The sequence below is a fragment of the Furipterus horrens genome, unplaced genomic scaffold (genome assembly GCF_987537825.1).
Source record: "Furipterus horrens unplaced genomic scaffold, mFurHor1.1.pri manual_scaffold_12, whole genome shotgun sequence".
NCBI lineage: Eukaryota > Metazoa > Chordata > Mammalia > Chiroptera > Furipteridae > Furipterus > Furipterus horrens.
Genome location: NW_028327182.1, coordinates 40,653,396 through 40,725,484, shown reverse-complemented (window position 1 = coordinate 40,725,484; position 72,089 = coordinate 40,653,396). Strand labels below are relative to the sequence as shown.

At 35.7% G+C, this 72,089-nt stretch overlaps 2 pseudogenes; both read right to left on the bottom strand.

Moving 5' to 3' along the window:
* Window positions 1-29,582: 29,582 nt before the first annotated feature.
* On the bottom strand, window positions 29,583-30,435 carry LOC149996051 (large ribosomal subunit protein eL6 pseudogene; annotated as a pseudogene).
* A 12,498-nt stretch (window positions 30,436-42,933) lies between these two features.
* Window positions 42,934-44,205, bottom strand: LOC149996050 (elongation factor 1-alpha 1 pseudogene; annotated as a pseudogene).
* Between the last annotated feature and the right edge of the window lie 27,884 nt (window positions 44,206-72,089).

Genomic DNA, 72,089 nt, shown 5'->3' with positions numbered 1-72,089 from the left:
TTCCAAAAAATAAAGCTACATGGAAGTCCAATGTATGAAGTTATAATGAAGTGGTGCTTGTCCAGATGGGTAGGAGAAGTGAAGCTGGGACAGAGAGGTCAAGCTGTGCTGGTGGCAGCAGCTGTGGTGATAGCAGCAGGATAATGGTAAGCACAGACACCCATATTTAAAAAGAGGTGAGAAACACTTGGGGAGCACCCCTGGCAGCAGACCAGACCCATCAGCTTGCAATTCCAATGCCAGGGAAGTCAGACCCCTGTTGATTGGACTGTAAAGGCCAGAGAGGGTGGGAATGGAGGAAGAAGCTCCTGGTCTCTCAGTGGAGAGTAAACAGCAAGAATCCATCTTGTATCCCCACCTCCACACAAAATGCCACAGCATGGTGAGAAGAGTCACCTGGTAGTGAGGAGTGCATGGGGCTCTGTTCCCTAGAGCATAGGTGGTGTGACAGCCCTACTCAGGAAGCAAAGATAAACACAAAACTGTCAAGATGGCAGAGATCATGATAGAGATCCCAGTAATGCAGCTGACCAGCCAGCAAATATCTGATCTAACTAATGAACAGATAGAAAATCTTTCTGAGGCACAGTTCAGAGCTTTAGTTATATGAGTGCTTATAGACCTGATGGCAGATCTTAAACAAGATGGGAAAGGAATGAAGGCTAGTCCTGCTGAAATGAATGAAAACACATATGAAACAAGTAGTGAGGGAAAGAAAACCAGGGATTAACTCAACAAATTGGAACATAGGGAAGGAACAAACAGTCAACCAGTGCAGAAAGAGGAAACGAAAAGTGAAGAAAATGAGGAGGGGATCAGAAACCTATGGGACAGCTATAAGCGGGACAACATCCAAATCATAGGGTTGCCAGAAGGTGAAGAAGAACTAGAAATTGAAAAGTTATGTGAAAAATTAATGAAGCAGAACTTTCTTAACTTGGGGAAGGAAATAGACTTACAGGTCCAGGAAGCATAGAGAGTTCCAAAAAACTGGACCCAAGGAGAACCACACCAAGACACATTGTAATCAAAAGGTCAAAAATTAAAGATAAAGTGAGAATCTTAAAAGCAGCAAGAGAGAAAAGTATTATGTACAAAGGGATCCCAATAAGGCTATCAGATGATTTCTCAAAAGAAACTCTGCAGGCAAGAAGGGGCTGGCAAGAAATACTCAAAATAATGAAAAGCAAAATCCTATAACCATGATTACTCTATCCAGAGAAGCTGTCATTCAGAATAGAAGGGCAGAGAAAGTGCTTCCAGGACAAAGTAAAACTGAAGAAATTCATCAGATCCAAACCACTGTTACATGAAATGTGAAAGGGACTTGTTTAGGAGAAAGAGGATCAAAACTATGAACATTAAAATGAAAACTGTATCACAACAACCAATAACAGAAGCTAGGGAATTGAAACAAAGGCAAACTAAGTAGGCAACAAGAGTGGGAAAGAAATATAGGTATGGGGAACATATTGGGGTGAGGTCAGCAGGGAGAGGGAAGTGGGGAAAGGGAGGGAGATGGTACAGGAATTAAGAAGCATAGTAGGAGGGATTGGAGTAGATAGGAAGATGTTGAGAAGAACTATATGCACAACCAGTGGGCATGGACTAAGGGGTGGGGGAACAACTCAAGGAAGGGGGGTCACTGGGTGGAGGGGAACAAAGGGAAAAGAAATTGGGACAAATGTAACAGCATAATCAATAGATCATATTAAAAAAAAAGACAAGTCTTGGTTTTACATAAATTGAAACACAGACTTCTGTAGTTGATAGGGAGTAAAAATGAAAAGAAAAAGTATGAAGTATGGGGTGTGTATATATGAAAGTGATAGAAAATGGGCTGTGATGATGAGAATTAAAGTAGGAAAGACTGAGTTTAAAAGAGGAATAATGGTAAAGAAGCTCATAAACCTTCTTCAGAAGGTCCAGATGTTTACAAGCATGCCATTCCTATGGATAGAGACAACTTTATCAAAAATTGATGATGTTATAGTCAAGTAATTTCATCTTCATAGGAAGTGACTAGAAGATTATATGTAAGTGGTGAGTTTATAAATATTTTACTAATCTGAATATACTTTTCCATAATGTTCTCCATGGTCTCCATAATTAAGTGTTAATAATTTAAATTGGTCTTTTAAGTCTCTGAGGATTTCCAATTAGAGTATAAAAATTGGAGAACTTTACCATTGCCTTTCTCCTTTTGGTAAGTTAATTAAATAGCAAACTAAAAACGATTTATTTGTTAGTACCAAACACATTTTAAACAAAGGCACTTGCAACATATCTAATTGTGTTTTGCTTGGGACTGTCTAGGCAAAATATTTGTAAATGAACTTAACACTTTACAGTTCAGCATATGTCCATGTTTTGCAAATGATATCCTTTCTGCTTGGTCCTTTCCCTTGCATTTCACATATATCTTAGTTCTCTAATTTCACATCTTCCAATTTGACTTCTATTGTATCCTTCAAAGTAATCTTCCTCGACCTTCCCAGGAAGGTTAAGTATAAACCACATCTGCTTGCTTAGTGCTACCATAATATTTGTCACATTGATATCTAATTATTTATGCTTTTCTCTCCATTAGATTATGAGCCCTGAAACACAAGGATTCTTTTTTGTTTCATTAGCCACTATTTGTGCCTGGTGCATAATGGGTAGTTAATACATATTTGGAGGGAGAAATGATTAAGTTCTTACTGTATTATTTAAGCATTTTCCAGAAGCTACAAGAAAGCACTTTTTCCTTAGAATGATTGCTAATATCCTATGAATCTCATTTTCCCAACATCTAATAAATTTATATTTTATCTTCAATACACAATTGAAAATAATACATTGAAAATACAAACACCATTATCTATGAACATAATCCTACTCTTCCTGACCTTAGACAAGAACAACTTTAGTTCTTTATTACTAATAGCTATGATAATTTGAGTAAGTCTGTAAGGCTCTATGAGCTTCAGTTTCCACATCTGTCAACTGATAATAATATTGTCCATGGTTGCTCTGAGAATAGAAAAGATCATTCAGATAATGGCTTCTAAATCACATAATGAAATATAAACCATCATAATTATTTAATTTCTTTTCATATTCAACTCTAAGAATATCAACTAAAACATTGTTAAAAACCTCAAAGAGCAGGACTTACCTTGGAATTTATGTGGAAAATTTTACCTAATAATTTCCTATTTGCCCCCCATTCTTAACTGTTCCTGCTGAATATTATAAATGCTGCAACAGTTATACATTTCCATAGTATTATTTGTCTGTTTTTGGTTCTGATCCTCTAATGACAAACAAAGATATTAAATCATGAAATAATTTAATTTTCTGACCAAATAGAACTAGAGGACTAATCACAGTTCTTTAGTTTTTAATGAGAATGATTGCTCTTTAGACAGAGATGTGTCAAATAATCAGTTTACAAAGAACATATTGACCACAGATTGGATATGCACACCAGGGCTCCTTTTCCAGGCATTTAGTTGACCAGCAGAATAATGATTCTGTCCTTCTCTTGCTTGATAGAAATTTGGCTATGCCTGTAGCAGATACATGCTGTTTAACTGCATACCCACTATTTGCAAGAGAGTTTGGTCTCCAGAATGTCTTTGCAGGAGCCTACAGTGCAGAAGTGAATCTTTAAAAGAGACTTACTGCCTCATTTGCCACCCATCCTATCTGATAAAATAGAACCATGGAGGTGTTTAAAAGTCATATTTCTTTTTCAGATAAGAAGAAAAACAGCACGTTTCTAAAAACAGAAGGCTTGAATGGTGGAATTAATTGTCTAGGTCATTCATATAGATCTAATGGAACACTGTTGTTAATTATATATAAATGTGCAGATTATTTTCTATTTCCTTTCTAAGTATCAACTTGCAACATTTGGAACAAAGATAGCAAAGTAGATATTTTCAAATAGTGAGGTTAAATCCCAATAATAGGACGGGGTATTTTTATCACCACATATCCCAAAGACAAGGTTACAATTTAACCCTGGTCAAAATTTCTATAACTCTTTTGTCTACAGGTGAGTCTTCTAAGTATTTATATCTTGTAAATTGCAAATGAATGGAGCTGGACCTGGGGAGGCAGTGGAAAAGTGTATGACATGGATCTCAGACATATGGATGACTAATTCTAGATCTTTTATAGAGTGATGATATGCTCCTTGACAGGGACATTGACACTGGGACCAGCCTTTAAAAAGTTCAGTTTCCATGTGAGAGACTTTCTAAAAATAAATTACCCTTGGAAAGGAATGCCAATTCCAGTCTTTTCTTTCCAAGTTTATAGATCTATCTCTTAAATGGGAGTCAATTGGATGCCTGGATGGAGCTGCTAACAAACCAGCTTTTCTTCCATTCTGAATGTTCTATAATTGAAAATTCAGTGAATAAAATAAAATGAATAGATATGGTCATTGAGCCAGGGGAGGGGCAACTTTCAAGAAGATGCTCAGGAAAGGCCTGTTTGAAAATGTGGCAATGGGGTCATGAGAGGAGAGTAGGAGCAGCCCTGCAGACAGCCTGTGCAAAGGCCCAGAGGCTGCAGTCTGCTCTGGGGGTGGATTCTAGTAAGAGAAAGAACAGGCATGATCAGGTGGACAAGTGATGATGCAGAAAGCTAATCTCCTAAAGCTTGGAAGCTATCGTACCCAGTTAATTAAGAAGTTTCAAGCATAGTGGATAAACACACATTTATTTAAATCTATCACTATATTAAACTATGTTCTAGAAAATCCATTCATTTTTATTCCTGAGATGTGTATTTCTGGTCATATATTTTTTTAAATCTGTCTACTCTACATTAAATCTTCCAGTTTCATATTTGAACCCTATGTTTTAAGTTCAACCCCTTCTCTCCTCCTGATGCTAAGCTGTAAGTCTTTCATGGTGTTAAGAGTAGAGAGGTGGGAGGGAAAAAAATACAAATAGTTCTTCCTTTATTATTGCATTTGGGTTTTTGGCCCCCTCTTGCCAACAACTCTTGCTGCCTCTGTAGCAAACACTGCTAGCCATCACCCTCTGTGTAGCAGGCACTGACCTGCTGGCTCTGATACAATGTGGGTGACAGTTCTTTGAAGGTCTTGCAGATATTTCCTACTTCCCACATCTCTGATCTTAGAATTCTTACTCCTATTCAGCCCCCTAAACTGCCAGCCAGCTGTACCCCAATTAATTGTTTTCCTTGCTTAGAAACATCAAAAGGAAGGACATAAACTTCACTGCATAAACAAATATCCACCTGAGAAACAAAATGCTGGTCTCCCCTTCTGATGGCAGCATCAGTTATTATCTTGCAGTCTCCTTATCATCTCTTTGGGAAGCTGGATGCTTCTCCCAACAATCAGAGGACTGTCTTTAAGGCAGTGACCACCTTGTTCTCCAATCTTCTAAGAATATACATTGGGAAGAAAAATGGCATCTGGTGGCTAGGACAAAACTCAAAATCAACAGATGAAGTTGAATTGCATATTCATTACACTTGGAATATAAGAGATTGACTCTAGTTCAACAGTTAGGAATATTATGAACTTTGAAATAATAGACCTATGTTTGAATCCTGGCTGCTTGGATTTGCTATATGTCTATTCTTTTATAAATGAAATTATTTTACTATACTAATTTCTAAATATGAGGAAAATGATAATACCTACCTTACAGGGTTATTGTGAAAAGAAGATGAGTTAATCTTTCTAAAGCACACACATGATTTCTGGCATGTAGTAAGAACTCAGTGAGTCTTAGTTATTATTAAGTATTCAGATTAATAATGACTCTATGGGATCACACTGACTGCTAAATAAAAAAATACTGGATAAGGGCATAAATGTGAACAGAGATATCTTGAAGAAAGATCATGGAGCCTTAACTGGAATCTGCCAGAGATTTGGAATATAGGGCTACAGGTAGGAGTGGTGAAATAATTATTTTCATTATATATTTCTAGGTAGAAGTGTCCAGCCTTATTGAGGAACTTTTCATTGGGCTTGAGGGAAAAAAAAAAGGAATCAAGGATGGCTCTGACATTTTCAGCCTAAGAATCTAGGAAAGTTCTTAGTTTTTTAAGGACATGGAGGTTATACAATATCAGAAAATAAAAATATAATGATCAGAGAGGAAGAAATTAAATTGTCTTTATGCACAAATGATGTAATTTTCTGCAAAAGATTTTTCAGAAACTCTATCATATGCTATTAGAATTTAAGTACATGATATCGATTTAAAAATCTATATGAAAAACAATGTTTTTGTAAATAAAATAATGGATTCCCCAAAATATCCACATCTGAATACTTTGAACAATAAATGTGTTTCCTTATATGGCAAAAGATATTTTGAAGATGATGTTAAAGTTAAGGACATTGAGATGGTGAGATTATCTTGCTGGGCCCAGTGTAATCACATGAATCTTTTAAATCTGAGAACGTTTTCTGGCTGGGTCAAAGAGAGTTGTGATGATTGGTGGCGACTCCAAAAGATGGCAGCATAAGAAAGATCCAATTTTTACTGCTAGTCTCAAAATATAGGGAAATATATGCAAGGACTAAAGAACAAGCTTCTCAGAATTAAGGGTGGCTCCTAACAAACATTCAGCAAAGACACCTCAGACCCTCTTGCTTACAGCTGCATGGAACTGAATTCTGCCAATATTTGATTGAACGAGAAAATGGATTCTCTCTAGAGTCTACAGAAAGGAAGGTAGCATGTGAGCAACGGAACTTCAAAATAATTAACATTTTGTATTATTTTAAGCAACTAAGTTTTTGGTAATTTGTTGCAACAGCAAGAGAAAATTCATACACATACCATAAAGCTTATCCACTTTAAGTGTACATTTTTGACAATTAGTAAATTTATAGAGCTGTGACCACTGTCCAGTTTTATATTATCATCACCACAAAAAATATCCCAGGTGACTATTTACAATCAATTCCAGTTGTGATTCTCAGCCCCAGGCAACCACTATCTGCTTTCTATCTACATAGATTTGGTTTTTCTGGACATATTATGTAAGTTAAATAATACAATATGTAGTTTTTACATCTGACTTCCCCCACCTACCATAATGTATTTGAGATTTATTTATGTTGTAGCATGTATTAATATTTTGTTCCTTTTTTATGACTGAGTAATGTTCTTTTATGTAGTTAAACCACAATGTTATCCCTTTACCATTTTATGGAGATTAGGGCTGTTAAAAATTTTTATTCTTATGAATAAAACTGCTACGAATATGATCTTCGTGTGGTCCTATGCTTAATTTCAGGCAGGTACCTAGGAATAGAATTGCTAGGTCATAGAGTTAAGTTTATGGTTAACTTTTTAAGAAACAGTTCAAAGTGGCTGTACCATCTTACATTCTCATTAGCAATGTATGAATTTCTGGTTTCTCCATATCATTGCCTACATTCTTGATTGTTTGCCTTTTTAATAACAGCTAGTATAGAAGGTATGAAGTTGTATCCTATGTGGTTTTATTTTGCATTTCCCTAATGACTACTGATGCCAATCATTTTTTCATATGCTTGTTAGCTACTAATATATTCTTCTTTGATGATTGTCTATTCAGTTCATTTGCCCATATATTAATGTGTTTGTTTTTCTTATTAAAATATGAGTTCTTTATATACTGTGGATACAAATGGTGGTGGAAATGTTGGATAATCTCCTGAAAATTATTTAGATATTTACCTCATATCACATACAAATAATTAACTAAAAATGGGTCACATGTCAAAATATAAAGGTTAAAGCTATAAATATTTAGAAGTAATATAGAAGTCTTTGCGAACTTAATTTAGACCAAGAAATAAAACAAAACATGTCTAATTAAAGATCTATCTATTATATTTAGTCCCCTATCTACCTACCTTACTACCTAACTACTTACCTATTTATCTTCTATAGAAATATTTTCTCCCAATATTTATTTGATTTGAATTTTTATTTTCTTAGCAGTGTCTTTTGAAACCAAAGACATCTTTATGAAGCCAAATATATATGTGTGTGTATATATACATATGTATGTATATATACACACATATTTATTTATTTATTTTTAAGAAACTTTAAAAAATTGATTTTAGAGAGAGAAAGTAAGGGAGAGAGATGTGGAGAGAGAGAGAGGGAGAGAGAGAAACAGAGGCATAGATATGATGTTCCACTCATTTATGTATTTATGAATTCATTGCTTGTTTCTTGTATGTACCCAGATTGGGTATCAAACCTACAAATGTGGTGTACCAGGCCGATGCTTCAACCAGCTGAGGTACCCAGCCAGGCTATTTATTTCCTCTTTATGTACTCTTATTTTGGTCTCATATCTAAGAATGCTGGCCTAAAATAATTTCATAAAGATTTTTCTCATATATTGTTCCAAAAATTTAATAATCTTAGCCTTTATATTTCAGCATATGATCCATTTTAGTTAATTTTTGTGGATTATGTGAACTGTCTACATTAATATTTTTAATGAGAATATCCAATTTAACCAAAACCATTTGTTGAAAAACACTGTCCTTTTCCCCATTGAATGCCTTGGCAACTTTGTCAAAAATAAAAATGTTAGGGTTTATCTTTGAACTCTGAATTCTGTTCCCTTAACCTATATATAGCTCTCTCCTTACACTAGTACTGCCATGTCACGATTATTGTAGATTTATAGTGAGCTATGTCATGGTTCTTTTTCAAAATTATTTTGCCTATTACTTGTCCTTTACATGCTCATTTAAGTGATAAGGTAAGCTTGTCACTTAAAAAAAAATAACACCTCTCAGATTTTAATAGAGATTGTGTGGAACCTAAACATGAAACTATGGAAATTTGTCATCTAAACAAGAATAATCTTTCTATGCATAACCATGGAATGCTTCTCTATTTATTTTAGATCTTCTATAATTTATTTCAACAATATTTTGTAGTTTTCAGAGAACAGGCTTTAAACAATTTTTAATAAATTTATTCTCAAGTACTTATTTATTTTTAAATTAATTAAATTTATTGGGATAGTATTGGTTAATGAAATTATATAGATTTCAAGTATACAGTTCTATAATACATCATCTGTGAACTGCATTGTGTGTTTACCAACTAAATATTCTTCCATCAGTACACGTTTGACCTCTTCTACCCTTTACTACCAACCCCCCATTTTCTTCCCTTCTAGTAGCCACCATGACATTTTCTGTGTCTATGAATTTTTGTTTGTTTGTCTTGTTTGATCATTCATTGCTTTTACTTTTATATCCCACATATGAATGAAATCATATGGTTCTTGATTTTTTTCTGTCTGACTTATTTCACTAAGAATGATATTCTCAAGATTCAACCATGTCATCTCAATAGCAATATTTCATCTTTTCTTATGACTGAGTAGTACCCCATTGTACATATGTATCATATATTCTTTACCCAATCATCTGTCAAAAGACATTTTGGTTGTTTCCATTGTCTTGGCCACTATGAATAATGCTGCAATTAACATAATGGTAGGTGTACCTTTAAGAATAAATGCTTAAAAAAACTTGGGGTTGATGCTAAGAGAAGGGATTCCTGGGTCAATTGATAACTTTATTTTTCATTTTTTGAGGAACCTCCGTATTATTTTCCATAGTGCCTGCACCAGATTACATTTCCACCATCGATATATAAGGGTTCCTTTTCCTCCACATTCTCTTCAACAATTGTTATTTCTTTTAAAAAAACATTTAATTGTTATTCTATCACCGTTATTCCAAATTTTCCCCCTTTGCCCTCCTCTACCCAGCCCTTCCACCACTCCCACAGTCCTTCCCCACCCTGTGTTCATGTCCATGGGTCCTTCATACATGTTCCTTGACTAGTCCCTACACCTTCTTTCCACCCTTTTCCCCCTGAACCACTCCCTCTGGCTACTGTCAGTCTGTTGCATGTTTCCAATGCCTCTGTTTCTACTTTGCTCATTAGTTAATTTTGTTCATCATGTTCCCCTTATAGGTGAGATCATATGGTATTTGTCTTTCACTGACTGGCTTATTTCACTTAGCATAATTTTCTCCAGTTACATCCATGCTGTCACAAAAGGTATGAGTTTCTTCTTTCTGCTATATAGTATTCTGTTGCGTAAATGTACCACAGTTTTTTGATTCACTCATCCACTGATGGGCATTTAGGCTGTTTCCAGCACTTGGATATTGTAGATAGCACTGATATGAATATAGGGGTGCTAAGTTCATTTGAGTTGGTGTTTCAGAATTCTTAGGGTATATGCCCAGCAGTGGAATAACTGGGTGAAAAGGCAATTCCATTTTTAATTTTCTGAGGAAATTCCATACCATTTTCCACAGTGGCTGCACCAGTCCGCATTCCCACCAACAGTGCACTAAGGTTCCCATTTCTCCACATCCTCACCAACACTTGTTGTTTGTTGATTTGTTAATGATGGCCATTCTGAATGGTGTGAAGTTGTAGCTCATTGTGGTTTTAATTTACATCTCTCTAATGGCTTGCAATGTTGAGCATGTTTTTGTATGTCTACGGGCCCTCCTTGGATAAGTGTCTATAGAGGTCCTTCACTGATTTTTTAATTGGGTTGTCTGTCTTCTTGGTGTTGAATCATATAAGTTCTTGACATATTTTGGAGATCAAACGTAGGTCCAAGATATCATTGGCAAATATGTTCTCCCATACAGTTGGTTCCCCTTTTCATTTTGATAATGGTTTCTTTAGCCATGCAGAAGCTTTTTAATTTTATTTTGTCCCATTTGTTTATTTTTTTCTTTATATGCATTGCCCTAGGAGATATATCAGCAAAAATATTGTGGCATGAGATATCTGAAATTTTGCTGCCTATGTTTTTCTCTAGGATTTTATGGCATCATGACTTATAATTAAGTCTTTTATCAACTTTTAGTTTATTTTGGCATATGGTGTAAGTTGGTGATCTAGTTTAATTATTTGGCATGTACCACTTCAGTTTTCCCAACACACTTTATTGAGAAACAATTTTTACTCCATTGTTTCTCATACCGCCTATGTCAAATATTAATTGGCCACAGACACATGGGTTTATTTCTGGGATCTCTATTTTTTTTACATTGTTCTATGTTTCTGTTTCTATCCCAGTACCAGACTGCCTTGACCACAGTGGCCTTGTAGTATAGTTTGATATCAGATATTGTGATTCTTCCTACTGTGTTCTTCTTCCTCATGATTGCTGTGGCTATTAGGGTCTTTTATGGTTCCATATAAATTTTTGCAGTATTTGTTCTAGGTCTGTGAAATATGTCATTGGTATTTTAATAGGGATTATGTTGAATCTGTAAATTGCTTTGGGTAGTATGGACATTTTAATGATGTTGATTCTTCCCATCCATGAACATGGCTTATGCTTCCATTTATTTGTATCTTTATTAATTTCTTTCTTCAGCGTCATGTAGTTTTCTGAGCACAGGTCTTTTATCTTCTTGACTAAGTTTATTCCTAGGTACTTTATTTTTCTTGTTGCTATTGTAAAAGGGATTTTTTCTATCTCTGATATTTTATTGTTGGTGTACAGAAATGCCTTTGATTTCTGAATATTGACTTTGTACCCTTCTGTTTTGCCAAATTCACTTATTAGGTCAAGTAGTTTTTTTGTGGAGTCTATAGTGTTTTCTATGTACACTATCATGTCATCTGCAAATAATGAGTTTTACTTCCTCTTTTCCAATTTAGATGCCTTCATTTTCTTTTTCTTGTCTGATTGCTGTAGATAGAACTTCCAAGACTATGTTGAATAGGGGTGGAGAGAGTGGAAATTCTGGTCTTGTTTCTGATTTCAATTGGAATGCTTTCAGTTTTTGCCCATTGAGTTGATGTTGGCTTCAGGTTTCTCATATATGGCCTTTATTATGTTGAGGCATGCTCCCTCTATTCCCATTTTGCTGAGTGTTTTCATCATAAATGGCTGTTGTAATTTATTTAATGCTTTTTCTGCATCTATTGATATAATCACATGATTTTTTCTTTCATTTTGATTATGTGGTGTATTATGTTTATTTATTTGAGAATATTAAACTATTCTGGCATCCCTGGGATAAACACCACTTGATCGTGGTATATTATCTTTTTAATATGTTGCTTGATCCGATTTTCCAATATTTTGTTGAGGTTTTTAGCATCAATGTTCATCAGCCATATTGGCCTGTATTTTTTTTTCATTGTTGTGTCTTGGCCAGGTTTTGGAATTAGGGTAATACTGGTTTCATAGAAAGAGTTTGGGAGTCTTCCCTCTTCTTGGATTTTTTGGAATAGTTTGAGAAGGATAGGAGTTAATTCTTTCCTAAATGTTTTGTAAAATTGATCTGTGAAGCCATCTAGTCCAGGGCTCTTTTTGTGCTGGGATATCTTTTATTATTGCTTCAATTTCATTAGTTGTTATTAGTCTATTTGGGTTTTTTGCTTCCTCTATATTCAGTTTTGGAAGATTATGTTTCTAGAAATTTGTCCATTTCATCTAGGTTGTCAAATTTCTTGTCATACGGTTGTTCGTAGTAATTTCTTACAATTCTTTGTATTTCTATGGTATTCGTTATGATTCCCCTCTTTTGTTTCTGATTTTGTTTATTTGTATCTTCTCTCTTTTTTTCTTGATAAGCCTGGTTAAAGGCTTGTCAATATTTTTAATCTTTTCAAATAACCAGCTACTGGTTTTACTGATTTTTGAATTGTTAGTTTAGTCTCTATGCCATTTAATTTTGTAATCTTGATTTCCTTTCTTCTACTTTTTCTGGGCTCTCTTTGTTGTTGTTCCTCTAGTCCTTGTAGCTGTAGGGTTAGATTTTGTTATTTGAGATTCTTCTGTCCTTTTTATGTAGGCCTGTATTGCTATGAACTTTCCTCTCAGGACTGCTTTCTCTGTATCCCATAGGTTTTGGGTGGTTGTGTGTTCATTATTGTTTGTTTACAGAAACTTTTCATTATTTAATAGCATGTTATTCATTCTCCATGAGTTTGAAAATTTTTGAGGTTTTCCTTGAGGTTGATTTCCAGTTTCAAGCCATTGTGATCTGAGAAGATGCTTGATATAATTTCAATTTTCTTGAATGTGTTGAGGCTGGTTTTATGTCCTACCATGTGGTCTATATTTAAAAATGTTCTATGTGCACTTGAAAAGAATGTATATTTTGCTTCTTTGAGGTGATAAGTTCTGTATATATCAACTAAGTACATTTGATCTAGAGTGTTGTTCAATGCTTCAATAGCCTTGGTGTTTCTTTGTTTCAAAGATCTGTCCATTGTTAACAATGGGGTGTTAAAGTCCCCTAATATGTGTGTATTGTGTCAATATCTCTCTTATAGTCTTATAAGATTGTCCTTATATATTTCCTTATATATGTTGGGTGCATATATGTTTATAATGGTTCTATCTTCTTGATGGATTGTTCCTTTAAGTATTTTGAAATGTCCTTCTCTGTCTCTTTTTATGACCTTTGTTGTGAAATCTATATTGTCTGAAGAAGTATTGCTACCCCAGCTTTTAATTCATGTCCATTTACTTGAAATACTTTTTTCAATCCCATCACTTTCAGTCCATGTAGATCTTTTGTTTTGAGGTGGGTCTTTTGTAGACAGCATATATGTGGGCCATATTTTTGTATCCATTCCACTACCCTATATCTTTTGACTGGAGTATTTAACCCATTTACATTTACATTGATAAGTATTTTTTCACTGTGACTTTAATCCTTTGTATCTGTTCTTCTCCCTCTCTCTTTTTCTTCTTCTCCTTAAAGCATTCCCTTTAGCATCTCTTGCAATGCTGGTTTGGTGGAGATGTATTCTTTAATCTTTCTTTGTCTGGGAAACTCCTTATTTTACCTTCCATTTTGAAAGAGAGACTTGCTGGGTAGAGTAGTCTTAGTTGTTTTTCATTGCTTGAAGTATTTTTTTGCCATTCCCTTCTGGCTTGTAGTGTTTCTATTGAGAAATCAGCTGATAGTCTTATCTGAGCTCCCTTGTATGTTGTTTGCTGTTTTTCTCTTGCCTTCTTTAGGATTTTCTCTTTATCTTTGAAAGTTGCCATTTTAATTATGATGTGTCTTGGAGTGGGCCTCTTTATGTTCATCTTCAATGGGAGCCTCTGTGCTTCCTGTACTTGTGAGATTTTTTGTCTCCTCATATTTGGGAATTTTCTCTCATTACTTTTTTAATCAGGTTTTCTATCCCTTGCTCCTCTCTCCTTCTGGTATCCCTGTGATACAGATATTAGTACATTCATGTTGTTCTGCAGCTCTCTTAAATCCTCTTCATTTTTTCCAGTCTTTTTTCATTTTATTGCATTTTCTGGGAATTTTTTTCTACATTGTCTTCTCACTCACTGATCTGATCCTCCGCTTCACTTAGCCTGCTTTTGATTCCTTCTACTGTGTTCTTCCTGGTCTTATTAATAGTTTCTATATCCTTTTTAATCTGTTGCAGTTCTCAGTAAGTTCCTTGTGGTTTCCCTGAAGTTCTTTGTAGTTTACCTGGAGTTTGTTGTAGTTTTCTCTGAGTTTGTTGAGTTCATTGAACTTCCTCATTACCATTGTTTTGAATTCTATATCTGATTGCTTTCTTCTCTTTCATCTATCTCTCCTGGGAATTCCTCCTTTCCTTTCGATGGCGTGTTGTTTCTTCATCTCCCTACTTAAGTGGCTCTTCTTGTGTGTTTCTGCTTCTTAGGTTGACTTGCTTGTATTTCCTGTCTTTGTGGTGTGAACTTCTATGGTAGGAATCTTGTGGGAATCCAGGGGGTAGGCTCCTGAATCTCCTGAACTTGATGTTCTTGTGATGCCTGTTATGCCTTTTATTTGGATTCTCTGGTAGTATTTTGGTTTTGGTTATTTTTGTGTTGTACTTTAGTGGGTCCTTCCCTCCAATTAGCTGACTGAGGTTCACTCTACCCACCTTGTCTTGTAGACAGTTGTTAGGCTGCCTCCAGCTGATGCCACTTGGAGGGGAGTAGTGTGCTTAAGAGATTTTCTCCATAGCACTAGGGATGAGTCTGCATTGAGATCTGGTCTGCTGCTCCCTCAGCTCTTTCTCCAAAACCAGCATCCAAAACTTTTCCAAGGAGCCTCGAGTTCACTTCTTCCTCCTTCAGCTGTAGCCCAGGTTGAGTGGGGCAAGTGTGCTCGCTCAGGCTGGCCCAGGGCCAGCGGGCCGGCAGCACTTCCTCATGCTGGGTGGGGTGGGCAGTCATTGGGCTGAGTGCAGTCCTGCATGTGTGCTCCTTAAGAATTTCTCCCAACCCCTAGTCTTTCCTCCCCATTCCGCAAAAAAACAAAAAGAAACACACACACACACACACACACACACACACACACACACACTCTACGCTGCTCCTTGCCTCCAGAGCCAGATGCCACCTGGCCAACTCCTGGCTCTGCCAGTGGGCACAGCTTTGATCTACACCACCGGCTCCTCTTGGGGTAAACCTAAGGGCATTGAAATATCTCTGTGCACTGCCAGCCACTTCCCGGGAAGTCAAGCCAGCCAGATCTTGCATCCCGCCCCTTTCTCCTCTGCGATTCTCACCAGGCAGGTCACTCTGAGGTGGCCTCCTCTGTCGCCAGCAGCACCAAGCCTCAACTTCTTCCAGTATCCAGATGTTAACTGAGATGCTCTGTCCACAATTAGCCAAAACTGCAGGCAGGTCTTGGGAATAAGCAAACACAGCCTCCCCTTACTCCTCTGCAATCTTCTCTCCCCATTCATTATTTAATGTTATTTCTTGTCTTATTGATAGTAGCCGTTCTAACATGTATAAGATGGTAACTCATAATTTTGACTCTCATTTTTCTAATAGCTAGTGAAGTTGAGCATTTTTTCATTTATCTATTGGCCATTTATTCATATTCTTGGGGTAAGTATCTCTTCAGATCCTCTGCCTATTTTTAATTGGATTTTTAAAAATTGTTGAATTGTATGAGTTTTTCTGTGTTTCAGGTATTTGACTTTGATCAGAGGTATTTTTGCAAATATCTTCTCCCATTTAGTTGGTTGCCATTTTTGTTTTGTTGATGATTATTTTACTGTAAAGAAGCTTTATAGTTTTATGTAATTTCATTCATTTATTATTTTTTTTTCTCTTGCCTTTGGAGTCATGTTTATAAAATCCTCCCTGACACTGAGGTCCACAAGTTTAGTATCTATATTTTCTTCAATGAATTTTATTGTCTCAGGTCTTATATTTAAATCTAATAAATTTTAAGTTATTTTTGTATGTGTGGTGACAAATAGCAGTCTAGTTTTATTGTTTTCATGTGGCTAATATTTCTTTATTGATTTTCTGTTTGGATGATTTATCCATAGCTGTCAGTGGGCTAAAAACTAAAAAGTTCTTTAATATAATAGTATTTTTGTCAGTTTCTCCCTTTAGTTCTGTTAATATTTCTTTACATATTTTTGTGCTCCGTGACTGTGTGCATATATATTGAGAAGTGTTATGTCATATTGATGTATTGTCCTCTTTATCATTATAAAGTTTCTATCTTTGTCTCCTGTTCCTTTCTCTTGATTTTGAAATCTATTTTGTGCGATAAAGCCACACTCACTTTCCTATGGTTGCTCTTTGCTCGGAGAATCATTTTTCACTCTTTATTTTTTAAATATATTTTATTGGTTATCTGGGTATATTGTTTTACTCTTTTTTGTTAGGTATATTTTATTGATTAAGCTATTACAGTGTTCCCAATTTTCCCCCTGTGACCTCCTCTTCCCAGTACCTCCTTCCCTCCAACAATTCCCCCACTTAGTTAATGTTCATGGGCCATACATATAAGTTCTTTGGATATTCCATTTCCTATACTGTTCTTAACTTCACCCCTTTCTATTTTGTACCTACAATTACTTAAGTCTTAATCCCTGCACTTTTCCCCCATTTTTCCTTTCCCCCTACCAACTGGCCCCCAAATAACCTCCATATCTATGGCTCTGTTTCTGTTCTGCTTGTTTGCTTAGTTTGCTTTTTATATTCAGTTGTTGATAGTTGTGAGTTAGTTGTCATTTTAATGTTTATAGTTTTGATCTTTTTCTTAATTAAGTCCCTTTAACATTTCATATAATAATGTCTTGATGATGATGAACTCCTTTAGTTTTACCTTGTCTTGGAAGAACTTTATCTGCCCTTCCATTCTAAATGATAGCTTTGCTGGACAGAGTAATCTAGGTTGCAGGTCCTCACTTTTCAGCACTTTGAAAACTTTTTGTCAATCCTTTCTAGTCTGCAAAGTTTCTTTTGAGAAAGCCAGTGGTCTTATAGGAACTCCTTTGTAGGTAACTATGTGCTTTTCTCTTGCTGTTTTAAAATTCTTTCTTTATCTAGAAGGGAAAGGGTCTAGTCAAGGAACTAATGTAAATGACCGATAAACATGGACAACAGGGTGAGGATTGACTGTGGGAGAGGGGGGAGGTGGGTGGGGCAGGGGAGAGTAATGGGGAAAAATAAGACAGCTGTAATATAACAACAAAAAAGGAAAAATAATATAAATAATAGCCCTGACTGGTGTGGCTCAGTGTATTGAGTGCCCACCTGCAGACTGAAAGGTCACTGGTTCCATTCCTGGTCACAGCACATGCCTGGGTTGCAATCCAGATATTCCCCAATTGGGGGTATGTGAGAGGCAACGGATATATGTTTCTCTCCCTCTATTTCTCCCTCCTTCCCCCTTTCTTTAAATAAATAAATAAATAAATATTTCAAAAAAAGATTAACAGTATAAAGTGATCTAAAAAAAAATAAAAGGAGGATTTATTTAATAAAAGAAGTAAAAATTATTGAACTCTAGCCAATTTTATTGGCCTTCTTTTGATTTTTTATGTCTACCATTAGTCAACATTGAATAGAATTTTGTGGCTTAATAGAATTAAGGGAGAAATAAAACATGAAATGAAAAATTATAATTTAGTTGGGAAAACAAAAGATTTGATTTTAAAATTAAATGTTAACAATGGTATTTTAACACTCTTGAATGCTTACTTGTACCTGAAACTACTCTAAGAGCTTATACGTATTAACTCACTAAAAACCTATCAATAACCTAATGAGAAGGTACTATTTTATACCTATTTTATAATTAGGTGACATGCAAAATGAGGTTAATAAAATTATTTAAGGGTAACACAGAAGTGGTGGAGCTATGCCAGGGATTTAGCCATTTCTACTTTATTGCCCACACTCATACACTGACCCATGCTGTCCATAATGAAGAAATCTAAGTTTTATAAAATTAGTAAAAGTAATATCTTAAAACAGGAAAGAGCTAACTGTAGAAGCCAAGCATTTGCCTGCATTGTAAAAAACCTGGAATAAAATGAGTAAATAAGTTAAAAAATAAAATAATATAAAATCCATTCTTTATCATTAACCTTTGGCATTTTAATTATGATGTGTCTTGGTGTGATCCTTTTTGTGTTCATCTTTTTTGGGATTCTCTGTGCATCCTGGACTTGTATGTTTATTTCCTTCACAGAATTAGGGAAGTTTTCTTTCATTAGTTTTTCAAATAAATTTTTGATTTCTTGTTCTTCCGCTTCTCCATTTGGCACCCCTCTGATTCAGATGTTTATATATTTGAAGATGTTCCCGAGGCTCCTTAGCCTATTATCATTTTTTTAAATTATTTTTTCTTCTTGATGTTCTGATTGAATGTTTTTTTCTTCTTTATGTTCCAAATTACTCATTTGATTCTCAGTTTCACTCTTTCCACCATCGGTTCCCTGCCCTGTAGATTTTTCTTTATTTCACTTACTATAACCTTCATTTCTGCCTGGGTCTTCTTTATGCTATTGAAGTATCCAATGGGTTCCTTGAACATCCTGATAACCAGTGTTTTGAACTCTGCACCTGATAAGTTGCTTATCTCCATTTCATTTATTTCTTTTTCTGGAGTCTTATTATGTGTTTTTATTTGGGCCATATTTCTTTGTCTCCTCATTTTGGCAGCCTTCCTGTGTTTGTTTCTGAGCATTAGGTAGAGTTTCTTTGACTCACTGTCATAGTAGCATGGCCTATCATAGAAAAGCACACCTGTAAGTTTTATGGGGCAACCCCTGGAACAAGTCTGACATTCTTAGTGGGGGAGGGCTTGGAGAAGGGACTATGCCACTGATTGACCTCTGGAGTTTTACCTGGGAGGAAGACACTTCCCGGCACTCACCTGGGTGCCTGCTACCTCAACCTCTCCCTGTATGCCACTGGTACACTTCCAGATATTGCCCTGGTGCTGAATCCCAGAGGGAGTGTGTTTGTGCAATTTTCAAGTCCATTGCAGGCCCTTTAAGAAAAGTATCCCAAGAATCCTTCAGTTTCTTCTGCCACACCCAACCCCCAGTGGTTTTTACAGCCAAAAGTTATGGGGACTTATCTTTCTGGCACTGGAACTCTGGACTGTGAGATCCCTCCCTCCTGAGGTATCCCTCCTGATTTTTGTCCACCATGATTTTTATCTACCACACGTGGATGTGGGACTACCTGTTCTGTGTCTCTGCACCTCTCCAGGCCTCTCCCCAAGGTCTATGCATCTTCATCTGGATGAATGTGACTTCTTTAAGTCCTTGGTAGTCAGATTTCTATGCAGCTCAATTTTCTGACATTTCTGGGTAATATTTTTTTTGTAGTTTAGTTGTAATTTTTACTGTAGTTGTGCAAGGAGGCGAGGTATGTTTACCTATGCCTCCATATTGACCAGAAGTCCATTTTCCATTCTTTAACAGTGTGTCTCTATTTGTTCTTGCAGCTGAGATGTATCTCTTAAAGGCAACATATGGTTGGATGTTTTTGTTTGTTTGTTTTGTTTTGATGCAATCTGCTACTCTGTGGCTTTTTATTGATGGTTCAATTCATTTATATTAGGGTGATTATTGCTGTATGAAGATTTCCTATAGCCATTTTATCTTTTGTTTCCTGGTAGCGCCATATCTTCATAGTTTCTTCTCCCTTCTGTTTCTGTCTGTTCTTTTAGTTGATGATATTCTATAATTTTTTCCCCTCTGTTTCCTCTTCATTTTTTTTTTTTGTTATGTGTCTCAGATATGGATTTTTTTGTTTGTGTGTGTGTGTGTGTGTGTGTGTGTGTGTGTGTGTGTTTGTGTTGCGTATGTGGTTAACATTAGATTTATGCAAGAGAATGTTTCATATATATAGTACATCTTTTTCTTCTGAATGAGTCTTATCTTCATTACCCTTTGCAAATTAAAACATTTACCCCCACTACTTTTATATTTTTGTTGTCACAAATTATCCCTATTCGTTCTGAGTTTATTTCCAAATTGCGGTTGTTATTGTTTTCTTCTTCTCTGTCTCTTTTTAATGTCTTTACGTACTTGAACTTTTATGTTATATTTAAGTGTAAAGTACACGATTCTGGGAAAGAGTTGAATATTCTGTTTCTGTCTGTTAGTCATTTTACTCATAGTTTTGTATCCTTTTTTGTTTTTGTTTCAAATAGAATAACCCTCTTCAGTATTTTATGTGATGAATATTTGTTGGTCATAATTCCTCAGCTTCTGTATGTCAAGAAAAGTCTTTATTTCTTCTTCCTATTTGAAGGATAATTTTGCTGTGTATTTTATTCTTGGCTGGTAATATTCAAGTTTGAATATTTAATGCCACACTCTCCTACTCTGTAGAGGTTCTGCTGAAAAATATGATAATCTAATGGGATTTACTTAATAGTTTACTGTCCTTGTTTCTGTGGCTGCCTAGAAATTATTTTTTTGTCAACTTTTGACAGTTTTAATATAATGTGCCTTAGAGAAGGCCCCTTTGTATTGAGATAATTAAGTATATCATTTGCTTCTTTCTATTCTCATCAACTATTTGTTTAAATAAGCTCTCTGTTCCTTTATCCATCTCTTTTCCTTCTGCCATACCACTATTTTTATATTGCTCTTTCTGATGGAGTCAGAGAGATAGTTCTCATAGCACTCTTTCTTTCTTTCTTTTTCTCATTATTTTTTCACTCTCAAGTCTCTTTTTCTAACTGCATTATTTCCAGATTTCTATCTTTGGTATCACGATTTTTTCTCCATCTAGTCAGCTCTATTTCCTAAATTTTCTAGTTCATTCTTCATTTCTTTTATTGAGTTCTTTATCTCCATATTTTTTAATTGGTTGTTTACTAAAGTTTCAGTATCTTTGGTGAAGTGTTTCTTTTTCCGTTGATATTATTTCTGAGTTAGTAAAATTGTGTATCTGTGTTTTCTGTATCTTGTTGAGTTTTTTCCAGAACTGTAATCTTAAATTCTCTATCATTTAAATGACATACATATTTCCATGTCTTTTAAGCTTATTTTATAGAGATTTTTAATTTTCCTATTGAGTTGCCTCATTGGCTTGATTATTCATGTTATTTAATAGGTTCCTTCTCTGTCTAGGCATCTATGAAATAATATCTGTTTTTATTAGTTTGAGTGGCACGTCTCTGGTTAATATATTGCTAGGAAGTCTTTCTTTTGTATTCCAGTATGTGGCACTAAAAATGTTCTGTATTTCCTGGTGATGCATGTGTCTCCTCAGATAACAAATAGCCTGAGTCTCAAGGTATTATTGCTGTGGGGGAATATGGTGGGCAATTGGGTTCCAAGCCTAAGAAATTCTAGCACTGTCCCCTGAAACCAGGTACTGTCATCAGTGTAGTTGCCATAAGTGGGGGCCAGGTGTTCTTAGGGAGGCTGCCTGTGCATTTGTGGCTTTGTTCTCCTTCCACTGATGGCAACTGCCAGACCTCAGCTGTCTTACTTCCATATCTCCACCCATCAATGGGATTAGCAACAATGTGACCTGCCACTCAGGGAAAAGTATTTCAAATTCTTTGGGCTGCAGATAATGTGCTCTGTAGCCTGACAATCACTGCAATAGCTTCTTCTGGAGCCCACTGCTAGTTCTGAGTAGGTACCCAAGTCACTGTATTTAGCTTCAGCACATAGGACTGCTCCTTCAAGAATGCTCACTGTATCTCTTTTCTCCTTCAGGCTGTAAGGAATGCAAGCTACAACCTGATTCTTTCCCTCTCCTATGACCCACAGGGAACTCCAGACTGCATCAGTTCAAAGGACCCTATCTGCTCTTTTCTCTTCCTATTTTCACCCACTCACACTGACTCAACCACCTTCAGATATTTCAATGTATGGATCTCTCAGACATGTTTGTGTGTTGACCAGGCAATCCTTTGTTGAATAAAATTGCTTTCCTTAATTTTATTTTCAAAAGTCATACATACCTAGGAAAAAGATGTTTGATAGTTCATGGGTGCAGTGGGAAGAGAACAAAGTTATTTTGTTAAGCATCTAAGGGTAATATTTGAAAGGATATGCTGAAATTAGATTTTTAAATAGTTTGCATTTAAATTTTGATTTATAGAGAAAAATGACCTAAACAGCTATGAAGAGAAACTAAAATTGAAGAAAAGAGACTCGGAAAAGAAGATCCTTGCCAAAAAAAAAAAAAAAAAAAAAAAAGACTGGCCAAGGATGAATTGAAGAAGGCCTGGACAAAAACAGTGGTAGGGACAAAAAAGAATGCTTGACATTCAAAAGAGATGTTTTTCCTAAAGTTATTTTTTAATATTATGAAGGCAAATTTAAAATTAAAAATAGCCACATAAATTTCCTAGTACACATCTACAAGAAGGACAAGACAATGAGCCTGCAAGTAGAAAAAACTACATCCTTTTCAAATAATTGTATTATTAAATATTCAAGATTAGATGCATAAGGGATGATGTAAACTCAAAGAGATACCTTTTTGTCAGGCTCTGACAGTAACTAACCATTGGAGAAACATTAAATGAAATGTTGGAAGAGGAAAAAAAGTCAAGAAAAGGACCAATTTGAAAACTCAAAAGTACTGCTTTTGATGGCACATTTAGCGAACAAAAGACCAGAGAATCAGAAAAGAAAAATCATTTTAAGACAAAATGACCACTTTCTATTGATTGAGAGGTCGCACTTTAAATCACTTTGACAGTTGAAAAGGAATATAGTTTTCCCAGAAGGTAGTTTTCAACATTAAAAAGATAATAATATAAAGAGAAGACACGATAGCTGATCCAGAAATGACTAATAGATTTAGTTGCAGAGAATGTGACCCAAATAAGACTAAGTCCAGACAAAGAACATTTATAAATTGGATACAGAATAGATAAAGGGAATAACTCACTAACTTGGCATTTTCTGGCTTCTTTGGAAACTATATCTCCCTCTAGCAATATTCTACCCTTCCACTCAGTTTAAGTATAATCTTGTTTTTTTCCAGCATGATCTGAGTTTATGACAACTTCCATCTCTTCTTAGCAGAAACATTTATTAGATATATTGCTTATGACAAATTCTAAAAATTGATACAGTAAAGCAATAGCAACACCAAAACACACTCTGAGTCATTCTTTATTTCTCATTTCATAAATTCTGAACATGTAAATATTATCTACCAAATTTGCTGTACATTTTGTAAAATGTACTAAATATGAATCAATAAAATGAAATAGTATTTGATTTTCATTTTACAAAGCTGTGACCAAACAGTGGTGGCATTCATGCTATGGCTTGGGAGACTTTTCTTTATTTAATTTTCAAATATTTAGTAGTCCTACCGCTAGGGTTTATTCCAAAGACACAGAGAAACCTGAATAAATGAGGGAGTTTTTTGAGCAAATACCCAATTTTATCTGAATTATATGAATGTCAGTAAGCATGACTTAATGATTAGGTTCTCAGATTTGGAGTTAAACATATGTAGACATAAATTTAGTTCATGCCACTTAACCCTCATATTTGTTGTAGTCTCCTTTATAAATGGGAATAATAATATTTATTTAATAATAATAATTCCCATGAAGACTAAATGAGATGATGCATGCAAGGTTCTTAATATAGTATAGGAAACAGTAACATTCTGCAAATGTCAGGCAATATTATAGTCATAATTATAACAATTGGTGTGGTATTAGTAGTAGTAGTAACAGTAGGAATACTAGTCATAGCAATAGTAGTAATAAAATTGGCCTGAATTTTAAAAACAAAGTTTGTTTTACTTTTATTCTTAAACCTTGGACTGAGTAAAATAATAAATGAGAATCTTTATATGAGAGGAAGCACCCCCCAAAACAGAATTGTCTTCTGGATGGTGGGACCCTTGTAGTACAGGCTTCCCCAACTAGGTGAGTGTTCTAGGAACCCATCTGTATCAGTGTACCAGCTGGCATTGTTGTGAGAGGCTGTGTTCGGCTTCAGTGAATTTTTTTTAAGACTCTTTCAATGTGTTTACCCACTTCATGATGGGTGATTTATGAATGTACCTGCCTACACTGCACTGAGTGTTCAGCAGTTTTTGACCAAAAAGGCATGACTCCCATGCCCCACCCTCCCTATTCACCTGATTTCACCCTGTGTGACATTTTTTTGTTTCCCCAGATGAAAAAAAGTCCTCAAAGGGAAATGCTTTGCTGACATTAAAGAGCTAAAATAATAATTAAAAAAAAAAAAACTAAAAGGCATCAAAATTGACGAGTTCAAAAACTGTTTTGAGTGCAAAAATGTATCAATAGGTGGTGTATTGTATCAAAGGAAGAGTACTTTGAAGGTGGCTGAAGTTTAAACATGTAAGAATAAATACACACTTTTTAATAAATAAATTCAATTTTGGGTCCCCCCCTCATATGTAAAGGTAGAAAGTATATTATAATAAAAATGGCCTCAATTTACAATATTTTAATCTATGACTGATACATTACATGTCCACTCTCATACCTCCAAAAACAACTCCTAATGATAAAATATTAGTGGAACTCTAGTTATTAGTGGCTAATATATCTGTAACTGGTTTCATTTTAAAAAGAGGATTTTTCAATATACACTGGAAACCATGGGAACATCAGCACATCTTTTGATTCTATGTCTAGGCACTGTTCTTTGCTATTGTGGAAGTGCTTTTCTTCATCAGAGCCATGTCTACAGTCAACTCTGGTACAATGCCTTGCAGATTCCTGAACAAAGGGAAAAGGACTTGTTCTCCCTCATCTCTAGTTTGAATAAAAGAACAAAGGAAATCTGCTTGGGTCAGCTTTAATTATGTTCTTACCCTTGGCACAATCACTTCTGGAGGCTGGAAATAGGGTTGAGGGTTAATAAGCCTGATTCATACAACATGACCATCCAGTTTTCAGGATGATGAGATGTGTAAAGTGAAGAATGCAAGAAGGATCACTAGGTCCAAATAAAGATAGCAACTATATAGCAAGTAGTCACAACTTCTTACTTATAGGTGGGAAATTAGAGTTCTGACACAGTGAGTAATTTGAAACCCTGAGATTTATAGCAAGAATTCAAATTTGTGTCTCTTTCTCCACAAAGCATATCATCTGTCCTGTGTCATGCCAGATAGTACCTATATGATGAATTTGCATAGTAGGCATAGAATAGGTCATGGAATCTATATTGGGCCTTGAGATGTAAGCACAAAGTAATCCCAGTTCTCTTGATAATTGGCAAACTTCTACTTAATGCTATAAAAACTCTACTAAATCTCCATAAAATCCACACTGAACTGATGTGTTTTCTTAACTATCCCAGATTCTATTCATTCAGCAAACAGCCCAATTTATGTTTATCATTTAGTTTATCAATTTTCATCAGTAACAGTATGCTTAGCAGACCCTCTCGTTAATAATACCTCCTCAAAATCTGGAGAATGTTTGCATTTTGTTCCTATTTTTTTAGATCTCATTGAGCCCCTGGGAGGATATATGTACATATACAGGTTGGGTCAAAAAAGGATTACAGTTATTCATATGGAAAATAATGCAATAAATAATAAATAATAATACAGAGTAAACTGTGTTTCACATATGACTGTAAACCTACTTTTGCCCCACCATGTTTATAATACAACTCAGTCATGATTATCTGCTACATGTAATTTTTTAAACTGTTTTGAAGATCCAAATGCCTGCAATTTTTTAAATTCACTTGACTAAAAAAACTAAAGTTTACAATACTGTAGAGTCTGTAAATATATTTTATACCTTCTTTACTTTTATTTATTTTTTAACCTTCAACATCATTGATTTAATTAGTTTTATTCCCCAAATTTAACCTGGTTATTTTTTTTTTTTTGTATGAACTCCCTAAACATGTTCTTTTCTTAGTGCTTCTTGAGATATTACAACAAAGCAATATAGTAATGCATAGTGGCATGATCAATAATAGAAATAAAATGTACCTTGATGTAATTTGCTTTTTGAGATATTAGTGGTTACAATTTATAAAGCTATTTATAAGATAAGATTAACTGTTGTAATTATCTGACTTTTCTTCTTGTATCTACCATTATATTGTTTATTGTCGCTACTGTGTAAATTGATAAACAATGATCCTTTTGTTCTATGAATCTGAATTATATTCTATAGACTAGTGTGATAATTACCCTTTGGCTTAATTGTAAGCCTGCCTTAAAATGCATTTACTCTATTTTCATAGTAAAATCAGATTTCAAATTTTGCATTATGCAAAAAATCTGATTTTTTAAAGGAATTCAAAAGTTAATGTTATCATAATCCTAAATAGATGAAGCAATGGTGAAGAAAACTGCAGAACAACTTTGAAATATTATAATGGCTTTTCAACAGCCTGCCTTTCAAACTGTTAGGAATTCATTAAACAATGGTCGAGAAGCACTGACAATTAAATTACTCTCATATGAGTTATCAAACCACATTATGAATATTGCATATTGCATAGTTCACAGTTCTAAAGGGATGTAGACAACAAATTGGATTTCAGATAATCAATATGACTTTTGAATTCAGTCTCAAAAACATCCCACTTTGTTTCAAAGAAAAATAATTGTGATATAACTGTATAAGAATAGTTAACATTAAAAATGTTAAGGAAATAATATTAGAGCTGTGGCTGCATTAGAAGAAGTTTATCACACTGTAAACAGTTGAGGGGCAGAAGTAGTAATAATAACTAACCTGACAGAGTGGCAAATACCTTGAATAAAGTAAGCATTTTAAAGCTTACATTCTGTGTGTTAGCTATGCTTCTTTTTCCTACAGATGGTTAAGCAATTGTTGAAGGTCATGCTGTTAAATGTGCCACAGCTGGTATTGAAACATACAGAGTTTGAATTGATAACCTCTGATTTTAAGACACAGAGATGCAACATCCACATTTTTACCACTGAACAGCTTTTTTATTTTTATTTTAGTGTCTGGATTTCTACTCAAAAATGATGAAAACATTCTATTAAGAATACTTGTAACAAACACACCAAAACTTAGAACAAGTGCTTCACGTAGAGCTATTTTATTCACACATTAGATGGGGCCCACAGGAACTTGGGAACATGAGAGAAATAGTGCAGAAGGCAGGCCTGCACACAGAGAGAAGTTATGGAGAACAAAGTTGGTCCCTGTCTTCCCTATTGTATGCTTCAGTTAACTATTTTCCAAAATAAACCTTTAAATTTTAAAATAGTTCAGATATACATAAAAATTGTGAGAGAGTACAGAGAATTTCTACATGCCCACATTCAGTTTCTTATAAACTCTTAACATTAGTATGATATGTTTGTCACAACTGACAATGAACTAATATTGATGCATTATAGTTAACTAAAGTACATTTCTTATTCAAATTAGCTTACCTAATGTCATTTTTCTCTTCCAGGCTTCCATCTGTGATACCACATTACATTTAGTTTTCATGTAGTTTTAAGTTCCTCTTGGCTGTGAAAGGTTCTCAGAATTTACTTGTTTTAATGTTATTGACAGTTTTGAGAGCACTGATCAGGTATTTGGTAAAAATATCTCTATTGGAATTTGTCTTATGTTTTACTTATGATTGGAAGAGATGCATGAGTTTTTGGGAGAAATACCACAAGGTAAAATGTCATTTTCATTACATCACATCTATAGTGCATATGATCAACATGATTTATCACTTGTTGAGGTTGTTCTTGTTCATCCAGCTAAGGTAAAGTTTGTCAGGTTTCTCCCCTGTAAGTTACCACCCACTTACTTCCATATTAAATTGTTTGGAAGGATGTCAATACTCTATTCCTTGGCTCATGTTCCTTTGACCTACTTTCATCATAGTGGGGTGTTTTGAGTACTTCAAGATACTTCAGGCTCATTTTGTATATCTGATAGTTCATCAGTTAATTTTTAGTGTAGCTGTAGTTCTTTTTAAAAACAGATTTAGCTATTATAAAAGACATACAATAAATTGCACATTCTTGAAGTTTACACATTCTTAAAGGTAAGTTTTGAGATATGTATACACCTGTGAAAACATTATCACAATTCAGATAGTGAACATATCATTATGTCCCAAAGTTTTCTCAAGCTTCTTTCTGATCCTCTGCTCTGATCCTTTTCTCCTTACTACTTCTCCTTCCCTAAACAAACACATTTTTTAAAAATTCCATTACATATTCTATATTCTTTTTCAGTGATTTATTTTACTTGGCATAATTATTTTGAGTTTTATTCATGTGCTGTATATAAAAATAGTTAATTGTCTTTAATTGCTGAATAGGATTCCTCAGAATAATTAACTCCTCAGCAAAAAATAAATAAATGTTTTCCCTATTCACCTATTGATGGACATTAACATTGTTTCCAGATTTGGGTTTTATACAAATAAAGTTGTTCTAAATAATTGTGTATATGTGCATTCATTTCTCTTAGGTAAATATTTAATATGAGAATGGCTAGTTCATGTAATAAATGAATGTTTCATTTTTAAAAACCAACCGTTTTTCAATTCCTAGCAACAGTGTGTGAAAGTTCTAGCTGACCCATATTCTTACCAACATTTGGTATATTGTCATTTTTCATTTTAAACATTCTAATGCATATACAATATTATCTCATTGTGGCTTTATCTGTGTTTTTCTAAAGATAAAAGTTGTTGGGTATCTTTTCATGTGATTATTTTTCATTAACCATCTTTGATAAAGTGTTTGACCTTTTCAGATTTTGTTCTGTGCTTTTTTATTATTGTGCTTTCAAGACATTTATCAGATATTCTATTGTAATTATTATTTTTCAGTCTGTGACTTGGTTTTCATTCACTTAACAGTGATGTTTAAAAGTCAGAGGTTTTTTATTTTATGTAAAGTATAATTTATCAATGTTTTTATTTTGTGGTTTGTGGTTCTATGCTCTAAAATTTTGTAACAAAGATGTCATTATTTTTTTTAGAAGTTTATAATTTTAGATGTAACATTTAGGCTTATGGTCTGTCTAGATTCATTTTCAGTTAAAAATATGGTTCAAGATTTTCTTCTGCATATAAACATTGAGATATCCATCACAATTTACTAAAAGACTATTGTTTCCCCACTTTTCTCAAAAAAGCACTGACACTCTACTTTTGGGTCTCTATATAGGCTCTTAGTTTCATTGGGAAATGTCATATCTTGTAGACCATATTTTAATAATCATAACTTTTTTCATATCTCATAAGTAGAAAACAGTGTACATATAACTATAATCAGGACACACAACATGTTACTATTTATTCAGTTATTTAATTTGTTTTTTTTAAAGAAATTCAGAACTTCATCTAGTGAGGGTAAAGCCCATTTGTAAGAGCAGAGAAGAGGTAGCCCAGGAGCTGAGCAACAGCTTTGATTTGTGGTAGAGTTTGCAAATCCACGGCTTTCAGATCAACATTGCACTGCTCTGTAATCTTGTACTTCTCCTTCTCCACGTCAAAGGTCTCCCCCTACTGGTGCCTGGGTTGCACAGCTTCGTCTCGAAGTAACCATCAGTGAGATGCTTGGGGATTTTCACACCACAGCTATCAATTTTTGTGGAAGTGGCAATGGCAAATTTCTGGTGTGTTCTATGCAGAGGAACTCGATTAAGGGCCAGAGGTCCAGTCCCATGTAGCACGCCACTGCTCAGCTGCTTCAGGAAAACCACCCTCTTGCCTCTGTGGCACCCAGTGAGGGTGATCAGAATGGTCCAGAGAGTGATGCTGGCCTGCAGTTTTCTCACATGCTGACTGAGGGTTTCTGTTCATGGTTCAACAGCTTTCAAGGCACATCTTCAGTAGGATAGCATTGAGGCATTTTGCAAAGTTTAATCACTTTGGTACCACCAGTCTTGTCACTACCAACTTGTTTTGTGACAGTAGCAAGAACTGTCTTCTTTTTCTTTTTAATCCTGGGTTTAGCTGCTAAATACTTGCTCTTGTACATGACCTTTCAGGACTACATAGCTGACTGGGAACACCTGCCAATTCCTCAGACTAAGACAGGGTTTTTGCTACAGTGGTACCTCCCCTTCTTAGGTGTTTTGGCCTTGAGGTTACCCTTCGTAACCTTGCCACCAGCATCAGTCTTCTTAGCTTCAGGTTTTTTCTCCTTAGTACCTGGCTTCTTATTTTTTTCACCCACCATCTTGTAAGATGTGAAAAAGAACTACTATTTATTCTTGATAATTTGATATCCTAGTAGTAGAAACTAATGTCTGTGCAAACCTTTTAAATTTTTTAGAAGAAACTATGAATATATAGTCATTTATTTGACTGTAGATGGCCATTTTATTAGGTTTTGCTTTAATATCCAACAATATACATGAATCACATATAAGAAATTTTAATCTTATAATTTTATTACATTTTCTAAAGATTGGGCTGTAAAATCTTTTATTTTCTTATTTTTAGCTCAATTCAACAACACCTGGAGGTGAATTATTTTATTCTAGTCCTGGACTATCTATATACAGATAAAATGCTGAGTCTACCTCTAAGAAGTATACAGAAGTTCCATACATATATGATAAATTTACTATTATAGTAGCCTCTTAACTAATGTCCATATTTTCATTGAAAACTATGTTAACTTTCTAAAATAGAAAATTTGATCATGAGATTCACATGATTAAAATACTTCAGCAATTTTCTGCTCCTATATGGTAATATTATAACTTCTTAGCTATAATTTTATGCACTTCATTAGTGGCCATGAGTATATTTCAGCCATGTCTGTCTCTCTATAACTCCTCCTTTATTCCCTACATCTAAGCATCTGTGCCTTTTCTATATTTCTTTATAATATTTACTCAAATTCAAAATATTATGGGCCGTTAAAATTATGGGAATTGTATCTAGGATGAACAATTTTCAAGTAAAAATTCAGGCATCCCTCTAGAGAACTATAATTGAAAACTTAAAGCCTTCATATTTTTTAAATTGAGTCATTCTAACTTTTCCTGGGTTAAGAATTGCTAGCTTTGTATAGATTATATTATGTGGTAAAGTTCAATTACTTTAAAAGACAGCAATTAGTGTGTATCTTGGTTTGGTGAAATCAAAGCAAAATGATTTGTATATGATCTACAGGATATGACTAAAATTTATCTTGTCCTGAAAATGACTATTTCATCATGCTAATTTGAATTTTACAGGGAGGATAAAGCCATAGAACACTTTCCCTTTTAAACAAAGTTAAATATAAATGACTATAATATTAAAACAAAACATGATAAAAAATATATATACATATGCAACAAAAATATTAGAAATAAGAAAATAATGGAGTCCTTTATATTAAAAAACAAATGAGATAAACATTACATAATTAACATCATTTTAGAATCAATTGGATACAAATTTAGTTTAAAGAAACTGTAAAGAATGCTAAATAAAATAAAGATACTGAAAATACAAAACAGATCTAGGGATATAAAAGAAAAATTGAGATTAGTTATGTTTAATAATATTTGCATAATGAAAGACTAGAGTAAATAAGGGTCTCTTTCTCAGCTCTTTATTTCTTTCTGTATACTTATTTACTTTACTAGAAATGCCACACCTTGTAGACCATCTCTTAATAAATATGGAAGAAAGGCAATATCAAAAGATAATTTACCAAAAAAAATTCCAGAATTGTAAAAAATATATATATATATAATTAGGTAAAACAATGTTTATAAAGAAAAGTTCCTGAAAGCAAACAAAAGGAAAAGAAAGCTAATGTACAATAATTAATACATGGACATTTAGATTTTCACAACAACAGAATCCAGATGATGATATGATGCAAGAACAAACAATCAGCTAAAATTTTTAAAACATTTAATAGTGTAGGTTTTATATAAATATTTTTAGTCAAGGATTAAACCTTTACCTCCAGCAGACACCCAATGTAGGAGATAAAATAATATATGCAAAAATTTATATGGAACCAAAAAATAGGTCGAATAGCCACAGCAATCTTGAGGAAGAATAACACAGTAGGAGGAACCACAATACCTGATATCAAACTATACTACAAGGCCATGGTAATCAAAACACTCTGGTACTGGCATAAGAACAGACATATAGATCAATGGAACAGAATAGAGAGCCCAGAAATAAACTCAGGTTTATATGATCAGCTAATATTTGACAAAGGGGGAAGGAACATAAAATGGAGTGAGAAGAACCTCTTCAACAAATGGTGTTGAAAGAACTAGACAGGGACATTAAAAAAAAAGAAAAACTAGACCACCAACTTACATCATACACCAGAATAAACTCAAGATGGATCAAAGACTTAAATTTAAAATGTAACATCATAAAAGTCCTAGATGAAAACATAGGCAGGAAAATTTCAGATACCCCACATAGCAACATTTCACTGATATATCTCCTAAGGCAATTGGAAATAAAGGAAAGAATAAACAAACGGGACTACATAAAACTAAAGAGTTTCTGCTCAGCAAAAGAAAACATCAGCAAGATGAAAAAGGAACCAACCGCATGGGAAACTATATTTGCCAATGATACCTCAGACAAGGGATTGATCTCCAAAATATATAAATAACTTATACAACTGAACACCAAGAAGACAGACAACCCAATTAAAGTGGGCAAGGACCTGAACAAACACTTCTCCAAAGGGGACATATGAAGGAATGCTCAACATCACTAGCCATCAGAGAGATGCAAATAAAAACCACGAGATACCACTCCACACCAGTCAGAATGGCCATCATCAACAAATCAACAAACAACCTGTGCTGGTGAGGATGCAGAGAAAAGGGAACCCTGGTGCACTGCTGGTGGAAATGCAGACTGGTGCGCCCACTATGGAAAACAATTTGGAATTTCCTCAAAAATCCAAAAATGGAACTCCCTTTTGAACCAGCAATTCCATTGCTAGGGTTGTATCAAAAAAATCCTTAAACACCAATTCAAAAGAACCTATGCACCTCTATGTTCATAGCAACACTATTTACAATAGCCAAGTGCTGGAAACAACCTAAGTGCCTGTGTGTAGATGAGTGGATCAAAAACGTGTGGTACATTTACACAATGGAGTACTATGTAGCAGAAAGAAAGAAGGAACTTCTACCATTTGCAACAACATGGATGGAACTAGAGAGAATTATGCTTAACGAAATAAGCTAGGCAATGAAAGAAAGATAACTTATGCTATCACCTAATACAGAAGACTAATGAACAACACAAACAAATAAGAAAAATTGAACCAGAGGTATGTAAACAAGGGGGGAGGGTTGAGGGAGAGAAGGGGATTAGAAGGGGAAGGATCTAGCCAAAGAACATGTATAAATGACCCATGGGCATGGAAAACTGGGTGGGGACTGACTGTGGGAGAAGGGGTGGGCAGAGTGAGGGGAAGCAATGGAAAGTCATGCCGAAAGGAGACAAGCTAGGGCTCTGGTTGTCACCAAAAAGCCCTCAGGAACTAGGATTGGCTTTCATAGGTAATAAAAGCCCACAGGAAAGAGGCCTGGTACCTTGGTTGTTTGTGTGGTCCTCAGCAATCTTTCCAGGAAAGGAATGAAGGCTGTTTTCCTGAAAGATGACTAGAAGAGACCTTAAGACACAATAGAAAACTTGAAGGACCTGGAAAAGACAGGTGTTTACAGACAAGGCTGAGTCGCAGGTATGTGGCTCAGCTTCTGTGCCCTGAAGGGCAGACTGAATTTCACCCTAAATGTTCCTTATGTAATTCAGCAAAGCAGAACTAAAATTAATAAATGATCATTTTCTGCTCTCGTTGTGTTTATGTAAGTGAAGAGGATAAATTAAAAATGGACTTAATGCAGTCTGTTTAATGACAAGGAGGGTAATCTTAAGGAGAAAAATCATGATTCAAGAAAAATCACAATGCTCAGAGGTAGACTATAAAATAGTGTAGCTAATTATCTTTAAAGTTTTTTCATTTAAAGTTTGTTTTCATTTGAAAGTTAAACTATGTCTGTGGCATCATCAAAGATGCTTAATTTATAGGTAAGAAGAATATCAAATGCCTTGCAACTGGATGCCTTTCCAATAAGAGTCTTACAGATTTAGAGACTGGTTTGTGGGTTATGTTACATAAATTAACATGTGTTCTCTGTTTTCAAAGGGCATAAGCCTATGATCTCATTATCTGATTGATTATCTGTACGCATAGGCCTCACTTAATCTTGTCTGCAGCACTGCCTCCTGAGACTCAATGGTATGGCTGAACTAAGTGGCTGGGTTGGTGAAGAATGTGGTGGTCTGTGGATTTCACTTTAAAACTGGTTTCTCTTTTCTATCTTAATGGTTTGAACAGAAAGGGCACAGAGGTCTGAGAGGGGGGAAACATAAAATATTTCCCTCAGCCCTATGTAAGTATAATGGGCAAAAGGGTTTTGGACAGGTGAGACATGCCTGGCACAGCTTCCTCCAAAGAAGCCCTTTTTTCCCCTAATGTGAGACATTGAAAAATTAATACCTGCCTTTTGTCATCTAGTGGTTATGGATTGAATGATGTCTTTTAACCCTGTTGCCAAATCTGTTGCACCCAGAATACAACAAGGATGCCAGTCTGTTAAACCAAGCACGCTGTTGTCCGGGGACAGCCAACTGACCTGCAGTCTTCACGATCCTTCCCCATGTGGGAAGGGCATCCTCCCCTCCACACACCCACTCTTATTAGGGATTTCTGGACCCAACGGTAGGTATGACGACAACCATGTCCAGCTTGAAACAGCTAGAGGAGCTGAAGACTTTTGCCCATTGTCCTTTATAAGATCATAAAGGGTCTTAAGTCTGAGATGGGGGAATTGTTATATTTTATTCTTAAAAAAGAAATTAATTAATTATTTTTTTAAAAAGAATAATATAGGAAAGGGTGAAGCCAAAGTACTTGTATGTACAACCCATGGGCAGAGACTGTGGGGGGAGGGATTGCTGGGGGAGGGATATTGCTGGGAGGAGGGGAGCAAAGGGGGAAAAATTGGAACTGTTGTAACAATATAATCAATAATATATACTTAAAGAATAATATATGTCTTAGAAGGAAGAATACAATGTGGGTCAAAAAAAGGTTTACAGTTGTGAGTATACAAAACAGAGTTTATTGTTGTGTTATCATTTATTAATTATGGTATTAATTTCTGTACTAACAACTTAGTAAACTTACTTTTGCCCCACCCTGTCTTAAGACTTGAAGGACAGAGTGAGATTTAAGAAGCAGTAGTCTAGTGATTTCAGTAAATTCAAATAAGCATATTATTTAGAAATACAGTATTAATTATGATGGCAAATGTTTGGGATGTAGGACAAGTTAGAAATACATTATTGCGTTAAGATAGCATTGGTGAGAATTACATTTTAGCATCCTTCTTTTATTGGTTGAGTTTTGACTGTATACAATTGAGCAGTGATAATAAAATTTTAACGATAACTTCAAATAGAGTAGAATTAAAATGTGTAGTTTTCAAGTCAGATGAAGTAATAAAATATTTAAAAATATATTATTAAAGAGATATTTCATGTAATAACTCAACCTGTTAAATGCAGAAAACCTAACAGATTGCACAGAAGCAGAAATCACATCTTGAGGAGGATTTGAGCCTGTCTTACTATTTCAGATGAAGAAAGAAGTCATGAGCCAAGGAATATATGTGACTTTTAGAAACTCAAAATGGCAATCAAATAGCCTTCAGAAAGACATGTGACTCTCCCCAGACTTTTATTTTAGTCAACTAAAACCTATCTAATACTTCTGGCCTCCAGGACCAATCCTTTAATTTTGTGGTAATTTGTTATAGCATCAAGTAAAACAAATACAATGATGATAAATTTAAAATAATTATTTGGTAGTTGAGTACATTTTCATCACCATGATCAACTAAACATGAAGCTTACACAATAAGAAAGTAAAATTTTACTTAGCATAATACCTTCTAGGTCACAAATGATAAGATTTCAGTCTTTTTTGTTGTTGTTGTTGAGTAATATTCCAGTGTATATAGTATTACATTTTCTTTATCCATTTGTCTATCAATAGACACTTAGAGTGTTTCTATATCTTGGCTATTATAAATAATGCTGCAGTGAACTTAAGGGTGCATATATCTTTTTGGACTGGTGTTTTGAATTTCTAAGAATAAATATCCAGAAGTGAAATTTCTGGGTGATATGGAAGTTTTATTTTTAATTGTTTGAAGAATCTCCATATTGTTCTCCATAGTGGCTATATCAATCTGCATTCCCACTAACAGTGCACAGGGGTTCCCTTTTCTTCATATTCTTGCCAATGCTTGTTGTTTGTTCATTTATTGATGATAGCCATTCAGGCAAGTGTGAGATGATACCTCATTATGGGCTTAATTTAATGATTTGTGATGTTGAGCATTCTTTCATATGTGTATTAGCCATATATAAGTCCTCTTTGGAGAAATGTTTATTCAAGTCCTCTGCCAATTTTTTAATCAAACTAGGTGTGTGTGTGTGTGTGTGTGTGTATGTGTTAAATTGTATATATTTTGGATATTAAACTCGTATTGGCTGTATCATTGGTAAATAATCTAGTCCCATTCATAAACTGTGTTTTCATTTGTTCATGGCTTATTTCACTGTACAAAAAATTTTTAGTTCATTGTAGTCCCATTTGTTTATTTTCCTTTTGTTTCTCTTGCTGGGGAGACATACCCAAAAAAATATTGCTGAGAGCAATTTCAAGGAGTTTTCTTCTGGAAGTTTTATGATTTCAGGTTTTACATTGAATTTTTTAATTCATTATGAGTTTATTTGTATCTGTGGTATAGGAAATAAATCAGGCATAGAAAAATAAATACCATATGATTTCACTTACATGTAGAGTCTAAAAAACAAAATAAATGAACAAGTAAAATAGAAATAAACTCATAGATACAGAGAACATATTTGTGGTCACCAGATGGAAGTCACTGGGGAGATGAGTGATAAATGTAAAAGGGATTAAAAAGTACAAATTGCCTGTTATAATAATAATCTTAAGGATGTAAATTACAGCCTATGGGATACAATCAATAATATTCTAATAACTACATATGGTATCATATAGGTATGGGACTTATCAGGGTGATCATTTTATGAGGTATGTATATATCTCATCACTACATTGTATACCTCAAACTAATATAATATTGAATAACAACTCTAATTAAAAAGATTTAAAAATAAAATGTAGTTTTAAAAGACACAATTATTTGCAATACTTCCAGAAAATACAAAGTAGAAAAGAAAAAATCTGACTAGACATGTAGAAGTCCTTGGAAAAACATTGCTTTTGGGATTGAAAATTCTTTTTGAAGGAAAGAAAAAACTTAAAAATATCTAATAAATATATCCACATGTGTGCTCTAAGTCACAGCACATTTTCCAAGTGGCTAACTAAAGATCTGATACTTAAACTAATTGTACAAAGGGAGGAAGTTAGAAATATATGTCCCAGAAAAGGAAAAAGAGTTTCTTTTGAAAAGGCCAGCAAGACAAGAAAAGAAAATTGTATTTCAGGAACTGAAAAAGGCCTGTGTCTTGGTGCTAGAGAGCCAAGTGGAGAGCTTTGAGCTTCAGCTTATAAGTAAACCGGAAGCCAGATTTCACAGACATTAGTTCAAATTTGGGTTTTAGACCTTATCTTTAATGCAGTAAAAAGACATATCAGGTTTAAATAAGTGAGTGACCTGAACAAGTTTGCATTTTTAGACTATCCAGAAGGCTTCTCTGTGGGTTGAAAGTGTCATAAAGAACAAAAGGTGCAGACTGCCTTCATTCCTTCATTCAGGCAGTCAGTCAGCCAGTCAATCCAGTCTAAACAAGGGTTCCTACCTTTAAGTAACTTTCATTTTACGGGACAAAGAGACAGACATTAAACAAGTGAGCATACTAATATATATATAGCTTTGCAAATAGCAGTGAATGCTATGGAAGCAGGGATGGAGAATAAACAGTATAAGGGGCAATGTGATTAAGAACTGTCTTGCTGAGAAAGTGATATTTCCATAAAGACTGCTAGAAGATGAAAGTAAACAAAGACTGGGGGCATGGGAATGTTAAATTTTATGTCTTTCATTTTTAAGCAGAAAAAAGTCTGGAATATACTGTACTTTAAAGTGCCCAGTATGTGGGGGTAGCAGTGAATGGTGGTTGCAGATATTTAATTCTTTTTAAAATCTTCTGCAGTTTTCATTTCTGACCCTTAAGGAAAGCTGTTTGCCCAGGACACTCTTAACCTTCATTCCATGCCTTCTTCCCAGCCTAAGTCATCAACATTTAAGTTGTTATTTTGAAAGTCATTTCTTCTAGAACATGAACATCTTTCTTGACTTTTAGACTATGACATTTGCCTGGTCTATGTACTTGCCTAAGACTTTGAGCTTCTCTTTTATCATCCTCATCGCAGTTTCTGCTCTGTAACGGCTGTGATGTAAGGGGCTCTATTACTAGACTTCCTTCATTCCCAGATTAAATCTATAGACACAAAATGACTGTAGAGCTTTATGAATAGAAAGAAAAAGCTTTCTCTTATTTACCACATTAAAAAATGTCTGTTTGGGTTAATGTATCACTTGGATACCCTTCAGGCTCCTTTGAATTAATTCGTTCAATATTCATTCAACAGTTACTTATTAATCAACTGTAATGTACTAGGCACCATGACCAGTGTTGAGTTTTCCATGGACAATGACATAAACATGACTCTTTTTCTGATAAGGCATCTTGGAATTTAATAAGAAAGGCTATGTATCCTTAACAACTGCTGACATGCTCAAATTTGGAGAGGAATGCAATTAAATTGAGTCATATGTTTGGATTCAAAACCAATGTCAGTGTTTATCTCTTTGCCCATCACTGTGGCTGGAGTAACATAGGTGAATGAAACTCAGTTCTTACTCTAAAGGGGTCATCATCTATCAGAAGATATCAGAGCTCAAGTGAATGAATCATAGTGTGACTTGAGTCTATGGGGTCGCAAAGGACCAAGGAATATTATCTATTTGAAGCTTTGGAAGAATGCACAAGAAAAGTTTACATGTTATCTAGGTCTTGAAGATAGAACTGATTTGGTAAGTGAGACCTCTCCATGACATTCTCAGTGAAAGATAGAATGAATCAAGACACCATCAGTGACTTTTCAGAATTATTTAGCAGCCTTAATTTCCATTAAATATTTAAGAAACAGCATATTATTATCTAAAATGTGTCAATGCTTAGTATGTAGTGACAGTTGCTAAGGGAAATGTGACTTTCTTATAATTGGAATTGCAGATGAAGCTATTTCTCATTTTTAGTCTTTTACAAAGTGTCATAAGAGTTACAGTGGTCAATATACAACTCACAAAAATAATGACCTGTTCTGTGAATTAGTAAAGTGGATGTAATTTTTTAAATTTCCTTAAAAACAACTACTCTATTATATTCTTCAATAAATTGCTGTGAATCACTTTAACCCAAAGTCAAATTCATCCCTCCTCTATGGATTCAGCATTAGTCATAATTGTTTTTTAATTTTATTTCATTCAGAAAATTTAACTCTCTAGATACCGCCTTCCATTATAGCACTGCTTCTTCAGTTAAAACAGGTTGTTAAGTGTATTTAAATCCCTGGTGCAGAGTACAAATTGCATGTAAAAAATGTGTTTATTTATGCAATGTTCTTTTTTTCTTCAGAGTTCATGATCTTATACTAAACAATCAAAAGGCACCAAGACCTGATAAAGGCTCAAAAGCATTTGAAATGCTTTCTTTTTGCATTTGCCAGTTCTTGACAACCTTGAAAAAACTCCAGTAGAATGTTTGCATGAAAGCAATAAACATTGTTTTAAAATATTATATCAAGGAAAATTTGCTCTTTTTGAAATTTTAAAATTTAACTTTATTGTACTTTTTCATTACTATTTAGTGCTTTTATACCCTTTTTCCCCAGGAGGATTGAGCAAAAAAGGGAATAAAAAGGAAAAAGGACTCAAGGAAGATTTACTTCTCATGGTATGCTACACAACTCATTCAAGTGCCTTCTCTTATCAGTGCTATATGGATTATCCTAGGTTGTCAACTGCTAATATCTAAGATGAAATCCTATTTGTTGTAGTACATCTGAAATTTTACACAATTTATGTCACATGGTTGGGCCTTCATAGATGTGAAAAATTGAAGGAATGAAATACATGAGCTTCTTTTTCTGTTCAGTATTGCTGGTTGAGTAAGTATAGTATACTACATAAGTCCTAATCATGCTACTTTGATATAATTTGCTTAGTGGCTACATTTATTATGTAATATAAGCTATTTAGGTAACAGTCCCTGATGCATAGTAAATGTTTGATAAATATAAGTGCATAATAAACATGTATCAATTAAGAAAAACAAATACATATTTGAAACTGCTTTTGTTTACTTTAAAAGAAACAAAATTATGAACATATTTCACCCTCAGATTCTAATATTTGTAATTCTATTTTCATTATTCATGACTCATTTTGTGGTCCTTTAATATTATAAAGTTGCCAGTGGGAAGTCTGAGCTGAAACGTTTGCCACATGAAGATAGAACTTCATTTTAACAAGATCAGCAGAAGTGAGTCTCAGTGCATTTTCATCATAATTTAGGGCCTATTTGAAGCATGATAAACAATGCTAGTCTCTGATCATTATACTACTACATGAGCAGTGATATGTCATTCATGTCTTCCCATTGAACTTTTGCAGTTGCCGTGGGGATACCAAATGTAAAATAAATACATCACTCGATTAAATTTATATTTTAGAAAGATTTAATGTGTCAGATAAAAGGAGTGGCAAACTTAAGTGCTGATGAGAATACTAGAGTAAAAATGACTTTTTTGACCACCCTTAGATCCAAGCTTCATTTTGTGACCCAGAAACAAAGATCAAAGTATGTCGAATATTTTTCTCAAGGTAATAACCAGTTACTATTTGATCAATAATTAGACCACAGGCTGATCCCTCATAGTTATTCCACAAGCATTTATAGAATTATTACAATGTTACAGGCACTGACAGTCACTTACAGGCACTGTACTAGTTATATATTGAGATAAAAGACAAAGTTCTTCTCTGGAACTTCTTTGGAACTCCTAAGAGTGATGATATTTTAGCAGTAGTTATAATACTGCATAAATAGGACCATGGAAGATGTAAACTTAAGTCATTCTCTTGAGATTAAGAAAGGATTCATACAGATGAGATAGATTGAAAGACAAATAAATATAAAGGGAAGCAGGATGAAAAGACCGAAAGAGCAGTGCTCTGGCCATGAAAGAAATTCTCAAATAATGAGAATGTACTAGAAAACAAAGAAAATGTAAGAAGAGAAGTAATACCACAATGCAGTAATATATTTTCTGTTTAGAAAAATTATTTCCAGTTGGGGTATGGAGGTTAGATTGGAGCAGAAAGAGACAAAATGCAGAACAACCAATAAGGTGTTTTTGTAGATATTTAGGAAAAAAATGAGGAATAGGAAATATAAAGGAGGTAATTGACATGGTATGTGTTTAGGAGTATAAATAAGACTATGGCATAAAAATATTTAGGTTAAAAATGATGCTTTTGTTCAGGCAACTTGTTTTATTCATAAATTAATAATCTAAAGCATTATTTTTATGTTACCATTAACCCATATATGTATGAAATACTGTATCTTTATTTTAAGACGTGAAATCTAAAAGAATTTTGTAATTTTGTTACCTTAGACAGTCAGTTGGAGCACCAGAAAGTCTCCCCACATTGCCCAAGATGGTGGCAGTGGAGGTTCTTACACTGAGTGCACCAAAAGCTAGAAAAGTGAATCGATAGGGCCCAAGCTGTCAAATCTAGAGAGATAAATGGATAGGCCTCAAGCTGCAGAAAGCTAGAAAAGTAATTGGATAGGGAGAAAAAAACCTCCCTTTCCTATCCCTGGTCTTTGAGATGGGAGCTCGTCATTCTTCCAGGTTGTGCGGTACCTGAATAAAACCTCTTTCCTTTTGCACCAGCACCTGCCTCACAAGTTTGGCTTCTGTGATGACCAGCAGCCGAACCTCTATTTTGTTTGGTTACATTTTTTTTTAATTATTTATTTTTTTAAATTTATTTTTAAAAATAATTTATTTTTTGTTAGTTTTGTTTATGTATTTATTTATTTGTAGAGAGAGGGGAAAGGAGAAAGAGAGGGAGAGAAACATCATTGTGTGGTTGCCTCTCACTCGCGCCCCCAACTGGGGACCTGACGTGCAACCTAGTCATGTGTCCTGACTGGGAATTAAACCAGCAACACTTGGCTCACAGGCTGATGCTCAATCCACTAAGCCACAGCAGCCAGGTGTTTGGTTACAATTTGATGTTTGTGACTTAAAGCAGTGATTCAACTCATGTGCCACAAGAGGAGGCACACTGGTGCACCACAAGAATTTTTAAAACGTGCAATACCTAACTATTTAGTCAGGAGCGCTGATCTCATTTCCCTTAAATTATCAAACTTAAAAAAACGACAATAGCCAACACAACAATAGCCGTCCAGTGTGAATGAATAAAAATAAAACCTATTTTTTGTCAGATCAGCAAAAAATATATATTTTTTGAATTGCAGTAGAATTTTAGGAATTATTTTATGTGCCATGAGTTGAAAAAGGTTGAAAATTGCTGACTTAAAGCAATAGATCTTTTAGAGATTTAGAATATTGAAACTTCTCATCCAAAATTCTTCTGAGGGTTTTACGATGCATTTTAATCATTAACCAGTCCTTTACTATTAAACTTAAATGACCAATTGAGACAAACATTTCTGAGACCATTCTTCCACCACTGGTTAATACTGGAGTGGCAGGTGTTGGGGATAATATTCTTTTAGTCTTCGGAGCTTTCTGGGCAGACTTAGTGACTTTGCCAGCTTCAGGTGCCTTGTCCACTGCTTTGATGACACCCACATCAACTGTCTGTATCATGTCATGAACAGAAAAGCAGCCCAGAGGAGGATGGTCAGAGATGCTCTCAACACACATAGGCTTTCCAGGAACCATATCAACAATGGCAGCATCACCAGATTTCAAAACCTTTGGGCCATCTTCCAGCTTTTACCCAGGAGGACAATTGATCTCCTTCAGCTCAGCAAATTTGCAAGCAATATGGGCTGTGTGACAATCCATAACAGGTGCATATCCAGCCTGATTTGGCCAGGATGGTTCAGGATTATCACCTGAGCTGTGAAGCCAGCTGCTTCCATTGGTGGGTCATTTTTGCTGTCATCAGCCATATTGCAACAATGAACATCTTTGAAGGTCGCGCTCTTGACATCGAAGCCTACACTGTCCCCAAGAAGAGCTTCACTCAAAGCTTCATGATGCATTTCAATAGACTTTACTTCAGTTATAACATTGACTGGAGTAAAGGTGATCACAATTCTATATTTGAGAACACCAGTCCACACTTGACCCACAGAGACAGTACTAATGTCATCAATTTTGTAGACATCCTGGAAGGGCAGACACAGAGGCTTGTCATTTGGATGAGTTGGTGGCAGGATGCAATCCAGAGCTTCAAACAGCATGCTTCCACTGGTTTTTCCATCTTTATGGGTGACTTTCCATCCTTTGAAACAAGGCATGTTAACACTTGGCTCCAGCATGTTGTTGCCATTCCAACCAGAAACTGGCATGAATGCTACTGTGTCAGGGTGTAGTCAATTTTCTTAATGTAGTTGCTGACTTTTTAACAAATTCTTTGTATCTCTTCTGGCTGTAGGGTGGCTCAGTGGAATCCATTTTGTTAACACCAACAATTGGCTGTTCCACATCCAGTGTGTAAGCCAGAAGGGCATGCTCATGGGTCTGCCCATTCTTAGAGATACCTGCTTCAAATTCACCAACAACAGCAGCAACAATCAGGACAGCACAGTCAGCCTGAGATGTGTCTATAATCATGTTTTGCTTTATTTATTTATTTTCATTTACTTTAATTTATTGGTTGATTTTTTTAAGTATATTTTATTGATTATGTTGTTATAGTAGTTCAATTTGTTTTTCCGTTTGCTCCCCTCTCCCCAGTAACCCCCTTCCCTCTAGCAATCCCATCCCCCTTAGCTCAGGTCCATGGTCATGCATATCGATTCTTTGTCTTCACTCTTTCCGATATTATTCTTAACTTTCCCCTGTCTATTTCATACCTACCAATTATGCTTCTTAATCCCTGCACCATTTTCCCATTTCTCCCTCGTCCCCCTCCCAGCTGATAACCCTCCAAATGATCCCCATACCTATGATTCTCTTCCTATTCTGGTTTGTTTAGTTGGAGTTTGTTTTTATTTTTTAAATTCAGTTGTTGATAGCTGTGAGTTTATCATTTCAATGTTCATGATTTCGATCTTTTTCTTAAGTAAGTCCCTTTGACATACAATAATGGCTTGATGATAATGAACTCCTTTAGCCTTACCTTGTCTGGGAAGCATTTCATCTGCCCTTCCATTCTAAATGAGCTTTGCTGGATAGAGTAGTCTTGGTTGTAAGTCCTTGCTTTTCATCACCTTGAGTACTTTTTGCTAGCCCCTTTTTGCCTGGAAAGTTTCTTTTGAGAAATCAGCTGATAGTCTTATAGGCACCCCTTTGTAGGTAACTCTCACTTTTCTCTTGCTGCTTTTAAAATTCTCTCTTTAACTTGAACCTTTGGCATTTTAATTATGATGTGTCTTGGTGTGGTCCTTTTTCGGCCTAGCTTGTTTGGGACTCTCTGTGCTTCCTGGACCTGTATGTCTATTTCCTTTGCCAAATTTGGGGAGTTTTCCTTTATTATTTTCTCACATAAGCTTTCAATTTCTTGCTCTTCCTCTTCTCCTTCTAGCACCCCTATGGTTCAAATATTGGCACATTTAAAGTTGTCCCAGAGGTTCCTAAGCTTCTCCTCATTTTTTTCAATTCTTGTTTCCTCATTCTGTACTGGTTGACTGTTTTTTTTTTTTTTTTCTTTCTTATGTTCCAAATCATTGATTTGAACCCTGGTTTCCTTCCCTTCACCAATGGTTTTATGTGGATTTAGCATAGCCTTCACTTCTTTCATTATGTGTTTGCCATACTTGAGCATATTTGTCAAGCCTATGAGCATCTTTATCACCATTGTTTTGAGCTCTATGTCTGTTAGGTTGGCCAGCTCCTCATCGCTTAGTTCTCCCAATGGAACCTTGATCCGTTCCCCCTTTTGAGCCATACTTCTCTGTCTCCTCATCTTGACAGGCTCCTGTATTTGTTCGCCTCCGTGTCTTAGGCAGTTATCACACTTGTTACATTGTAAAGGGTGTAGACTTATAAGGCAGAGGTGCCTCCAACACCCTAGGCTTGGTTAAAAACTACTCTGTCCAGCAGAGACTTCATGACCACAGCAGAACAAATTTTCCCAGGACATTTTATTATGTCTGGGGGAAGGAAGGTGGAAGGTGGCTGCTCTCTCTAGGGGATAACAGCAACCAGACCTCCATCCTTCATGCCTTTTACTGAGAGGATACACATGGGAGATACAAGGTCAAAATTCATGAATCATCAATAGGTTTTAGGCTTTTGGATAACAGTTAGCAGTAACAGATTACATGTACCACTACAGGGGGCTCAGTGACCAGTCTGTGTCAAGGTCTGTTAAACATCTTGACACCGCACTGGCATTAGGTGTGAGGTTTCATACATTTCTTGCTAGAGATTGTTTATGTTACATAAAGATAAGGAAAACAGAGCAAGTTCTAAAGCATAATAAACATTCTTTAAATCCAATTCCCATGGAAACCCTCTGAGTGGTTTTCAGTTATGTTCCACATGCAGCCTTATGTTGAGACTTAAAGACAAGCACAGCCAGAATGCTGGCAGCAGGTCGTGCTTGGCCGTGGCTACAATTCCCTAAACCACAGGAATGGTTTCCTACAACCTTAGGTATTCTTCAGTACAGGGTGACCTGTTTCACCATGTTTGGCACTGTGTGTTGGAGAGGTGTCTGAGAGGGAACAATGTTGCTTGCTCAGCACTCACCCTTTTTCCAGGCACATCTCCCACTTTCATATGGGACTGGCGCTTGCCTCTCTAGCTGTTGTTCTGGCTGTTGTTCTCAGAGTGGGTGGGTCTGCGGATGTTCTAGGACTATACGGGCTCTTTAAACAAGTGGACTCTGCTGAGAGACCAGCAGTTTCTTCCTCCACCCCAACCCCCACTGCTGTTCAAATATTCCAGTGTGATAACAACAGCCATGGGAATGGAAAAGTAGGTGGTTTGGAATGTGAGATATTTTGAAAGAAAATAAAAAAGATACATTTATCCTTCATATACAAGTTTAGAAAATATAAGCCAGAAAGAAAAAGATAAATACCACATGGTATCATTTATTTTGTAGAACTGGAGAAAAATAAAGCTGAACTTTTAGAAACAGAGAGTAGGAAAGTTGTTGCCGGGGACTAGAAATGTAGAGAGAGGTTGATAAAAGAGTACAAAATTGCAGTTTTTAAAATGGATGATGTGTGAGGATCTAATGTTTAACATGATGACTATACTTGGTAAACACATATTATGTAATTGAAATTTGCTAGGAGAATAAATCTCTTAACAGAAAAGTAGTATATGACCTAAGCTATGTGTTAATTAAATCAGTGGGGGAAGTTCTTTTATAATATATGGATATATCAAACCATCACATTTTTCTATTTTATAAATTGTGCAGGTGTATAACAGGAGCCTTACCTTACCCTTAATGACATCATAACAAACATCAACACATCATTTAAAGATGAGAAATTTTGCAAAAAGGCAAAAATTTAAAAAAAAAATTCCCCCCAAATACTTGGGTCTCTTTTTAAGCAGAAGTAATATAAGTATTTTGCTAGAACATCCCCTATATTTCATTTAGTGATATCATTTCATGGTGATGTTCATATAATCATGATTTTATCCTTTATTCTTTCTATAATTCTTTTTCCAATAACTGATACTCATAGTTAGTAAGTGACTTGAAGAAATAACTTTCATAATAACAACATTGACTTTAATTAAAAATGTATGACAGAAAATCCATCACTTCAGTAATGTACTTACTTTGTGTCTATTAAGGATAACCTTTGCTCCCAATAAACTTTTGTAGGCACTGTTGTTCTCTAGTCATTATAACATGATTCTCTTAATGAGATGGCTTTTCTTTCCCATAAAAGTGAAATAAAATATATTTTATTCTACTTTCCTTGAGTCTATTCAAATTTTGAAAAGCATAATGCTTATGAATTACAAGTGAAGAAAGCAATGGCTAATATTCTCTGTCCCTTCTTTCCTGCCTGCTTCTGAAAATGATCATTATGATTTTAATTTAAAGATGAGGCATATTTTCTAAGTGTTCTCCATGTGACATTTCTGAACTGTATACTTATTTTTCATTTTGAATCATATAGGAGCTACAGTTTAAATTAATTTGTTCAATCATAATAAAAACATTTATATTACTGCTATTGACTTAAACATTAAGAGTTTCAAGATGCAGTCTTTGTCAGTTAGTGAAATTTATGGTGTATACTTTCATAAGTTTAATGGCCAGCATTGCAGAGAAGAATACTGCTATTATGAGGCTTTAAAAGGATCTCTCTATTTTCTCATAAGTAAATGCTATATCAACAAAATTCAGCACAGTTATCTATTTTCATTTTCTAAAATTAAAGATTAGATTTTATTGAATGGTGAAATAAATGTACAAACAAAAACAATGGAAGGGTTTAGTCAAAACAATAAAATTTAAACACATTTTTATTTATGTAAATTACTACTTAGCTTAAAATATCTTACATTTTAAATTATTTAGTATAAATAGATACCTATCAATGCATAATTTTGATTTTTATATTGTTCTTTAAATATTGTTTCCAAAATCTGTGAAGATTCAGTGAAAAAGAGAACTTCACACAAGTTACAGTAAAAGCAGACTTAAAACCCTCAATTTAAGCATAGAAGTATATAGTCTTTAACCTTCTTCCCAACCACTTTATAATTCCTCAGATAATTCTTTTTTAAAAATTGTTATTTATTTGTTTTATATAGAGAGAGGAGGAGAGTGAGAGAAAAAAACACATTGATTTGTTGTTCCATTTGTTTATGCATTCATTGATGTATGTGCCTTGACTGGGGATTGAACCTCTAACCTTGGTGTATTGAGATGACTCGCTAACCAACTGAGCTACCTGGCCAGGCAGATATTTCCATATGTATTTGCTTCTTTTTTTTTTTTTTTTTTACTAATACATCTTTTCAATATAGTTTTAGAAAATTTCTTATAAAAGGTAGTCTATAAATACATCAACTCTAAACATGTACTGAGCGACATATTCACCAGTTGGCAGAATTTTCCATTATTTTAAAAGTTTTAGCTAATAGTGGAAAAACATTTTATTAGCATTTTTGTTTTGTTTTTCTTTTAATTACTTTAAAATTACTTTTATGCACTTTTTTTTTTTTTTTTTTTACCTCTGTGAGTGTAAATTCTGCATGCCAAATCCTTAGGCGATACTTGGTTTTGCCTCATCTCTTGAATCAATAATAATGTTTTGGTGATACTTGATTTAAAAAATATTCATATTCAAGTACACATCCATTGGTAAGTGTTGAACCTCATGAATCTTGCAGATGTAAACAGAGAATTTTAAAAATTGAGATGACTTTTGTTAAGTATTTGTGAATTATAGAGATAAAATGGTTAGTTACAGAAGTGGTCTCTATGAAAACTGACTTCACAGTTCTGTAAACAGAAGTCTTCTGAAACCATCTAACCTGATTTTATCATTACCTCAAAGTTTCTTGTAACAACTTCCTAAATAGTATGCCTACAAACACTTTTATATTTGAGTTCTGAAACAGGATGTTTAAATCCATTCTGGTTTACTCTATTCTATTTTACTTCTTACTTGTAATTACTTTGCAAATGTATTAATTACCTTCTTACATTAACATATGTGATCTAATATGGTGTGTGAAATTAAGTGAACAATCATCAAATTATAATGATGCATAGATATGACAGATCTTACAATGGAGTCCTACTTTTAAATGAGGTGAACTATTAGCTGATGACTGATTATTAACGTGGGTGAATTTGTCTAATCAATATATTTGAATTAACCTAGGAAAAGGGCCCACAGTTGAGAAATGAGAAAAAGAGAAGAGTCCCATTTTGAGGGCACAGTGTTATTATAAAAAGTATAATATGGATATCCTGGTGACCATACATTGTGGCCACATTTGACACTACAGTGGTGAGGGGTGGGTATGAGGGTGCAAAATGGCTGCATAGCTATCTGAGGATTATGGGTGTCCAAGAGTCAACAAAAGAATAAAACTATGTGAAAGAGCAACAAAACTTTCTGGTTTTATTTTGTTTGTGTAGAAACTGAAATAATCAACCTTGCATATCATGTGTATCATAGCAGACTCTGTTATTTATTTGTGACACTGTGGAAGTAAGATCTTGTAATCATTTCCTACTTTTTACCATTTTGACAATAGTATTTTGTTTCTTAGATATAATCTTTAAAGGTTGTACATCAAGCCTTATAAGTAAGCTAATAATAGCTTTTATAAATTATAGAAGATTCTCCTACATAGTCCTTTTTACCCTGTCATCATCTGATTTGCTCTTCAATAAGTTTATATACATTGCTTTGCAGCTTTTGTGTCTTACCCATCGGTACTACAAGGATGTCTCAAAATGTTAGCTAAGATTTCTAACAATTGTTTAAATTATTTATTTATTTGTTTGTTTGTTTTATTTCTAGAGAGAGGGAGAAGGAGAAAGAGAGGGAGAAAAACATCACTGTGTGGTTGCCTCTCACTTGTGCTCCCAACTGAGGACCTGACATGCAACCTAGTCATGTGCCCTGACTGGGAATCAAACCAGCAACACTTGGCTCGCAGGCTGACACTCAGTCCACTGAGCCACAGCAGCCAGGGCCTCTAACAGTTTTTCACATTGCATGATTCCTAAGAAAAACTATTGTTGGGTACTCTACTTCTACATTAATTATGACTTTTACTTATGCAAATCCAATAAGTTATTGGAAGGTGGAAATGATGAGTATATTGGATATACAGTAAAGCCCTTTCTAGTTAATTGAATTTTTCATTTGTTGTACTGCATTAGGAGGAATTGTGTTAGCATTGAACTTACCTCAGCCTGAATTATATTCCTTTGATCTCTTGCTTCATGGAATCTCTCTCTTTCTTTTAATGTTCAATAAATGCTTACCATGCTGTTTTTTTAATCTTCTGACCTGAGCTAATTAGTTTTCTCCACTAGCATTATAGTACAATAATTGTTATTTCTACCATTTCTCTTTGGAGTGATACAAGTATAATAAAGAGTCTCTTAAATTGTATTTTCACTTTATAGCTACATAAAAATGTGAAACTTTTAGAACTGAGTTTATATTTGCATGCAATGTAACACACCTCACCTGCTTCTCATCTTAAAGCTCCTAGATCTTTATAGACAATATTGTCAATCTGTAAAGTGATATTTTGAGATGATACTCCAGTAAGTCTAAATTTAAAGTAAGATTATCTCTAAAGTTGATCAATTAGAATTACTGATCTGTTCCAAAGAAATTTAAGTACTTCAGGAGTATTGAAACACTTCTAACTTTTAATTCAGAAGCATTGAGGAGTTGGAGTACTGGCTGAGATATCTAGCTGATCCTCTTTGTTATCATCCTTGACTTTTAGAGCCTGGCCTTTTAAAAATATGCTTCAGAAATCCATGCATTCACAGGCATTTGTTTCATTAATATTGAAAGACTATTACAAGGGTCTCTTAGTGATAAGTTCAGAGATACTAAAACCTCAAGAGTGAACATACACAATTAAGAGAAAGAACTCTGTAAAAATATCACAATGAATCAGAAGTTCTAAAGTGAATCTTTGGTGAAAGGGTGATCATATTGTAACAGGCAAGTCATATTTTAAAAATATTCACCCAAGGATATATTCATTTATTTTAGAGAGAGAAAGAAAGAAAGAAACATCAACGTGAGAAACATCTATTGGTTGCTTTCTCTACACACCCTGACTGGACTGGGGATGATACTTCCAACTTAGGTATGTGCCCTGAGTGGGGATCAAACCTGCAGTCTTTTGGTGAATGAGATGATGCTCCAACCAACTGAGCAACCCATCCAGGGTAGGGCAAGTCATAATTTTTTTAAGTCTGAATTCTCACTCAATGGATCCTTGGAGTTAAAGGTGGACAGAATATAAAGAACTTTCTTTTTGTCTCTGTTATATTTGTTTTCAGTACATACATTTATAAGGCCTTTATTTTTGTTATTTGTCAGCAAGTGATAAAAAGGGAACATAAATAGATTTTATAGATATCAAACTCAACATCTAAGCAGAGTAGCTACCTAATTTAAACTTGCAAGTTTAGGCATGAACTAACTTTTAAGATATTGTTTTTTTCTCTTTCTTTTCTCCTTATTTTTCTTCCTTCTTCCTTTTTTTTTGTTTTTCTCCCACTCCTTCCTACCTTAATATTCACTTAATATCTCTTTTACTTTTCTTTACTCCCTTACTTCCTGAAAGATATAATAGCATTTATCAAGAGTTGGGATAACATTGTTGTTATTTATTAAAATCCCAATTTTCATCCAGTACTCCTTATTATAATATATGCATGTAGAGTTTGTGTTTATAATGTGTATAACTATAGATGCACACACATGCATATAATATGTAATTTTATGTTTTCATAGGACTAATATTGAACAAACTACTGTTCCAGATTAAAGAATTATCAGCTAAACTTCTGATGCTTGGTAAATCATATTATAGCATTGATATAATTTCAAAATATAGATACATTTACTTACCTTTTTTTCAATTATATATAGCTTATTGCTTGCTTCCCACTGTACTGGCACAAGAGAGGTAAAATGCTGCATCTTTATGTTGTTTTGAACTTAAGTAATTTACTACTCAGCTGCAGGAAACAAGCCAGAAACTGCTACTTGATCTAGGCCTTCAGGTAGAATTAAAATAATTAAAGGAAGAAAAGAGGTACAGAGATGGGGTCTTCAAAGTTGGGGAAGAAGATCCACCAATGGAAAAGGGGCAGGGATGGCTGTGATATGTTGGAGGACAGTGAGGAGAGAGCCCTACTCAGGTAAAGGGGCACTGTTGGGCCTGGTGGGAAACACTCTGCATTCGTATGCTGTGTCCCCATCAGGGAGAAGCTGAACGGTCAGCCTGAGTGAGGAGTGTTACTGTTCAATGAGCTAATTTGTTTCTAAACAAAGAGGAAAGAACAAATAAAGAGTAGGAGAAAAATTAATCCTAAAAGAAAGAAAGAAAGAAAGAAAGAAAGAAAGAAAGAAAGAAAGAAAGAAAGAAAGAAAGAAATGATTGCTAAATCTCAGAAGACAAAAGAAAAAATAGGCTAAAAAGAAAAAAGCACAGCAGAGCACATGAGAGGAAAGTGAGGACACACGGGGACCTGGCCTTGCTTAATCCACTTGTACTGTTCATTGCAGACATGGCTAATCCATCCTAACATTTCTCCCTGCAGAGGAAATTTAGCAGTCTAGAATCATCCACAAGCCAGTAGGAACTCCTAATCATTACCGGCAGATGAGATGAAACCAGTTTGCTATCTTTGAAATAATACACAGGAGTTAAGGAGGCATTATAGATAAAAGTCACTAGTTTTACTATATTTACCTGCAATGATATAGGTATATAATTTTACTTTTTTTCCCCTTGAATATATAGTTTATTGGTTACATACTAGTGGGAGAATGTCTACCTAAACAAAATTTATATAGTTGTGTTGTTCAAATTCTGGTCTACAGATAACCTCCAGCAACATCTCTAGAATCCAGAATCTCTGTATTCCTCTGCTAAAATATGCTGAGTGAGAATTCAGGACAGAGAGAAAAGTAGCTGTGTTTTTATCAAGCACCTTGCACAAATCTATTACATAGCAAAGTTTGAAATATACAAGTATAAGAAGCACTCATCTGGGTAACCTTCCTGAGTATCAGCAGCAGAACAGCAAATGCTGACAGCCAGCCTGATAAAGTCACTTTTTCTAATGACACATTTTTTAAATGTACAGCTTTAAGAAGGCCTTAAACATATTAGCTGAGATAACATTTAACACAGTAACTGGGTTTGCTAAGTGGAAACACAAATGCATACACTTTCACAATACTAAAATAATATATTGATATAGCTATATTGTTTCTGGCCCTGGATGGTGTGGCTCATTTATTTAGAGTATTGTCCCTTAAACCAAAAGAGTTGGAGGGGTTTGATTCCCAGTCAGGGCACACACCTAGGGTGCAGGTTTGGTCCCTGGTGGAGGTGCATAGATAATGCAACTGATCAAGGTTTATCTCTTTCCCTCCTTCCTCCTCTCTCTCTGGAATCAATTTTTTAAAAATAAAAATCAATATTATTTATGATGTTAACTACCAATGATTTAGACTAGATGAAAATGAAAACTTAGCCATGCACCATCAGGGTATGCTTCTTAACTGGACCCTCTTTCTCTTTTTGCTTGCTGGTGTTATGTCACTTTATTTGTTCTATTCCTTCTGCTTATGAGTTCTGTAACCCTAACAGATCACGGACCATAGTGAATTTTTACTAAAGACTCTTTTAATTAAATTGTGCTTGATTTTTCCCTATGGTGATGCAAACCAAAGAACACTCCGTCTAGAGTTGTGAAGGAAGGAAAGTAACTTGAAAATAAGTGGTCAGATTCAAGCCATTTCTTGTTTAATGTCTTTTCAGACTACTAATAGTCAAGCCAAATTGTAAAATTTACAACTGTATCTTACTAACTTTTTCTTTACTTTTCTCTTATACATATATTTCTACTTTTCGTGCCTTTCCTTACTTTTTTTGACAGAAATGCATTTATTCCAACTACATTCTACTCCTTCCTTACATTTGCACCTCTAGATGAAATATTTTCAACCTATGGCTATCCTTAATGTTTTTACTTTATCTCTTTATGACAGTTAAGTATACTTTATTTTTCTTATATTTTTTGGAGTACAATTCCTTATTTATATATGGGGATGGAGTAGGTTTTAAGTTGTGAATACATGAAATAGCTTATTCTTATATTATTACTTATTAACTATTACATTATTTTTCTCATGAACAACTATAAACCTAATTTTACTCACCCCTGTATAAATATATACAAGGGCAGATTCTTTTTTAGCCAGCACTAAGGGTATATCGTCGTCGTCGTCGGCAGCTGTCCGTCTCGAGAGACGATGGTGTAGCTTCTTAAGAGTCTATCTGCACCGCCGAGAATGGCTGTGCAGTCCGACTCGGGAGTGACACGGTATCTGTCTCCTCCCGTGTTGAATCGACATCTTGCGATGACGCTGGAGTGTCCTCTCCAGTGGAGCTGAAGCTACAGAGCCTGGGCAGGGTGATATGGAGGGTCTGCTGTTGCCCATGCAGCAGACCCCCCCTCTCTTCGCAGCTGAAGGATCCAAGGGAAAGACGGAGTCAATACAGCTTGGCTTCAGGTGCGCCGCAGGAGTTGCCGGTGTTGACTACAACGTCAAACCGCCTTAGGGACTCCGGCTCCGGATTTTCTGTCGGGGTTTACTCCCTTAGCCTTTCCCCTGAAGAGGTATGCCGCAAGGCAGCGGAGGTTTTTTGGAGTCAGAGTTTTCCTTCTCTGACTAAGGGTATATAATAGGTGCTTAATTATACATGTTAATATTAATGAAGTAATAAATGATCGAAAAAGCCAGCACTGGGAGAATTGTGTAAAAAGAGATTTATTTTTTGCCTGCTTGTTGCTAAAACATGATCTTGCTAGAAAAAACATTTGCCCAGACTGGGACCTAGAGCCACTCTATCATTCCTGAAATATAACTTTCTTACATTTGCAAAATGTCAATGAATATTTTTGAAATTTGCATAGTGCCACAGTTACCAGGTAAATATAAAGTGTAAGGAAGAAATTCTATTATTTATTTGTGAATCATTGACATTCCACTTAAGAACTTATGCATTTGTTTTAATTATTCTTTCAAGAAGTTTTAGCACTTTGGGCCAAGATGGAGGCATAAGTAAACACAGCTAACCTCCTTGCACAACCACAGCAAAAATTATAACTAAACTACAAAACAATAATCACCCAGAATTGTCAAAAAATTGAGTTGTGTGGAAGTCTGAGAACCAAGCAATTAAAGTAGTCACATTCATTCAGAAATATAGAAGGTCAGGGAGGAAGATGGCGGAAGAGTGAGGGGAGGCTGCACTCTCAGGCTCCCGAGACCCATCTGTAGTTTGGACTAATTGCAGACAGAACATCTCAGTGAGCAGCTGGACACCGGCAGGAGTCGAGCCTTGGCACTGCTGGATTAGAGAAAACCATCTGGGAACAACCTGTTTAGTGAAGATAGTGAAAGAAGAAAAAGGGACAAAATGGGATTCATGACTGGGGCGGCTGCCCGAGCTGTGGCTGAAAGGACACAAAGGCTTTTTGGCGACCACAGGCTTCCGCAGAGGGAAGTCAGGAGGAAAGCGGATCTCTACCGGCTGGCAGAGACAGGACTCGACCAGGTGGCATAGGCGCTGAAAGACGGGAGACAGCATGCTGCTGAGCAAGTGAAATCATAATTTTTTTCTTTATATTTTTCTCTTGTGAACTAAGGAGAGGGGGGGAAAGTTTGGGGGTGAACGTACATTCTTGAGGAGCTCAGGCACAGAGGTGCACGCGCTCACTCCCCAACCCTCCCCTTGGGTCGCGTTCGTGCATAGGGAAGTGCCCTCATTCACTGGCCCAGGTGCACAGGGCCGAGAGTCCAGGGGCCCCTTGGACACACCCCAACAGACATAAGATCAGTGCCCTAACAGGCACAGGGAGGGACCTCTGGATACACAGAAGACTGTGCACAGTTGCCCCTGGCCAGCTCCAGGGGGAACCAGGCCCGAGTGCCAGACTGGAACTCAGAGCATTCTCTCGGGCTCGGTGCATACCAGCCCAGGTGGGTGCGGGAACGGTGGGTGGCTGTGGTGCCAGAACAGCAGGCAGCAGCGACTCACAGACACGCACTCAGAGCGCTGTGCTGAGGCTAGATCCCCGGCTGCCTTGGGCGAGCAGGGGTGCACAAGTGCCAAAATACCTCGCTGACATCAATAGGCACCAATCGCTCACTTCCACTATACACAAGTGTCTGGGGCCCAGCACTGGCAGGTGAGAGACCATCTCCTGGAGTACAGTGCAGCAGACCTCAGGATAACTCCCTGGCCATCTTGGGAAACTCCTGGAGCGCTATGCGACAGGCCTGAGGCGAGCTCTCGGGTCACCTTACCTGCTCACAGGCGTGCCTGCAAAGACACCTTGGCTAGCTCCAACAGACACCGAAGGAATGCGCAGTGCGGGGGCCCACTGCTGCAAGGAACAGGAACCTCTGACCCACCTCATCAGACTGGCTGTGGATACAGAAAAACAAGACAGCACACAAAGCCTGAACTGACATCTCCACAAAAGAATTCAAGATAAAGTGGATAGAATGACTCTCAATTAACTAGCCAGAACAAAGATCCTAACAAAAAGCATCTGAAATATAACCAGACAGCATAAACAAACGATATAAAAGATACCCCAAGAACAACAGGCTCAGGAGATCAAAGAGACTGCACCACTGAAACCCCCAGATCTACCATAAAGAATCTCATACCACAAAGGTGGGAAGGCAAAGCAGACAAATCCAAATAACAAAAACAAACAAGAAGAATCCAACATGGTAAGACGCAGAAACAACCTCTCAATGAAAAGAAAAGAGGAATCCCCAGAAAGAGAGGTAGATGGAATAGACATAGCCCAAATGTCAGACATGGAATTCAAAACTATGGTGGTGAGGAGGCTCAATATGCTCAAAAACCTCAAAAACAACTATGACAACCTCCAAGGAAGTTACCAGCAGCTCCAAGGAAATTACAGGGAACTTGCAGAGAATTACACCAGCATAAAAAAAGACATAGAAGCTATCAACAAGAACCAGGAAGAAATGAAGAATGCAATCACTGAGCTGAAAAACACAGTAGAATCAGTCAAAAGCAGACTAAACAAAGCAGAGGATCGGATTAGTGAGTTAGAGGATAATGTAGGAAATAATTCTCAAACGATACAGCAAAATGAAAAAAGATTGAAAAAATATGAACAAGATGTAAGGGAATTAAAGGATAGCATTATAAGAAATAATATCAGGATCATCGGAATAAGAGAGGGAGAAGAAAAGGAACATGGAACTGAAAAACTGATAGGAGAAATAGTGACAGAAAATTTTCTGAACCTGATGAGAGAAAAAGTTATGCAAGTCCAAGAAGCACTGAGAGTCCTAATAAAGAGCAACCCCCAAAAACCCACTCCAAGGCACATCATAGTTAAAATGGCAACATTCCAAGACAAAGAGAGAATCCTAAAAGCAGCAAGAGAAAAACAGCAAATAACTTACAAGGGAGCTCCAATAAGGCTATCGACCGATTTCTCAACAGAAACATTACAAGCCAGAAGGGAATGGTCAAAAATATTTCAAGCAATGAAAAACAAAGGCCTACAACCAAGAATACTCTACCCAGCAAGGCTCTCATTCAAAATAGAAGGTGAAATAAGGAGTTTCTCAGACAAAGGAAGACTAAAAGAATACATCTCCACAAAACCAGCATTGAAAGAGATGCTAAAGGGAATATTCTAAGAAAAAGGAAGAGAAAAAACAAAAAAAGAGTAGAGGAACAGAGATACAAAGGGAAATGAATAAATACATGTCAATAATAACCTTAAATGTAAATGGATTAAATGCTCCAATTAAAAGACATAAGGTAACGGAATGCATAAGAAAACAGGACCCACATATTTGCTGTCTACAAGAAACACACCTCAAAACAAAAGATTTACATAGACTGAAAGTAAAGGATATAAAAAAATATTCCAAGCAAATGAACCTGAGAAAAAGCTGGGGTAGCAGTCCTCATATCAGACAAAATGGATTTCAAAGCAAGGGCAATAAAAAGAGATAAAGAAGGACATTTCATAATACTTAAAGGAACAATCCATCAAGAAGATATAACACTGATAAACGTATATGCACCCAACATAGGAGCACCCAAATGCATAAAGCAAATACTAGAAGACCACAAGAAGGATATTAACAACAACAACTGATAGTAGGGGACTTCAGCACTCCATTATCAACAATAGACAGATCATCAAAGCAAAGAAACACCAAGGATATACAGGCATTGAACAACACACTAAACCACATGGACTTAACTGATATATATAGAACTTTTCAGCCCAAAGAAGCAAAATATACATTCTTTTCAAAGGCACACGGGACATTTTCAAAGAGACCACATAATAGGACACAAAACAAGCCTCAACAAATTCAAGAAAATTGAAATCATATCAAGCATCTTTTCAGACCACAATGCATTGAAACTATAAATCAACCTCAGGGAAAAAAATCAAAGACACACAAACTCATGGAGAATGACTAACGTGCTATTAAATAATGAATGGGTTAACAATGACATCAAAGAGGAAATCAAAAAATTTCTAGAAACTAATGACAATGAACACACAACAACCCAAAACCTATGGGACACAACAAAAGCAGTCCTAAGAGGGAAGTACATAGAAATACAGGCTTATCTGAAAAGACTAGAAGAATCTCAAATAAAAAATCTAACCCTAAAGCTACAAGAACTAGAACAAAAACAACAAACAAAGCCTAGGGCAAAAAGAAGAAAGGAAATCATCAAGATCAAAGCAGAATTAAACGACATAGAAACTAAACGAACAATCCAAAAAATCAACAAAAGTAGGAGCTGGTTCTTTGAAAAAATAAACAAAATAGACAAGCCTCTAGCCAGGCTCATCAAGAAAAAAAGAGAGAAGACCCAAATAAACAAAATCAAAAATGAAAGAGGAAAAATCACGACTGATACCCCAGAAATACAAACAATTATAAGAAATTACTACAAACAATTATATGGCAAGAAATTTGACAACCTAGTAGAAATGGACAGATTTCTAGAAACATATAACCTTCCAAAACTGAATCAAGAAGTAGAAAGTCTCAACAGACCAATAACAAAGAAGGAAATTGAAACAGTAATCCAAAACCTCCCTGAACACAAAAGCCCTGGACCGGATGGCTTCACAGGCGAATTCTACAAAACATTTAGGGAAGAACTACTTCCTATCCTCCTCAAACTATTCTGAAAAATCCAAGAAGAGGGGAGAATTCCAAAGTCTTTCTATGAAGCCAGTATTATCCTAATCCCCAAGCCAGGTCAAGACACAACAATATCAATATCACTGATGAACATAGATGATAACATCCTCAAAATATTGGCAAACAGGATCCAGCAATACATCAAAAAGATCATACATCACGATCAAGTGTGATTCATCCCCGGGATGCAAGGATGGTTTAATATTTGCAAATCAATAAATATAATACATCACCTAAACAAAATGAAAGACAAAAATCACATGATCATATCAATAGATGCAGAAAAAGCATTTGATAAAGTACAACACCCATTTATGATGAAAACACTCAGCAAAATGGGAATAGAGGGAGCATACCTTAACATAATCAAGGCTATATATGAGAAGCCTGAGGCCAACAGCGTACTCAATGGACAAAAATTAAAATCATTCCCCCTGAATTCAGGGACTACACAAGGTTGTCCAGTCTTTCCACTCCTATTCAACATAGTGTTGGAAGTCCTAGCCACAGCAACCAGACAAGAAAAAGAAATAAAAGAAATCCAAATTGGGAAAGAAGAAGTAAAATTATCATTATATGCAGATGACATGATAGTATACCTAGAAAATCCTATAAACTCCACTGAAAGACTACTCGATATAATAAGTGAATTTGGCAAAATAGCAGGGTACAAAATAAATATACAGAAATCTAAGGCATTTCTGTACACCAACAATAAAATATCAGAGACAGAGACAAAAAAGAAAATACCATTTACCATAGCAACAAGAAAAATAAAGTACCTAGAAATAAACTTAACCAAAGAGATAAAAGACCTGTACTCTGAAAATTACATAACATTGAAATAAGAAATTAAGGAAGATACAAATAAATGGAAGCAAATACCATGTTCTTGGATGGGAAGAATCAACATCATCAAAATGCCCATACTACCCAAAGCAATTTACAGATTCAATGCAATCCCTATTAAAATACCAATGACATATTTCTCAGACCTAGAACAAATACTCCATAAATTCACATGGAACCAAAAAAGACCCCAAATAGCAAAAGCAATCTTGAGACAGAAGAACACAGCAGGAGGAATCACAACACCAGATATCAAACAATACTACAAAGCCACTGTGATCAAAACAGTCTGGTATTGGCATAAGAACAGACATATAGATCAGTGGAACAGAATTGAAAGCCCAGAAATAAACCCAGACCTCTATGGTCAACTAATTTTTGATAAAGGATGAAGGAACATAAAATGGAATGAGAAGAGTCTCTTTAACAAATGGTGCTGGGAGAACTTGACAGGGATGTACAAAAAAATGAACTAGACCACCAACTTACACCACACACAAGAATAAACTCAAGATGGATCAAATACTTAAATGTAAGACATGACACTATAAAAGTCCTAGAGGAAAACATAGGCAGGAAAATTTCAGATATCTCACGTAACAATATCTTCATGGATACATCTCCTAAGGCAAGAGAAATAAAGGGAAAAATAAACAAATGGGACCACATCAAACTAAAAAGTTTCTGCTCAGCAAAAGAAAACATCAGCAAGATGAAAAGGAAACCAACCCTATGGGAAAACATATTTGCCAATGACTTCTCAGACAGGGGACTGATTTTCAAAATATATAAAGAGCATATACGACTCAACATCAAGAAAAGAAACAACCCAATTAAAAAATGGGCAAAGGGCCTGAACAAACACTTCTCCGAAGAAGATATACAGGAGGTCCATAGGCACATGAAAAAATGTTCAACATCACTAGCCATCAGAGAGATGCAAGTAAAAACCACAATGAGATACCATTTTACACCTGTCAGAATGGCCATCATCAACAAATCAACAAACAACAAGTGCTGGTGAGGAAGTGGAGAAACAGGAACCCTACTGCACTGTTGGTGGGAATGCAGACTGGTGCAGCCACTATGGAAAACAGTATGGAATTACCTCAAAAAACTAAAAATGGAACTGCCTTTTGAACCAGCGATTCCACTGCTAGGATTATACCCAAAAAATCCTAAAACCCTAATTCAAAAAAACCTATCCACCCCTATGTTCATAGCGGCCCTGTTTACAATAGCTAAGTGCTGGAAACAGCCTAAGTGCCCATCTGTAGATGAGTGGATCAAAAAACTGTGGTACATCTAAACAATGGAATACTATGTAGCAGAAAGAAAGAAGGAACTCCTGCCATTTGCAACAACATGGATGGAACTAGAGAGAGTTATGCTTAGTGAAATAAGCCAGGCAAAGAAAGCAAAATACCATATGATATCACCTAACACAGGAAACTAAAGAACAGCACAAACAAATGAACTAAATAGGCAAAGACTAGAATAGTAGTCAGTAGGGGGGAGGGAGAGAAGGGGGATAAGTAAGGGAAAGGTCTAGTCAAGGAACGTGTATGAATGACTCATGGACATGGACAATGGGGAGGGATATGATTGTGGGAGAAGGGATGGGCTGGGAGGGGGGAGCAATGGGGAAAAAATGGAACAACTGTAATTGAAAAACCAAAAAATAAAATTAAAGAAAACAAAAAAAGAAAATATAGAAGGGGAAGAGACTTGAGATACATAACAGGTGGTCCCATACCCATGTGTGGTGTATAAAATCAGGAGCGATATCTTGGGAATGAGGGATCCCAGCCACACACCAGCCCAGCCAGCCCAGAATTTCAGTACTAGGAAGATAAGTCCCCATAACTTTTGACTATAAAAACCAATGAGGGCTGGGGCAGCAGAAGAAATTTCAGGATTCTCTCTCTTCTTAAAGGGTCTGTAAAGGAATTAGGACTGACACAGACTCAATCCCTCTGGGCTCTAGCATAAGAGGAGCAGCTTGAAAGGCACCAGTGGCATACAGGGAGAAACTGAAGTGTCTGACTTCAGGGCAAAGGCCAGGAGACAGCTTCCTCCCAGAGAAAAGTCCAGAGGCCAGGCAATGACCATTGTTCCTTTTCTGAGCCCTTGCCCACACAAAGCCATAGAGTGGCACCATATCTGAGACTTCATCAACCTGGTTCACATCAGCTGCCATACCCAAGTGATTACCTAAGGCTTCACCTCATCCAGCTAATAGTGCACTTTTCTATATTAGGCCATGCTACTAAAATAGGGAGTCAAAGCACCTCTACCTAATACATAGAAACAAACACACAGAGGCTGCCAAATGAAATAAAGTTATTATTTATAATAACTAAGTGAAATAACAAAAACTTTACAGGGAATCAAAAGTGGAGTGGATGATGCCAAGAATCAAATAAATAATTTTGAAGACAAGGAAGAAAAAAAATTCAATCAAAGCAGCAAGAAGAAAAAATAATCCAAGAAAATGAAGATATGGTTAGGAGCAACTGGGACAACCTCAAACATACCACAATCATAGCAGTGCCAGAAAGAGAAGAGAAGAGAAAGAAAAAGAAGTTGAAAAAATATTTGAAAAACTGATAAAAGAAAACTTCCTTAATTGGGTGAAGGAATTAGACATATAAGTCCAGAAAACCAAAGAATCCCAAACAAGATGGATGCAAAGAGGACCACAAAAGACACATCATAATTAAAATATTAAAGGTTAAATATAAAAATGATAATCTCAAAAGTAGCAGGAGAAAACATAGTTACCTATAAGAGTTCCCATAAGACTGTCAGCTGATTTTTTAAAAGAAAGTTTCAGGCTAGAAGTGATTGGCAAGAAGTACTGAAAGTGATGAAAATCAAGGACCTACAACCTACATTACTCTGTCCAGCAAAGATATCATTTAGAATGAAAGGATAAATAAAGTGCTTCCCAAACAAGGTAAAGCTAAAGGAGTTCATCATCACCAAAACATTATTATATAAAATGTTAAAGAGACTAATTTAAGAAAAGGAAGAATACTAAAACTATGAACATTAAAATGACAATAAATTTACAGCTATCAACAACGGGACCTAATAAACAAAGCAAACAAACAGAACAGAAACAGAATCATAGATATGGAGATCATTTGGAGGGTTATCACTGGGCGTAGGAAGGGGGAATGGGGGAAAAGATGCAGGGATTAACAAGTACAAATTGGGAGGTAAAGAATAGACAGGGGGATATTAAGAACAGTACAGGAAATGGAGTAACAGAAGAACTTAGAGGCATGACCTATGGACAAGACTAAGTGGGTAATTGTTGGAGGAAGTTGGAGGAACTGGGTAGAGAAGGGAAAAGGGGGAAAAGTTAGGACAACTGTAATAGCATAATCAATAAAATATATTTTTAAAAAGAAGTTTTAGAGAGTAAAGAAGTTAAAATGCCTAAAAATCTATGAAAACAAACAAACAAAAATAACAATGGACTCTAAGATTTTATGTTGGGAATGGGAAGTGAAACATACTATGTATTTAAATGTACTTGAATCTATTTTCAGAGCCACAGGGTGAGATATGCTGAGTATACTAATAGGCATTAAAATTAGTGAGATACTGAGGTTCAGTGAAGCTCAACCAAGTACTGTATTCCAATTGACTATTTTTAAGAAATCCCTTTTATTCTATTCCTTCCTTTGTCAAATATTATTTGGCCATAAAGACCAGGATTTATTTCTTTTATTTCTGGGCTCTATAGCCTGTTCCATTGGTTCGCGTGTCTGTTCTTATGCCAGTACCAGACTGTTTTGATTACAGTAGCCTTATAGTATAGATTGATATCAGGTATTCTGATCCCTCAAACTTTTTTATTTTTTTTCTCAAGATTACTGAGGCTATTTGGGGTCATCTTTGGTTCCATGTAAATTTTTGGAATATTTGTTAATATTTGTTCTAGATCTGTGAAGAACTCTATCAATATCTTAATGAGAATTGTGTTGAATCTATAGATTGCTTTGGGTAGTATGGACATTTTAATTGTGCTAATTCTTTCAACCCATGAACACAGTATTTACTTCCACTTATTTGTATCTTTCTCATTTTCTTTCTTCAGTTTTCTATAATTTCCCAAGTACAGGTTTTTACCTCCTTGGTTGAATTTATTCGTAGGTATTTTCTTCTCTTTTTGCAACAGTAAATTGAATGTTTTTGTTAGTTTCACTTTCTGATAGTTCATTAGTTATATATAAAAATGCAATTGTTTTCTGATTATGACTTTGTACCTCACTACTTTACCAAATTCGTTTATTAGGTTAAGTAGTTTTATGGTGGAGCCTATAGGGTTTTCTAGTTATAATATCATGTTGCCCATGAATAATGGCATCTTTGTTTCTTTTTTCCCATTTTGGATGCCTTTTACTTCTTTTTCTTGTCTACTCGCTGTGGCTAGGACTTCCAGTACTATCTTGAATAAGAGTAGTGATAGTGTACATCCCTGTCTTAAGACAGTCTCTTCAATAATGGCGTTTTGAGACCTGGACTAGGACATGCAAAAAAAATCAAACTAGACCATCAATTTACACGATACACCAGAATAAACTCAAAGTGGATAAAAGACTTAAATATAAGTTGTAATATCATAAAAATCTTAGAGGAAACACAGGCAGTAAAATTTTGGATATCTCATGTAACAATATATTTGCCAATATATTTCTTAGAGAAAGGGAAATAAGAAAAAATAAATAAATGAGACTACATCAAAAGAAAAAAACTTCTCCACAGCTAAAGAAACCATCATCAAAATGAAAAGGAAATGACTATATGGGAGAACAGATTTGCAAATGCTACATTGGACAAAGGTTGAATTTCCAAAATACGTAAAAAAACTTATAAGGGAGAGAAAAGATGGCGGAGGAATGAGGGGAGGCTGTGCTTATTTGCTCCCAAGACCTGTCTGTCGTTTAGGCTAATTGTGGGTTGAGCATCTCTGTTAACATCTGGATACTGGCAGGAGTTGAGCCTTGGTGATGCTGGCAGCAGAGGAGAGCATCTTGGAGCAACTTGTCTGGTAAGGATTGCAGAAAAAGGAGCGAGACATGAGTTCTGGCTGGCCATGGCACCCAGAGCTACAAATAGCATTGCGCAAAGAATTTTTAGTGACTCTAGGTTTCCCCTGAGAAGAGTCAGGGATGAAGAGTGAGGCTCTGCCTGCTGGAGGAGCCAGGTGGCATCTGGCTCTGAGAGGCAAGGAGCAGAGTTTTATTTTTTTCTCCTTGAGTGTGTGTGTGTCTCTGTGTGTGTGTGTGTGTGTGTGTTTCTACTTTGATTGTTTTTTGAAGACCAGAGAAGAAAGGTTAGGGGTGGGGGGGAGATTATTGAGGAACGCATGCATAGGAGTGCACTCGCCTAATCCCTGAACACAAAGAGAGAAAAAGTCTCACAAGTACAGGAAGCACAGAGGGTTTCAATGAAGATGAAGCAAAGGAAGCCCACTCCAAGGCACATAATAATTAAAATGGCAAAATTCAAAGACAAATAGAGCATCCTAAAGGCGGCAAGAGAAAAACAGCAGGTAACATACAAGGGAGCTCTGATAAGGCTATCAGCTGATTTCTCAACAGAAACACTACAAACCAGAAGGGAATGACAAAAAAATATCTCAAACAATGAAAAACAAAAGCCTACAACCAAGGCTACTCTACCCAGCAAGACTCACTTTCAAAATGGAAGGTGAAATAAGGAGTTTCCCAGACAAAAAAAGACTAAAAGAATACATTTACACCAAACCAGCATTGCAAGAGATGCTAAAGGGAATGCTTTAAGAAAAAGAAGAAAGAGAGAGATGGAGAGAAACACAGGTACAAAGAGAAATGAATAAACACCTGTCAATAATAACCTTAAGTGTAAATGTATTAAATGCTCAAATCAAAAGATATAGAGTAGCAGAATATCTATGAACACATGACCCACATATATGCTGTCTACAAGAAACACACCTCAAAACAAAACATCTAAACAGACTGAGAAAAAGGGATGTAAAAGTATTCTGAGCAAATGGACATAAAAAAAGTGGAGGCAGCAATAGTTACATCACACAAAACAGAATTCACAACAAAGGCCATTAAAAGAGACAGAAAAGGACATTTCACAATACTTAAGGAAAGTAAGTAATGACATAAGCTTCTTTGCATAAAATAAATAAGGCCAGGTGTTAATAGAGGTTCCTTTTTTTTTTTTTTTTTCTTTTTTATTGACCTAGTCTTTGACTGGAATGTCAAGCCTAAAGGAGACATGCTTGGGCTCAGGTTGTTACCAAAAAGCCCTGAGGAACTGGAAATGACTTTCAAAGGTAATAAAAGCCCGCGAGATAAAAGGCCTGGTACCATGGTTGGTTGTGCGGTCCACAGCAATCTTTCCAGGGAAGGAACAAAGGTTGTTTTCCTGAAAGATGGCTAGAAGGGACCTTAAGGCACAATGAAAAACCAGAAAGAGTTGGAAAGGACAGGTGTGTACAGGCAAGAATGAATGCCAGGTATGTGGCCCAGCTTCTGTGCCCTGAAGAGCAGACTGAGGGGCACCCTAAATGTTCCTTGGGTAAGTTCCAGCAAAGCAGAACTAAAGATCATAAGTGATCATTTGCTGCTCTTGTTGTGTTTATGCAAATGAACAGGATAAATTAAAAATGGATTTAATGTAGTACCTTTAATGACAAGGAGGGTAATCTTAGAGAGAAAAATTATGATTCAAGGAAAATCACAATGATCAGTGGTAGACTATAAAGTAGTGCAGCTAACCGTCTTAAAAGTTTCTTTTCATTTAAAATATGTTTTCACTTGAAAATTAAACCATGTCTGTGATATCATCAAAGATATTTAAGTTGCAGGCAAGTAGAATGTCAAGTGCCTTGCAACTGGATGTCTTCGCAATAAGACAGTCTTACAGATTTAGAGACTTGTTTGTGGGTTATGTTACATAAATTAACATGTGTTTTCTGTTTTCAAAGGGCATAAGCCTATGACCACAATACCTGAGTGATTGTAACTATAAGCCTCACTTAATCCTCTCTGCAGCGCTGCCTCCTGAGACTCAATGGTTTGGCTGAACTAAATGGCTGGGTTGGTGAAGAATGGGGTGGTTTGTGAAAAATTAATCCCTGCCTTTTGTCGTCTAGTAGTTATGGATTGAATGATGTCTTTTAACTCTTTTTGCCAAATCTGTTGCCTCCAGAACACAACAAAGATGCCAGCCTGTTAAACCAAGCACGCCGTTGTCTGGAGACAGCCAACTGACCTGGAGTCTGCACGATCCTTCCCCATGTGGGAAGGCCACCCTCCCCTCCACACCCCCATTATTATTAGGGATTTATGGGCCCAAAGGTAGGTAGGACGATGACCATGTCCAGCTTGAAGCAGCTAGAGGAGCTTGAGACCTTCGCCCATTGTCCTTTATAAGATTACAAAGGGTCTTAATATCTGAGAGGGAAGGATAGTTATTTTTTATTGTTAAAATAATTAATTAATCACATATTTACTAAAAAAGAGAGAGAGAGAAGAAGAAGAAGAATATATGAAAGGGTGAAGCGGGAAAGCTTGTATGTATGAACCATGGGTATGGACTTGGGGGGGATTGCTGGGGGAGGTAGATGCTGGGTGGAGGGGAGTAAAGGGGAGAAAATTGGAACGATTGTAACAATATAATCAATAAAATACATTTAAAAAAAAGAGAAAAAAGGACGATATAATCCTGGTAAACAAATATGCATCCAACATAGGAGTACTCAAATATATAAGAATAATCTTGGAAGACTGCAAGAAGGATATTGGCAGCAACACACTCATAGTAGAAGACTTCAGCACCCCATTATTAGTGATGGACAGATCTTCAAAGCAAAGAAACATCAAGGATATTGAGGCATTGAAGAACACTCTAGATAAAATGGACTTGGTTAATATATATAGAACTTTTTACCCCAAAGAAGCAAAATATGCATTCTTTTCAAGTGCACATGAAATATTTTTATAATTAGAGGACATGATAAAAAACAAAACAAGCCTAACAAATTCAAGAAAACTGAAATTATATCAAGCATCTTCTCAGATCACAATAGCTTGAAACTGGAAATCAATCTCAAGGAAAAAACTCAAAGACGTTCAAACTTATGAAGAATGAGTAACATTTTATTAAATAATAAATGGGTTAATAATGACATCAAGGAAGAAATCAAAAAAGTTTCTGGAAACAAATGATAATGAACACAACAGCCCAAAACCTATGGGACACAGGGAAAGCATTCCTGAGAAGAAAGTTCATAGCAATACAGGCCTACCTAATTTTTAGGTAGAAGAATTCCAAACAAAATATCTAACCCTACACCTACACGAACTAGAGGGACAACAATAAACAAAGCCTAGAGTGAGTAAAATGAAGGAAGTCATTAAAATCAGACCAGTATTAAATGACATAGAGACTAAACAAATAATTCAAAAGATCAATAAAAGTAGGTGCTGGTTCGTTAAAAAGATAAACAAAATCGACAAGCCTTTAGCCAGGCTCATCAAGAAAAAAGGAGAGAGGACCCAAATAAACAAAGTTAGAAACGAAAGAGGAGAAATCACAACCGATTTCACAGAAAAACAAAGGATTGTACAAAATTACTACAAGCAGCTGTATGGCAAGAAACTTGACAACCGAGATGAAATGGACAAATTTCTAGAAACATATAATCTCCCAAAAATGAATCAACAAGAAGAAGAAAACCTGAAAAGACTGATACCAGAGAGTGAAATTGAAGCAGTAATCAAAAATATCCTAGTGTGCAAAAGCCCTGCACCGGATGGCTTCACAGGTGAATTCTACAAAACATTCAAGGAGGAACTAATGCCTACCATTCTACAACTATTCAAAAACATCCAAGAAGAAGGAAGACTCCCAAACTCTTTCTATGAAGCCGGTATTTCCCTAATTCCATAACTAGACGAAGACACATCAATGAAAGAAAACTTCAGGTCAATATCGCTGATGAACATTGATGCTAAATCCTCAACAAAATATTGGCAAACCGGATCCAGGAAAATATTAAAAAGATCATACAGCACAATCAAGTGGGATTCATCCCAGGGATTCAAGAATGGTTTAATATTCTCAAATTAATAAATATAATCTCCCTGGCTGGTTTGGCTCAGTGGATTGAGCGTCGACCTGCGAGCTAAGTGTCGCTGGTTCGATCTTCCAGTCAGGGCACATCAGAGAAGGAAAACTCTGACTCCAAAAAACCTCCGCTGCCTTGCAGCATACCTCTTCAGGGAAAGGCTAAGGGAGTAAACCCCGACAGAAAATCCGGAGCCGGAGTCCCTAAGGCGGTTTGACGTTGTAGTCAACACCGGCAACTCCTGCGGCGCACCTGAAGCCAAGCTGTATTGACTCCGTCTTTCCCTTGGATCCTTCAGCTGCGAAGAGAGGGGGGGGTCTGCTGCATGGGCAACAGCAGACCCTCCATATCACCCTGCCCAGGATCTGTAGCTTCAGCTTCACTGGAGAGGACACTCCAGCGTCATCGCAAGATGTCGATTCAACACGGGAGGAGACAGATACCGTGTCACTCCCGAGTCGGGCTGCACAGCCATTCTCGGTGGTGCAGATAGACTCTTAAGATGCTACACCATCGTCTCTCGAGACGGACGGCTGCCGACGACGACGACGACGAATAAATATAATACACCACATAAACTAAATGAAAGACAAAAATCACATGATTTTATAAATAGATGCTAAAAAAGCATTTGATAAATGCAATGTCTATTTATGATGAAAATACTCAGCAAAGTGAGAATAGAGGGAACATACCTCAACATAATAAAGGCCGTATATGAGAAACCTGAAGCCAACATCAAATCAATGTGCAAAAACTGATAGCATTCCTGTTGAGATCAGAAACAAGACAAGAATGTCAACTCTCTCCACTCCTATTCAACATGGTGTTGGAAGTTCTAGCCACAGCAATCAAAGAAGCAAAAGAAAATAAAAGCATCCAAATTGGAAAAGAGGAAGTAAAACAGTCATTATTTGCAGATGACATGATAGTGTACATAGAAAACCCTATAAACTCCATGAAAAAAACTACTCAACCTAATAGGTGAATTTGGCAAAATAGCAGGATACGAAGTCAATATTCAGAAATCAAAGACATTTCTGTATACCAACAATAAAATATCAGAGATAGAAACTAGAAAATATATCACATTTAATGTAGCAACAAGAAAAATAAACTTAACTAAGTAAACTTAACTAACTTAACTAAGGAAGTAACAGACCCGTACTCTGAAAACTATATAACACTGAAGAAAGAAATTAAGGAAGATACAAATAAATGGAAGCATTAGCCATGTTCATGGATGGGAAGAATCAACATCATTAAAATGTCCATCCTACCCAAAGCAATTTATATATTCAATGCAATCCATATTAAAATATCAGTGACATATTTCACAGGTCTAAAACAAATAGTTCAAAAATTTAAACGGAAACAAAAAAGTACCTGAATAACCAGAGCAATCTTGAGGAAGAAGAACATGGTAGGAGGAACCGTAATACCTGATGTCAAACCATACTACAAAGCCACTGTAATCAAAACAGTCTAGTACTAGCATAAAAACAGAAATATAAATATATGGAACAGAATAGGGAACCTACAAATAAAGCCAGGCCTCTATGGTCAACTAATCTTTGATAAAGGACGAAGGAACATAAAATGGAATGAGAAGAGTCTCTTTAACAAATGGTGCTGGGAGAACTGGACAGGTACGTGCAAAAAAATGAAACTTGACCACCAACTTGTACTCCACACCAGAATAAATTCAAGATGGATAAAAGACTTAAATGTAGGCCATAACACCATAAAAGTCCTAGAGGAAAACATAGGCAGGAAATTTTCATTTTTCCCACATAGCAGTATTTTCCTTGAGCTATCTCCAAAGGCAAGGGAAATAAAGGAAAGAATAAACAAATGGGACTACATCAAACTAAAGAGTTTCTGCTCAGCAAAAGAAAACATCAGCAAGATGAAAAGGGAACCAACCATATGGTAACACATATTTGCCAATGATACCTCATACTAGGGATTGATCTCCAAAATATATAAATAATTTATATGTCTCAGTACCAAGAAGACAGACAACCCAATTAAAAAATGGGCAAAGGACCTGAACAAACACTTCTCTAAGGAGGATGGACAGAGGGTCCATAGCATATGAAAAAAATGCTCAACATCACTAGCTATCAGAGAGGTGTAAATAAAAACCACAATGAGATACCACTTCACACCAGTCAGAATGGCCATCATAAACAAATTAACAAACAAGAAGCATTGGCCAGGATTTAGAGAAAAGGGAACCTTAGTGCACTGTTCATGGGAATGGACAATGGTGCAGCCACCATGGAAAACAGTATGGAATTTCCTTTAAAAAAATAAAAATGAAACTTGCTTTTGACCCAGTGATCTCACTTCTGGGAAAATACCTAAAGAATCCTGAAACACAAATTGAAAAGAATTTATGCACCCCCATGTTCATAACAGCACAATTTACAATATTAAGATTTGGAAACAATCTAAGTACTCAATAGTAGATGAGTGAATTAAAAAAAAAAAAAAAAAACCTGGTATATCTGTACAATGGAATGCTATCCAGCAGAAAGTAA